General features: G+C 45.0%; 2 protein-coding genes and 1 long non-coding RNA gene across 3 annotated transcripts; all 3 read right to left on the bottom strand.

Annotated features, from left to right (window-relative positions):
• Positions 1–36,339: 36,339 nt before the first annotated feature.
• Positions 36,340–39,150, bottom strand: LOC133885208 (G-type lectin S-receptor-like serine/threonine-protein kinase At2g19130). Its single transcript, XM_062324879.1, has one exon. The coding sequence runs from the start codon at positions 38,928–38,930 to the stop codon at positions 36,456–36,458; it is 2,475 nt and encodes an 824-aa protein (XP_062180863.1). The 5' UTR covers positions 38,931–39,150; the 3' UTR covers positions 36,340–36,455.
• A 6,671-nt stretch (positions 39,151–45,821) lies between these two features.
• LOC133885874 (uncharacterized) lies at positions 45,822–47,498 on the bottom strand. The gene is made up of 4 exons (XR_009903270.1): positions 47,197–47,498; positions 46,694–47,111; positions 46,168–46,601; positions 45,822–46,077 (listed from the first exon to the last, which is right to left on the bottom strand). It is a non-coding gene; the product is annotated as an uncharacterized LOC133885874 (long non-coding RNA).
• Positions 47,499–51,372: 3,874 nt separating this feature from the next.
• LOC133884361 (proline-rich receptor-like protein kinase PERK1) lies at positions 51,373–56,694 on the bottom strand. Its single transcript, XM_062323737.1, has 8 exons — positions 55,855–56,694; positions 54,563–55,102; positions 53,980–54,066; positions 53,801–53,871; positions 53,325–53,401; positions 52,849–52,996; positions 52,224–52,385; positions 51,373–51,934 (listed from the first exon to the last, which is right to left on the bottom strand). Exons 1-8 carry the CDS (start codon positions 56,444–56,446, stop codon positions 51,617–51,619), a joined length of 1,995 nt encoding a protein of 664 aa, XP_062179721.1. The 5' UTR covers positions 56,447–56,694; the 3' UTR covers positions 51,373–51,616.
• Between the last annotated feature and the right edge of the window lie 15,395 nt (positions 56,695–72,089).

The following is a 72,089-nucleotide window of genomic DNA, read 5'->3' as shown; positions in this document are numbered from 1 at the left end:
CAAGGTATCGGTGGTTACCACGTATCCACTGGGACCCATTCTCCGAAACCGGGAAGGCACCGGGCGCGTTGTCAAGTGGGCAGTGGAGCTGGCGGAATTTGACCTCCACTTCGTCAGTCGCCAGGCGATCAAAAGCCAGGCGCTCTCCGACTTCGTGGCAGAGTGGACACCCGCCCCCAACATCGTCCCAGAAGAGATCTCTGCCTATCCCGGGCACGACGCGCCCGGGTACTGGGTCATGCACTTCGACGGCTCCCTCTCGCTGAAAGGCGCAGGGGCCGGAGTGGTTCTCACCTCCCCAATGGGTCAAGAGCTCCGGTACGTCGTGCAGTTGCAGTTCCGCGCATCCAACAACATGGCGGAATATGAAGGTCTCATCGCCAGCCTCCGGGCTGCGGTGGGGCTCGGGATTCGTCGCCTCCTGGTCAAAGGGGACTCCCAACTGGTGGTCAACCAGGTATCCAAGGTGTACCAGTGCACGGATCCTCAAATGGCGGCGTACGTGGCTGCGGTCAGGAAGCTGGAGAGGCGCTTCGATGGCCTGGAGTTGCGGCACATCCCTCGCCGCGACAACATTCTGGCCGACGAGCTCTCCAGCCTGGCCTCCGCCCGTGCGCGCGTCCCTGCCGGAGTCTTTGAAGAAAGACTCGCACGGCCATCCGTCCTGCCTGCCGAACAGGATGAAGGGGAAACCTCGAACTCAATTCAGGGGACCCCAGCGGTGCCCTCAGTGGGAAGCCCCGTCAGGGCGCCGCCGTCCGGCGAGTGCGCTGCGCTCGCCGAATGTTCTCAAGATGCCTCTTGGATGTCTGACATCCGAGGGTACTTGAAGGAAAAGTTCCTTCCCGGGGATGAGGCGTCTGCCGAAAGAGTTGCTCGGCAGTCCAGACGCTATGCCATAGTAGATGGGGATCTCTACTGGCGTAGCGTAGGAGGTGTCCTCCTGAAATGCATCTCCCGGGCAGAAGGTGGCGATCTTCTCGCTGAGGTCCACGAGGGCGAGTGCGGTGGCCATTCATCGTTCCGCACGCTGGTCGGGAAGGCCTTCCAGCAAGGTTTCTACTGGCCTACAGCTCTCCAGGATGCTTCCGAGCTGGTTCGGTGCCGCAGGGCGTGCCAGTTCCACGCAAAGCAGATTCACCAGCCAGCTCAGGCTCTTCATACCATCCCCCTATCATGGCCTTTCGCGGTCTGGGGGTTGGACATTCTGGGTCCATTCCCCCGAGCAATCGGGGGCTATGCATACCTATATGTCGTCGTTGACAAATTCACCAAGTGGCCGGAGGCAGTCCCAGTCATCAAGGTGACCAAAAACACGGCGCTCCAGTTTATCCGCGGCATCACCAGTTGCTTTGGCGTCCTGAACCGGATCATCACCGACAACGGCACCCAGTTCACGAGTGCCCTGTTCGGGGACTATTGTGAAGACCTCGGCATCAAGCTCTGCTTCGCCTCCGTCGCTCATCCTCGGAGTAACGGGCAAGTCAAGCGCGCCAACGCGGAGATACTGAAGGGCCTCAAAACCCGGACCTATAACGTGCTCGCCAAGCACGGGAAGGGATGGGTGGACGAGCTACCCGCCGTGCTATGGGCTAATCGAACTACGCCAAGCCGCGCCACCGGGGAGACTCCGTTCTTCCTCGTCTACGGCGCCGAGGCGGTCCTCCCCTCCGAGCTCACTCTGGGCTCCCCTCGGGTGCATGCGTATTCTGAGGGTGAGCAGGAGCAGCAAAGGCGCGACGATGTTGACTACCTGGAAGAGCGCCGGCGGCGTGCCGCCGTCCGGGCGGCTCGGTACCAGCAGAGTCTGCGGCGATATCACCTGCGCCATGTCCGGGCCTGATCTCTCGATGTGGGGGACCTAGTTCTCCGACGCGTCCAGTCGCGCGAAGGAATGAATAAGCTGTCCCCTATGTGGGAAGGTCCCTTCACCGTGATCGGGGTCCCGCGAGAAGGTTCTTTCAGGTTGGCGACAGAGGATGGGCAGCCACTCCCGAACCCGTGGAACATCGAGCACCTCCGCAGGTTCTACCCGTAGATGGCCATGCTCGCGGCTCAAGTCAACCAGGCCAGGGGCTTCCCCCCGCCTAAGCTGACCGAGGGCTCCACCCATTGGGTAAGTCACCGTCGCCCAACCTTGTAAACATTGTAAATTCAATATCTCAATAGCAATCGCTATGTCAAATTCATTTTTCTAGATTCCGTATGTTTAATCTGTCTGGTGAGGTGCTCGATTGTGCGAGAAAAAAGTTCGCTCTCTCATTTTCCCCGCTGATAAAAGAATCCCAATCGGTATGCATGCGGGCAGTTGCTGCTGACTTACGTCCGGCATGGTAGGCTGTGGTGTTCGGTGTCGTGGCAGGCTCCCGGGCACTACCGAGTTCCGGGGCGCTCTGGGTAATCCTATCGCTTGAGCTGCTCGAGTAGTCCGGAGCTCAGGCCCCCGGAGCGGGCTGTCGGTGCTCGGTTTGGTCTGTCATACCCGGGCGCCACCAACCATAGGACCTCTGGGTTATGCCTCTGTCCGCTCTCGTCCGCCGGTTTGGGTATTCAAGAGGTCTCGGGTTGAAAACGAGAGCAGTCTATAACAAGTACCGCACTAACAGAGCGCACCAGGTAAAGAAATTCTCTATTCCCTTTTAAGTCACAGGCCGACAATCAAGAGCAGTTCAAGCATGAAGGCTTCAATGCCCCGGTCTCTGGTCGGCCCCAGGGGTCCTCGGGTGGTCCTACCACTTAGGCATGAGTGGTCGAGATCACCCGACCCCGGGATCCTCGTGTGCCTCTGGGCGCTCGGGCACTCCGCTGAAGGAACCAAGTCCCCGGGCACCCCGAGCTCGGAAGCACACCCCTCCTGGATCGGTTGGCCGGAAGGCCGACAGCTGTCCGGTGAGTGGTTATATTCAAACAAGTTTGCATTCAATAATTTTATGTTCCCAAATCATCCTCGGGGGCTCTCGCATTTTAATCTGCTCAGCGAGATGATCTCCTCGCGCACAAAACCCTACCGTGTGTCTACTTTTTCCTGGAACGACAGAGCAGTTCGTAGAAAGGAGTACCGCGCGTACGGTAATGTCTGACCGAAGCCCTTCGTGGTGGTCGTGGTGTTCGGTCCGCTTTTAAGGACCCTGAGCACTACCGAGTCCTTGCGTGCCCTGGGTAATCCTATCGCTCGAGCTGCTCGAGTAGTCCGGAGCTCAGGCCTCAGGGGCGGGCTGTCAGTGCTCGGTCCGGTCCGTCTTAAGCCTGGGCACCACCAGACCACGGGGACTCTTGATCACATTTCCGCCCGCACGCGTCTCCCGTCTACTAACTGAGTGGTCGCGAGGTGAAAAAGTGTTCATCGGTCACGGCGTGTTCCGTGCTGGATCGATCTATCTCCCGAGCAAGGAAGTTCGTGTCTTTGTCTTTCAACTTAGACGATGCAGACTCGCGAGAGCTCGAGGGCTGAGTGCGCCAACAACAGCAATCGGGACAACTTCGTTCTCGGGGATGGGAAGGTCGGGAACGGTCCGACTGAGTACTCCCCGGGGCTTCAAGGCAAAATATCAGAAGGAACATCAAGCACTCAAAAAAAAAACTGGAGTTGCGAGCCCATAGAAAAGCTGCCATTATATTCACAAGGCATATACAAGCGTTTCTGAGGGATCACTCCCATATTTACATCCATCAAGACAACAACAAAAGAAAGAAAAAACAACTACAAAAGGTCTAGTCGGCGGCGGAGGTGGCAGCTGAGTCTTCTGAGTCGTCCCCGGGGGCTGGTGGCGGCGGCACTTCCCGCCTGAAGCCGACCGCCACTTCGGCAGCGGTACTCCGAACTGCTTCCCGGGCAGCCTCTCCCTCAGCTTCAACCACTCCTTCCCGCGCCGGCTCCAGCGGGAAGTTCGGGTCTCTGCTTCGGTAACAGGCCAGGACGTGCTCGGCCACTGCATGGGCCAAGCCGCGTCCCTCCCGGGCGGCGAGTTCTTGGACAGCCCAAGGCAGGGCCTCGAGGCGCTCGCAAACTTGCTGAAGCCCTAACACTTGTCGTGCAGGGCTGTCGCTCTTCTGGTCTTCAACGAGCCGTCCGAGACCGCCCTTCTCCACGGCCCGCCGCATCCGCCGGAGTATATCCTCCAGCATGTGCTGCAGGTTGACCCGCGAGACAAACGCGGTCTCGAGCCTCTCCTTGGCAGCCCGCAGAACCGCCAACGGCTGCGGAGCTGGCAGCCTGCTTCGTCTTGGCCACCATCTCGGCCAAGGCGCGTTCACGGGCGGTTAATTCCGCCTCGTGCTTCATGTTCTCCTCCGCCCTGGTAGCAGCGGCCGCTGCCGCCGCGGCAGCCTCGCCCTCTCGACGACTCAGCTCGCCCTCTCGACGACTCAGCTCGCGCTCCCGCCGAGCCAGCGCATCCTCCTGTTGGGTCACCGAATCCTCCCGGGCACCAAGATCCGCCGCTGACATCTCATTGTCCACCTCCCGAAGGGAGATGTCCTCCTCCCAGCGGCGGATGTCTTCTCTGATCTTCCAGAGGTCGTCTTCCCAATGTTGCAGGTCGGCGCGCGTCTTCTTGGCCGCACCCTCCCGGTGGGTCAGCTCAGCCCGCAGCTCCTCCGCCGCCTTCTCGCGATCTGCGACCGCCGCCTCCCTCTCCTGCGCCTGCCCCATCCTGGCAAGGGCCTCGGTAGCCTGCTGCCTCGACGCCTCAGCCAGGCGGGCGGCGTCTTCTCGTTCCCGCGCGGCTTCCGCCCGCGCGGCCTTCAAAATTTCTTGCTCCCGCGCGACCTCCGCGTGGATGTCTTCTAGGAGCTTCTGTTCCCGCGCGGCCGCCGCGCGGGCCTCCTCCTGGGCGCCCGCAAGCTACGCCCTCTCCGAAGCCAGGCGGGCACGCTCAGCTTCAAGCTGCTCCTCCTTGGCGCCCACTGCCGCGCCCAGCCGCCCGACCGCCACCTGGACGCCTTCGATCGCGGCCAGGAAGGGGTCGGCAGGCTGGCCGGGCGCCGGTGGGGCGTCGGCCTCCCCGCAGATCGCCTCCGGGGGGTCCGAGGTCTCCGCAGGACCCCACACCACCATCCGCCCCGGGCTCTGCCTGCCCGGGGTAGGCCCCGCCGGCGCTGAAGACTCGGACGGCGGCCAAGTTCCCGCATCGGCCGCCACGTCCGCCGGCCCCGGCAAGGCCTCTGCCTCCACCGTCATCTGCCCCGGGCTCTGCACGCCCGGGGTAGGTTCTGCCGGGGACGAGGACTCGGACGGCTGCTCTGTCCTCCTCTCGACCGCCACCTCCGCCGCTCTCCTAGTGGCCGCCACGACTATTGGCGCCTCCGCCGTCCCTGCGTTCGCCTGCGTCGAAGCGGCCGGCGGGCTCGGCTCTGGCCTCAGCGCCCGCATCCCTTCAGTCGCGGTGGCGCCCGCGGCCAGCCTGCGGGAGATAGGTGAAGATCAAAATCAAGGCTCAGTTCAGGCAAGGAACGCCCAAGAAAGAGCAAATAAAGAAACTTACCGGTACTGCCATTTGGCTGCTGGAAGCCTGAAGTCTGGGTCCAGCGGCGCCGGCCCAGAGTCCTCCCGCCGCCTCTTCCGCTGGGGACTCGGCGGGGCTGCCGCGCGACTCTCAGGCGCCGGCGCAGGCCCCATCCGCACAAGCCGTGGCTCCAGCACCGGGAATGCTGCCGCTGCCGACGGCGACGGCGGAGAATCTGGCACCAAGATGAGGGCTCGGGGACGCTTTCCCCGGTCCCCCGGCGCCACCCCCACGGCGGTATCAGAGACGCCCTCCTCTCTGGCGCGGCGGCTGCTGCTTGCAGCGGCCCCGTCGCCAGCCCGCGCCGAGCTGTTTGTGGCCTCCTCGCCGAGCAGCTCGTCCAATCTAGGGAGCTCGGAGGCCTCGGGGCTCCAGCTCCTCGGCCGGTCCACGGGCCCCTGAGCGTCGAACTCCGGCAGCCGCGCCATGATTGCCACCCGGTCGGGATTGGCGCAGAGCGCCATCTCCGGCCACGGGAGTTCCACCCGGCCCATGTCTTCTACTCCGGTGATCACCCGCGTCATGCCCCTCAACTCCGCCGGGCCCAGATCCCAGCTTGCACTGATCTGGGTCCGGGTGATGTCCTCCGGCCCGGTGTAGAACCAACTCGGCCGGGCCCGCTCCCGTAGAGGCGCCAGGCGACGGCGCAGGAAATCCACCACCACCATGACGGAAGTCAGCTCGGAGTCGCGCAGAAGCCGGATGCGCTCCAGCACTGGCTCCAGCCTCGCGTCTTCTGGCGGCGGCGCCTCCCACGTCGACCTCCGAGGTTCCGCCGCCACCTCTGGCAGTTCGAGGCGCTCGTGGGGGTCGACGTCGACGAAGAACCAGTCCCGTCGCCATTCCTCCCACTTGCTGCGCAGTACCTGGGGGATGTAGTGCTCCCCCAGGCCGTCCCGAAGCTGAAGGTTGCAGCACCCTACGACATCCGCCGTGGAGTGCCCTCTCTTCTTTCCCACCGGCCGAAGGACGAAGAAGTGTCGAAGCAGCGTCGCCGAAGGCGCCACCCCCACGAACATCTCGCAGAGGTGCGCGAAGATCGCCAACACCACGACAGAGTTGGGACTCAGGTGCACCAGTTGGATGCCGTAGGTCTCGAACACTTGAAGGAAGAAAGTGGAGAACGGCGGCACCAACCCCGCCGCCACAAAAGACGTGAAGAGAACGATCCGCCCGGGGACAGTCGTCGCCGGTGTCAGGCTCGCCGGCGTCACCACCACAGCTCCCTCTTGCCCCTCGGGCACCAGCAACTTCCTAATCTTGTCCGCCGCCTCTTCGTTCCTCAGACGAGACTCCGGCAGAATGCTGTCCGGAGCCTTGTCCAGACGGCCTCCTCCGACCCTCATCATCTCGGCAAGAGTGGAGGTGTTTTGGTGGTGGAAGAAGAGAAGGAAAAGTGCTCCGGTCGCCTGAAAATTTCCTTAAGGGCTTCGGAGCACGAAGAAGGCAAGAGCAGGAGTGCAAGAAGGCGTAAAAGAGGGGGACGGACCGATCCCCTCCCCCTTTTATATCTCAAAGTTCAAAAATTGCCGCCCAACGGTTCGCTCGGCGAAGCGTCGCCTCGATCGACGCAACCGCCAGGCGAATCTCCCGCCGATCGTGCGGCGTCAGCGGCTGCCAGGCGTATTTTCCTCGATCTGCGCGATGGCTGCGCGTGCCGCCCGTACGGTCGTCATACCCTTCGGGAGTTGTGTGGACACGCGTCCACTCGTTTCCCCACTGGGTCGTACCTGAGGCCTGGGTCCGCAAGGGCCACCTCTCGAAAGCCTGCCATGTGGCGTCCACGCCAACCTCGGCCTCGGCCGTGACGAAGGGCCCATCCGCAGTCTCCGTGCCATCGCCTACCAATGGGCCCAGGGGCTACTGTCGGTGTATCGGGAACCAGGGGTCCCTGAGTCCCGAGACCAGGCCGGCCGTCCGCCACGTGTCACCATCCCGCGAGGTCCCCCCTGCAGGATGAGGAGAATCTAAGTTCCGAGAGAAGGTGCTCGGGGCCACAGCCTCTGGTTCCCGAGCACCCCAGTTCCCCGATGACCCACAGAGTCCAAGTACCGAGAAGAAAGTGCTCGGAAGGGTTCCCACTCGCCCCCAAGTACCATAGTCCCCCAATGGTTCGAACAGCCAAGTGCTCGGGAGAGAGTACTCGGGGCTGCACGTGGCAGCCCCCGAGGACTCGGTTCCCTGAAGGTCCTACCGAAGTGCTCGGGAGAGAGTGCTCGGGGCTGCACGTGGTAGCCCCCGAGGACTCGGTTCCCCGAAGGATCTGCTCAAGTGCTCGGGAGAGAGTGCTCGGGGCTGCACGTGGCAGCCCCCGAGGACTCGGTTCCCCGAAGAATCTGCCCAAGTACTCGGGAGAGAGTGCTCGGGGCTGCCACATGGCAGTCCCCGAGGACTCGGTTCCCCGAAGGGTCCTACAGGAGTGCTCGGGAGAGAGTGCTCGGGGCTGCATGTGGCAGCCCCCGAGGACTCGGTTCCCCGAAGAATCTGCCCAAGTACTCGGGAAAGAGTGCTCGGGGCTGCCACATGGCAGTCCCCGAGGACTCGGTTCCCCGAAGGGTCCTACAGGAGGGCTCGGGAGAGAATGCTCGCTGCTGCACGTGGCAGCCCCCGAGCACTCGGTTCCCCGAAGGTTCGCGCAAGATCGCCCGACGACCCGAAGGGTCCCGTCGGCGGGGTGTCAGCCAGTCAAAAGTCCAATGCCGCATTTAATAGGCACGCGCGGCCTGACATCCTGACATCCTGACATTCTCAGCTGCCCACACCCTAGTGTCAGTCCCTGCCATGCTTTGGTAGGGGGGCGTGGGTCCATTAATTGCACGGGTCCCGTCCCGTATCATCCGGGTGCCTCGGGATAACGTTGCCAGGATCGAAGTGTTCCGCCTGCCACCCTGCCCTGACAGAAGAACAAGACAGGGTGGGCGCGCCAGGTGCCTCTGTGGCCGCCCGGTGGGCCCTCTCAATGGCGCCGGAGGACGTCCACAGTGGCGGGTGGTCGGATGCGCACCGCATTTTTCCACTGCCCCTGTCACTTCGCCAAGACGGAATGATGACGCCTTTCTCCGTGGTGCCTTGGCACTCGCGCCCCCTCTTTCCCATTCAGGATAAGTCGAGGTCGGCGTGTGTATAAAAGGAAAGGATGGAGAACACATGAAGGCAGTTCGACAAGGTACAAAACTAAGTCCAGTACTAGGTCAAGTCCAGTCCCAAGCTGAACTAGACGAAGCCTGAAATATACCAGACAACAAGGCGACGAAGAAGAGACCAAGCCCAGATCAAGAGACGAAGAACATCACAAACAAGCTCGAGCAGAGCTAGAGCACGGGAGCCTCAAGCTCTCTGTAGACAACACACCCTTGTAACCAGACACATCCTTGAAGAATTCCCTTCAAGGAAAGATATTGCACTCACACAGGAGTAGGGTGTTACGCCCCCGTGCGGCCCGAACCTATCTAAACCCCGGTGCATCTATCTCTTTTTTGCACTAGGTTGATCATCCCCCACCACCAGCCGTTGCATTTATTTCCGTTTCCATTTATTTCCCCGACGAGCTCGTTCAGGATCATCCCCCCGGCCGAATCTTTAAAAAGGGGTCTCTCGGGATCCCTGCGATAGGAGTTCATCCTCCGACAAGTAGCATATAAGTCCTTAATAGTCTCTAAACCAAAAATTTGTGATCAAGTTGAGATAACATGGTATAACGGCTAGAAAGCGCATCAGCAATCACATTGTCCTTTCCTTTCTTATGCTTTATGACATATGGAAAAGACTCAATAAATTTGACCCATTTAGCATGTCATTTATTCAATTTAGCTTGACTCTTAATATGTTTCAGAGATTCATGATCAGAATGTATAACAAATTCTTTCGGCCATAGATAATGTTGCCACGTTTCAAGCGCACGAACTAAAGCATACAATTCTTTATCATAGGTAAAATAATTCAGACTTAGTCTACTTAATTTCTCGCTGAACTAAGCAATAGGTTTACCTTCTTGAATTAACACACCTCCAATTCTAATCCCGTTAGCATCACACTCTAGCTCAAAGGTCTTACCAAAATCAGGGAGTTGGAGTAAACGAGCACGGGTAAGTTTCTCTTTCAACAACTTGAATGCTTTTTCTTATCCAGGTCCCCATTTGAAAACCACTCCTTTCTTCGTCAATTCATTTAATGAGGCAGCAATGGTGCTAAAATCCCGCACAAAGCGTCGATAAAAACCCACAAGCCATGAAAGCTTCTCACTTGACTAACAGTCTCAGCAGTTGGCCAGCTCTTTATGGCTTTAATTTTTGCTTTATCCACTTCTATTCCCTATGGAGTAACAACATAGTCAAGAAAAAAGACTCAGTTAATGCAAAAGATGCACTTTTTTATGTTACCGAATAACTTGCATCTCTCAAAGCATTAAAGACAACACGTAGATGATCAAAGTGTGACTTATGTGACTTTCTATAAATCAAGATATCATCAAAGTATACCACCACAAATCTTCCAATGAAAGCACGTAAAACTTCATTCACAATCGCATGAAAGTACTAGGTGCATTAGTTAACCCAAAGGCATTACTAACTACTCATACAAGACAAACTTAGTTTTAAATGTAGTTTTCTATTCATCACTAAGTTTCATTCTAATCTGGTGGTAACCACTTCGTAAGTCAATTTTAGTGAAAATTATAGAAACACTCAACTCATCAAGCATATCATCTAGCCTAGGAATAGGATGACGCTATCTTATAGTAATATTGTTGATGGCTCTACAATTAAAACACATACGCCAACTACTTTCTTTCTTAGGAACAAAAAGAACAACACAAGGACTAAGGCTTTCTCGTATGTACCCGCGATCCAAAAGGTCTTGGACTTGCCGCTTGTCACACCCGGTTTTAACGGCCAAAACCAGATGCGGCTTATGTGTGTCCAGGATGTTCAACACACATAAGGACGTCACAGGTGAAGTAACAAAAGCAATACTTCTATTAAATAAACGTTAAACTCTTACAGCAATTGACATATATTGTCTTCTATGAAGATATCTGCAGCGGAACAGAAGCACTGGTGCCCAACAACACCGCAGGCAACTGACCGGGAGACACGCGCCTAGAACGTCACAACCTCGTCTTGATAGTCTTCAACATCTTCACTCACTGAGCAGCAGCATACATATCGCATGGTGTAGGGAAAATAGCAAGTGTGAGCACATAGAGTACTCAGCAAGTGGGGGAAAGTAATGATATGCAGGCTTATATCAAGAATAGGCTAACACATGGTATTTTTGCGTAAATGCGAGTAATGAAAACATATTTGGACTCAAAAGCATTAACCAATTATTAAGTGAATGTAACCCACACAATCCAACCGCAGCATACAAGGCTCCCCACCTTGCATACCATAACCGTCTAGTACTCCCTGTACCAGAACCATAATCACAACTATCTAGTACTCCCTGTACCAGAACCATAACCACAACTATCTAGTACTCCCTGTACCAGAACCATAACCACAACCAAATTCATAACCACAACCCAACTAATCATGTGAGGATCCAAGTCTCTCATAACCGTGAGCACGGCTGTTATAACAGTTTTACACTCTGCAGAGGTTGTCCAACTTTCCCCACGAGTCAGTGAATTCCATGTTGCCGTGTTCGCGAAACACTTAACACACGCCAGTGGTGTGCCGCCAAGAATCACTGTATGACACTTTCCACTAACCAGAGACTAATCCAGTGCATGTCTGCCCACTAGGTTTCACCGCCAGGCTTTACGCAAGCAACAGCTCCTACCCAGAAGCCCCCTTTTGTGCTGACCCAACACACACTGGACAGACTCTAATCAGTATGTCACACTTTACCCATATCAGCCTCGTGGTTAGTACGTTACTTCTTGGGTTGTCGCTCCACGAACCGGTCCTTACTTAGGTTACTTGAGCAAACACTAAACCAACATCATAACCGTGATAACCATCAAAACTGCTTTGCTCAAGGCCTAAGGTTCCATGTTGCTAAACCATTACCATATTAACCATCATTGCTGCATATGTTCCTTAGTCAAGATTATGACACTTCCCAATATCCCAAAAGCATGGCTAAGCAATCTATCCACAAAGGACACCTAACCATAAACCATCTAGGTTCCAAGGGATGATAAGGGAAAAATCTAGGGAAAACCCTAACATAGGTGACTACCCATCATATTGACAGACATTGCATGCAATTTTATAAACAAAACATTTAAAAACATAGGTTCAATATGATCAAGGACACTTGCCTTTTTCCCAATGCTGCTCAGTGTTGTCGAAATCTTGGTCTTGAAGTCCCTCGAACTGCTTCGGAACGTTATCAACTAATCGCGAGAACTACCGACAAACAACACAAAGCAAACACTAAGAACAACATACCAAACATCATCAAAATACTTTAAAAAACACTATGGTTGGTTAGGGATGATTTTAGGAACATTTAGACAAAAGAATCACCTAAATCTGAGTTAAGATAAAAAGAGAACGGGCTTTCGGAAGATGGATTAGACTGAAAAGAAAGACTAATTTACTGGAGTTATCTTTCTATGGAAAAAAAGTTTATTGTGCAATCATTGCGCTAGGCTTGACAACGTCATTGCGCAAGATTCAAGAAGTTTATGGTAGACTAGACTTCACTGACTAGGCTAAGGAGAATGATGTGGCTCTGACTTGGCATGCTATGCAAGTACCATCTTGGATTAAAGAAGGATATGCTAAGATCTAGTATCGACCACCTATGATGGATCAAAAAGGCTGAAGGTTATGCTTCTAGGTTAAGGATACTACTGGTGACTATATGTAGTGGTGGTGGTTCGGGTTTTGTCGGAGATGGCGATCGGGCATGTGGCCACAAACATCAATGTCGGCTTCAGTGGTGTTTCAGTGAAACGAGGGGAGCATAGCATAGAACGCGGAAAGACTAACTCAGTGGTATGGTTGGTTTTGGAAGGGGTCATCCGAGGTAGCGGCAAAACAGCTATGACTACTTCTAGGTTTGGTGGTGACCGCGAACAAATGCAAGAACGAAGACACTCGCGTTCCAGGAGATTGGCTATGAATTTTGAGGAACCGTTTGAACAAAGATGTTCATATAACCCAGGAACACAATGCTATGGCATGGGTTTTGGTAGATCATCCACTGAGAGCAAGAACGATCAGCATAGATGAAACGGGTGATGGCTGCGACATACTGTGGTTGGCAATGGCGTCCTAGTCGTGTCGCTGCACAAACGGGGATGGGCTCCTAGGGTAACATAGAAGACTCCATGGGACACGCCGTGACGCGGTTGGTGCATCCATATGGCTTTCGGATTGACGGGGGACGCGAATGCAAATCCGGTGTGCGTGCTGAACACGTCCAGAAACCGGACAGCGGGTATGTCAACCTTGATTGCGGTAGTTTGGCTAATCTACTGGCCAAACGGGTTGGTGAGGGCGTGGGGAACATCATGGGGCATGCACCGGTGAAAGGGCTTCGTGATTTGACCTCTGATCGATCGGGAACATCGATGCCAATCAGCTACAGCGCGGCTGTTTTGCGGCTGTCCGCAACGGTGACGACCATGACGGCATAGATCGGGCTTTGGCCGGGGCTAGGGCTTGGCTAGGGACTTAGTATGATGCTAAAACAGTAGTAAGGGAGGAGAAGAAGAGGTCCTCACGTTGCTTTGGTAGTCGAGGAAGAAGGATTCGCGGAGAAGACGACGTAGCGCATCACGGGCGGCGGCGGCGGCGACTCCGGCGAACGGCGGCGCTCCGGCGACTCACGAACAGAGCAGCAGCGACTTCTAGGGCTTGAGGACGTGAAATAGAGGTAGGAGAGGGCGTGCAACTCATATATATAGGGCTAGGGACGGCTGGATGAGGTAGAGTCCAAACCGAACACGATTCGGATTCGAGTCCGAGTCGGTTACGATTTCCTTTTTCGCAGCTCTGTATTTCGAGGATGATATCTCCATCGTCCGGACTCCAAATTTGACGTTTCTTGATTCTAAATTGTAGTACTAAAAAAGATCTACAACTTTGGTAGTCATTGGAACTTCTGAAAACGTCATCTTGATTTCCAAAAATGCGCCACAAGATAAACTGTTTCAACTCGGACTTCTCTGCGCAGTACTGATTTCGGGGGCCATAACTCCCAGCTCCATTATCCAAAAGGTGACTTCCATAGGTTCAAATCGAAGCTCTCGACGAGACCTACAACTTTGGTATTGTCAAGATTTGCATTTGAGGCCGTTTTGAACTCCGAAACGTCATGAGAAGATGAGGCTGTCCAGGACTCCGCGAAAATTTACAGATTTCGTGGATCCTTTGTTGGGCCATCTAGAAGACTTGGCTAAGGCTTTGGACTTGAGCAAGATTGAGCCCAAAGACACTTTAGACATATCTAGGGTTTAGAAAAGAAACTTTTGCAGAGAAATTTGAATATGATTTGAATTTGAATTGAGTTTGGAGTGAATTTGAGAGAAACCAAAAAGATGAGGTTGAACAAGAATAGGACTAGATAAGGAATTTGAATTTAGATTTGGGTAGAATTTGAGAAAGAGAAGAGATTGGCCTTAAACAAGAATTTGGATAAGATTTGAATTGAACTAGACAAGGATCAGGTATGATCAAAAATTGAATAGATGATGAATTCAAAGATTTTGATTTCCAACCATTAAGATCCTTAACTTATTCACTACTGAGTTTTGTAAAAACCTTTTCAAAATCTTTTTCACTCAAAACACCAAAGAGAAATAAAAGGAACTCTAATGCATTTACCTAGCTCCTAACAAAACTCAGCATGCAATGCACAGAAAAAAATAACCTATGTTGATTGATTGATTAAGAAAATAGGTTTTAAACCTATACTACTAGTGAAGCTATTCAATACTCTTGGAAAATTTTAGAAATTTGAGAAATCTGAAAATCAGGATGTTACACCGCTCAATTTCCTTAATTTCTTCTGAGTTGGTTCTATATGCAACTCCATTTGGCAAAGTTGCTCCCGGAATCAAATCAATTTGATGTTCTATTCCTCAAATTGGTGGTAATCTCAGGGGTACTTTAGCTGGAAAAACATTCACAAACTCCTGCAAAAGGTTAACGACAGTAGGAGACAAAGAGCTAGATATATCATCGAGTGAAACTAAAACATCTTTGCATATCAATGAATAGCATGGCAGCTCATTGTCATAAATTTCAGCAAGGTTAGATTTTATAGCAAGCATAACACACCCGTTCAATTTAATTCTATCAGACTTAGAAGTTGTTGTCATCTTCTCCTTTTTGGGTGGAAATTTTTTTTTCGCTACTTGCTAATTTTCAGATTCATATTTATACTCTTTTCTTTTATTTTTAGCTATCTCTTTTTCATATTTCACAATTTCAGCAGGGGTTAAAAGTAGAAAGGTTATTTTCTTTCATTTATACATAAAGGTGTACTTATTACTTCTACCATGATGTATTGCATCTGTATCAAACTCCCATAGTCGACCTAGCAAAACAGAGCATGCTTGCATGGGTACTCTATCAAAATTAGCATAATCATGGTATGAACCAATAGAAAAATGCACACTAGCCATTTGCATTACCTTCACCTTACCGCTGTTGTTGAACCATTGAATATGGTAAGGATGAGGATGAGTTCTTGTCGGCAAAGTAAGCTTCTCGATCAAATCTAAACTTACCAAATTGTTGCAACTCCCTCCATCAATAATGACGTGAACACAGTAATCCTTGACTACGAGGAACATCTAAAATAGATTGTGGCGTTGTAGTTGTTCCGCTTGCTCTATTTGAGTGCTTAACACTCGCTGCACAATGAGGGTCCTATAATTCATGCAGCAGCACCAAATTCTTCTTCGTGGTCGATATCCATCTCGTGTTCGTCCTCTTCACGTGCAAGGTTAGCTGTAAGAGCATATTCATCATTAACATCACTAGCACTTACATATCCACCATCCTCTATTGCAATTTACGCTCATTGACTTGGGCAATCATTTGAAAGTGCATCTAGCCCCTATGTGTGGTTTTGGTAATTAATGACAATACATATGGACTAACAATGTTGTTGAGATTGTTAGTAGGTTGTTCAATAGGTGATGCATGGAGAAGAGACATGCATGAACTCTAGGTGAATAGGAAGATTGAAAGTACATCAAGATGAATGAGCTCTAGGTGATGCTCGGATGTGATGCATAGAGGAGAAATATGCATCTAGATAAATGAGCTTTTAGTGATGCTCATAAGAAGAAGAAGAAGCTCAATAAGATTAGCAATAAGCTTGAAGGCTAAGTTACTTGTGGAGATCAAGTAACTAAAGGTATGACTTGTTAATAGAGTTTTATGGACTAACCCATGTACTTTGTGCTTGAGAGTGAGTTGGGATTAGGATCCATAAAAAGGCATAAGTTGAATTGAAATCATATATGCCAAGAGTGAAGAACAAGAGTAGACTCCATATATGAAAAAGTGAATTCTTTGAAGATGTCGAATACAAAATGGTTTTATATGGCAAGACGGTGAAGGGCAAGCAAGACTCGGCTGCGATGGACCATCCGTGGTGAAGGGCAAGCAAATGGCTTGGCGCCGAAGGACCAAGGCGGTGGTGAAGAGCGAGTGAAGGCTTTACGCCGATGGACCGTGCGAGGCCATGTGAAGCTATGGATGATTCACATCAATCATATGAAGAATCAAGAAGAGATGGAGTGAAGAATATATGGAAGTTGGCAACCCTCAAGGTTTGAAAGAAAGAAGCGGTACTTGAAAGTTTTTCAAAAGCTCAAAGTGGTTCAAACGAGTTTTATCTTTGAATTTGAGTATAGGTATGCCGCACTATTAAGAGGGATGCAATGTGAGCTAATTGTCGTGTCTCAGTGCTCAAGAGTTCCCAACCAAACCCAAAGTGAGAGTTTGTTGTTAAGAGTCCGGAGCGGAAAGTGCGGAAGTGTCCAAAATGGGTTTTGGAGTGTTCCTAATTTGATCCTATGTGTTTTAGGTCATGAATTCAGTTGGGATGTGTAGCCCTCTGAATAAGCTTTCCATAGAGTCCAAAATCGTCGAAATCGGACTCCGGGATCAAAAGTTATCGCCGTTTTTCGGAGGTCAGCTGTGCTGTACTCGGAGACTCCGGTGAAGACCGGATTCTCCGGTACCTGGAAAGGCCGGAGACTCCGGTGTAGTCCGGATACTCCGGTGAAGTCCGGATACTCCGGTACCTGGAGTGGCCGGAGACTCCGGGAAGTCTCCGGGGGTGTTTTCTGGGTTAAGTGTCGACCGGAGACTCCGGTGTAGGCCGGATACTCCGGTAAAAGTCCAGAAAAGAGCGTAACGGCTAGTTCTGACACATTCTGTGACCGTTCTGACGCCGTATTTGGATTTAGGGCCGGATACTCCGGTGTTCACCGGATACTCCGGCCAGGTCTGTCAAAAACAGTAACGGCTAGTTGTTTGGAGTGGGCTATTTATACCCCACTCACCCCATCCTTTGGGGCTGCTGCAAGGGCACGAAAAGAACATCCTCTAGAGCCAAAAGAACTCCCTCCCACTCCATTCTAGTGTGTGATTTGAGAAGAAAAGTGAGTTGGGTTGAGAGATTGGAAGATTGAGTGCAAGTGAGCTAAATCCATTCTTGAGCACTTGAGTTCTTGACAAGAAGTTCTCGAAGCGTTTGTTACTCTTGGAGGTGAAGCCTCCTAGCCGGCTAGGTGTCGCCGGCGAGCACCCAAGGTTGTGGGTTGCCGCGGAAGTTTGTGAAAGGCTTGATTTCGCCTCCGCAAGGAAAGAAATCAAGAGTGGATCGAGGAAAGCGGTTGAAAGAGACCCGGCTCGTTGGAGCTTCCTCAACGGAGACGTAGGATTCACGGTGGTGAATCCGAACTTCGGGAAACAAATTTTGTGTCTCCTCTCTTGTTTCTTTACTTTTATATTCTTGCTCAAATCTTTGTGCATATTGCTCGATCTACTTGTTTGTGTGTATTTGAGTGTAGGTTCTTCGTGAATCTACTTGGAATCATCTCCGGGAACACACGACATCACTTGGTTTGAGCTAGAACTCTCTACTCATTAATTTTATTCAGTTTCGGGCTCAGTTCTGTACAGAACCCGGAGAGTCCGGCCTTTACCGGAGTTTCCGGACCTGTACACACCGGAGTATCCGGACTACACCGGAGACTCCGTGGTGAACAGTAATTCCAGGCATATGAACAGTATTTTCAGCCTTTTTCAATTTAAGTTTTATTGCATATCTCTTGCTAGAATTGAGTAATTTTTGTCACCTTAGGATTGTAATTTTCACACTTATTTAGGGTGATTGTGCACTAGTTGAGCCTAGCATATTTAGGTTTTTCTCTTGTGAAAAACTCGTTAGTTTATATTCCGCTGCAAGTTTAGGCCAACGGTAGAAAGGGTTGAATTTTTGTAAAAACGCCTATTCACCCCCCCTCTAGGCGACATCATTGTCCTTTCAATTGGTATCAGAGCCAAGTCTCTCTTTTCGGGCTTTACCGCCTAGAGAGGAAAGATGTCGACTAGTGGATTAGTGCACGTAGAGCCACTCCTTTTAGATGGTTCTAATTATTTTGATTGGAGTACTCGCATGCTTAATATTTTTAGGGCCATGGGTCCTCAAATAGAGCGAGTTATAGATGTGAGCATTTCTCCTCCTAATGATAAACTCATATCACCCGAAGAGGAAGAGAAATGCATACATCTTAATGCTCAAGCTACTAATGCCTTATTTGATGATTTGAGCATAGATGTTATTGAATCGATCTTGCCGCTTGAGGACGCTCATCTCATTTGGACTACTCTTAAAGAAAGATATGACAAGCCCAAATGTGATGAAGAAGAACTTCTTCCAAAGACGTCATTTGTGGAATGCTCTACTTCATCATCACACCATGAAGAGCACCAAATGATTTTCTCTTTTGTCCAAGAGGATGTCACTCCGTCATCCACTTCATCAACATTTAATAATGAGCAAGGTAATGAAATGGTGAGTGTGATAAGTGAGTGCCCAATCTCTCATTTGGACTTTAACAACACTTGCAATGAAATTTTCATATCTAGTAATGTTGTTAAACCTTGTATATCATCTATTGCTAAAATTCCTATTTATCATGATGATATAATTCTTGGTCATCATAGCGATGCATCTATTTCCACTAGTACTTGTGAGATTAACTTTTTGAAGGAAATAGAAGTCTATGAGAGACAAAGCCCAGGTGGAGAAGCATCCACCTCTTCAAGATGCTCATCCCTTTACACCGATTCTCCATTATGCCTTATGGCAAAAGGTAAAAAGAGAGCGGTAAGCAAGGTTAATAATGCTAATGCTAGTTCTAGTGCTAGTGATAGTGATGAGCTTGGATTTGATCTTTTGAGCAAAAAGAATATGCCTAGAATGATCAAGCTCTTGCGTATAATAGAAGGCCATGAGGAAAGCCTCGAGAGGCAAGAGGAATTCCTCATTGAGAAAATAGAAGAGCTTAAGACCTTAAATGTGAAATATGAAAAACTTCAAGAATCCTATAGTTCTTTATCTAATCTTTATGGGGATCTTAAAGTTAAGCATATTTCTTTGATTGATAAATTAGATGCTATGCCTCTAGTGGATTTAGAAAAATCATGTCCTAATTGCAATGTTTTATCTAAGGACAAATCCACTATTTCTCCTATTGATAGTGCTTGTGCTACTAACTCTAATTCTTATGTAGCATCTTTGGAGAAAGAAAATATTGAGCTAAAGGCTCAAGTTGAAAAGCTTACTAGCAAGCATGTGGCTTTGCAAGAAAATCATGATGAGCTTGTGTGCTCTCATAAAAATCTTGTGGACTCACATGCCATGCTAGAAATAGCTCATGAGGTAATCATCACAACGGTAAAATCCTATAAACCTCATGTGGACATTAGCACACATTCTTTGTCTAATGTAGATTTAACATGTGCTAATTCTAGCAATTCATTTAATGTCAATTCTATGTCCAATGATGAATTATCTATTAATTTTTGTTGCTCTAAAGCTAATATTTTCTCTAGTGTTACTTGTAATATTGATAGCAAAGGGAAAAGTGAGAAGCATAAATATTATGGACTTGAAGCAAAACCCAATAAGAAGATATCTCATATCAAGTGCTTCAAGTGCTCAAGCATGGGACACTATGCCTCTATGTGTTCCAACAAGGTTGATGATAAGACCACACTTCCAAAGAAGAAAACAAGAAGAAGCAAGAGGAAGTGTTATGGATGCAATAAGAAGAGACATGAAATTGCATCATGCCCCTACATGAAGAATGAAGGTCTTATGTCATCAAGGAAGAGGCTCACCGGCAAGGAAGCAAGCAAGAAGCAAGATGAGAAGGCATCTTGCAAGGACAAGCACCGCATTTGCTACACTTGCCGGGCTAAGGGACATATTGGTAAGAATTGTCCCATTGGTAACATTCCTAAGCCTAACTCATTAAATAATGATCAATATTTGCCTAGGAATGTTAAGAGTGGTACTTGTGCTACTAAAGTGATTAGTTCATCATTTGGTAGTAGAAAGGCCATTTGGGTGCCTAAATCTCTTGTGACTAACCTTAAAGGACCCAACATGGTTTGGGTACCACAAAGTGCTTAATTTGCTAAATAGGTACTTGGAGATGTATTGAAGACTTGGCTTACTTGAGAAGAACTATATTGAATATCTCATCTCAAGAATCTTTCAAATTGGGGTTTCTCATGATATTTGGAAAGAAGTGCCAAGAGTGTGGATTATTGCTTTATTTCTATCTTCAATGACATCTCGGTAACAAGTATCTAACTTGAGCTATCTAGCCACTTAGCTTAGCATAAGTGCAAATATTCAATTTTTCATGGTTGTGAGCACTTGAATGTGGCTAGGTAAATTTTGAGCAAAAATTTATACTTTGTGTAATATGATGCTTCTAACGGCTCTTTAGTAGAGCAAGATCTTGTTAATATTGTAGGTAATGGATACTTTGTGATGGCTATGGAAGATGAACTTAATTTACATGATTTCATGGTTGTAAGTTCATTCTTAGCACAAGTATTTCCATTGTAAAGTCATTTTGTACCTTAACTCAAAATATAGGGTAAACTCCTCTAGATTCTTGAATGAACCAAGTGCATATTACAAGTAATTCAAATACTTGGATGCACATATATATGGGGAGCTCATCCTATGTTTTGTGCCTTGAGACTAATATTTCTTCAAGTAAAATTTGTGTTTAGTCTCTTGGTAAAATGGAGGGCATTGGAGACTTGGCTAATTATTTGAAGATTTATCTAATTGATTAAAGAGTCAAGTTTTATGGAATTATATTTATTTTTACCCAATGTCACTCTATGAAGGTAACTCTCTATCACAATGCCTTAAATTCATATTTTTGTTCATTGTGCTAGATTTATTGTTCTACACCTTTTCTAGAAGTTTCTAGCTCTTTGCATGTGTAGATTATGTATCTATGCTTGTTTAAAGTTTATGCTTATGCTAGCATGTGTAGACTTTATTGCAATCTTGTCATGACTATTTTTATATATCAATACATGTCTTGATTGCTTGCTAAGTGTGCTATGAATTTGTTTCTAAGTGCATCTAGCTTTTTCTTACCAACTAGTATGTGTAGGTCATATATCTAGTATGTGTAGGATGCATTGCACTTTCATGTGTTGATTGTGGTTTTGGAGCCTTATTTGATCTTATTCGTCTTATTGAATTCTATTTGGCTCACTTTTGGAGATATTAATGGATTATCACATTATGGGGGAGTATTATGCTTATGCATCTTAAATACCCATAATTTGTGAACATTTGAGCAATACCATTTAGAATTGATATTATTGTTTATCTAGCATCTATGTGGTATGTCAAGCTCATGTAAAGCTCTCATTTTTGCAAAAATCCATTAATTGATCCGCTTTTGGTTTAAATTGAAACTTGAGATTCGTGGTATTTATCTAGTGACCTTTTCAATCTCAAGATTTTTAATTTGAATCATTTCTCATTCGGATCATATCAATAATTGTTTTCATTGTCCGGAGTCTCCGGTGTTCACCGGACACTCCGGTAGTTGGTGTTTTCAGTCCGGAGTCTCCGAGGTAGACTCCGGCAGAGAGCCTCGGCTAAGCATTTATTTTTGTTGAAAAAGACCGGAGTCTCCGGTGTTCACCGGATACTCCGGTAGGAGAAAATATTTTTGCCGGAGTCTCCGAGGGAGACTCCGCCAGAGAGTCTCGGTTAATATTTATTCTTTTGATAAAAAAAGGACCGGAGTCTCCGATGTTCACCGGATACTCCGGTATCTGGAGAACTCGGAGAGTCCGGCAAAGATTCCGAGTCTTTTCTGTGTGGTGACTGAGTGCCACCCGGAGTCTCCGGTGTTCACCGGATACTCCGGGTCAGTTCAACAGAACTGTATCAACTATTATTTTTATTTGTGTTTTCTTGTAATAGTTGAGTTTGTGAGGATTGTGTTTGAAGCATATGTTTAATTTCTAAAATCCTTCTTTCATGCTTCTTGAAAGAAAGTTGATCCATGCCTTGTTGCAATTACCGACTTGTGATATCTTCATATACCATTGTCTTTTTACAATTGGTAATAATACAAGTGGTAATCCTTGTTGATCATCTTTGTTTCAATTCTTGCCTTCAAGTGACTTCCTTCTTTATGAAAGATTTCATTTAACTCCTATGTTAGGAATATTGGTTTCTTCAAGGAAACTTTCGTCTTGGAGTTCATAGAAGCTTGTTATCTCAATGCTTAAATTATTTTCAATATACTTGCTTGAGATAAATATTTGAGATAAATATATGCTCAAATCTTGCTTAGTTCACTTGTTGAACTTTGAGAGCGATCATTTGTTGATCTTTTTATCTTAGATGTAATTTGGACAATTTTTTTATATTTGTCTTTCATTTGGTATCTTCAAGTCTCATATGCTATTTTTGTCCAAATTATATCTTCATTGGATCTTGAAAGTGACGAGCATGCTTGTTTGACTTAAATGTTAAAATCTATAACATGTTTGCTTTCTTTAATTCTACATTTAGAGTAAGCCTCTCTCAAGTGTTTTTATTGTCTAAAAGGTGCATAGAGCTTTCATTTGATTTCAATTGGTATATACCTTCATTCGGTATATATGTTCAATTGGTATCTATCTATTAGTATGAACTTCAATTGTTATCATTTCCATACAAATATGCACATATCTATGAGAGAGCGTGCTCTATGTGATGAGTTCACTAACCTCTTCGGACCCAATGAGTTTGGGGACCAAATTGTACTTAAAAGAGTTTTAGGTACAATGAAGATGCATTGGATGCTTGAATTAATCATAATGAAGGTCCTTTCAAGTAAAAGCTCATTTCAATTGAAATTCATGAAGATGATTTTGTCCTTTCAATTGGATTTTTCATGAAGAAAGTCTTTATCTTTCAATTGGTATCTACAAAGAAGATCATCTCCTTCAATTTTAATTGGAATCAAGAGAAGGACCATATCAAAGTGAGCAATTCAATATCATTCCAAGTAATTTGTTCTTGATTCATGCATTTAATTTCAAAGATTCAATCTTGAGTAGATTACATCATATTGTGAAAATGTCTTGCAAAAATGTGTTTTTGTTGCAAGTGCTTAAAACCTCTTTATTGCAAACATGAGCAATTTGAAGTAGCATATTTTTGTGGGAACTCTATAATCATGTTTATGATTCCTCCAATCCCAAGTATGCAAAAGATTTCATATCAAATGCTTGAGTTGGTCCTATATGCAATATTGATGAAAATTGCAAAATCTTTTGCTTGAGGTTTGTAGTCCGCTTTAAATTGCTCTTTTGGATATATATGCTTATGAGATGTTGACACTTTGTGATAAACGAGAAATTCGTTATATTGTCAACAATTTTGCTATGTTCAACTTATAGCATAATCCATTGCACTTGTGCTTTGGATATTTATTTCGGACTCGTGCTTGTTTTGCCTTCAATTGAATTAGTTTCAATTGGAATTGGTATCTCTTTCAATTGTTTCAATTGGTATGCTTTGAATTTTCAATTGATATCTCTTGTAGGTATTCAATTGATATCCTTTGGAACTTTAATTGGCATCTTTCTCAATTGGTATCTCTTGTAGGTATCTAATTGATATCTTTTGAAGTTTTAATTGGTATTTCCTTTTGAAATATCTTTTGGCATCTGTTTGAACCCCTTTGACCTATTGTATAGCTTGTTCTCCTCACATAGCTCGTAATTGGATAAGTGTATTTGGTTTAACTCAAATTATAAAAAATACACATATCATGAGGAGTTTACACTATACATGGTCTTGCACTAGCTTTCGATGATTCCTTTTGTGGGATAGAGCTAATGTGCTTCGAATGATTTTTAGGAAAAATTTCTCTTTTAGCAAGTCCTACTTAATTCTTACCAATTTGATGTCAATTGAGGGAGAATTCGTTTCGATGATTCCATTTTGGCATTGATGTCAATTGGGGGAGAATTTGGACTAGATGTTATATTTTGTAAGAGGGCTTTGCTTATGGAGGATAATTTGCTTATATGGGGAAGATGTCAATTAGGGAAGAATTTGAATGGTTGCCTTTGAGAAATAAGGTGAAAGGTCTGCTTTGCATGAGCATATTCATCTTCATACATACTTTGTCATGCTTGCTTGATATGTATAAAGAAAACTCCGTCCAAAATTTGAGAAAGACAATATATGCAATGATATTCAAAATTCATTCACGCGTGCATAGATTGTGGGGGAGTTTACTATATACATATATTGGTTTTTAACTAACATCAAAACCTTTGTGGTGTTTGATGCTAGTAAAACTAGTTTTGGCAATATCAAATATCTGTATGATATTTGGTATTTCCAAAACTTGTTCTTTGTATACATTCATCTTCGGACTCTATGTATACTTAGAACTTTAAATTTCGTCAAATATAATCATCTAGTGAGATTGTCATCAATTACCAAAATGGGGGAGATTGAAAGTGCATCTAGCCCCTATGTGTGGTTTTGGTAATTAATGACAATACATATGGACTAACAATGTTGTTGAGATTGTTAGTAGGTTGTTCAATAGGTGATGCATGGAGAAGAGACATGCATGAACTCTAGGTGAATAGGAAGATTGAAAGTACATCAAGATGAATGAGCTCTAGGTGATGCTCGGATGTGATGCATAGAGGAGAAATATGCATCTAGATAAATGAGCTTTTAGTGATGCTCATAAGAAGAAGAAGAAGCTCAATAAGATTAGCAATAAGCTTGAAGGCTAAGTTACTTGTGGAGATCAAGTAACTAAAGGTATGACTTGTTAATAGAGTTTTATGGACTAACCCATGTACTTTGTGCTTGAGAGTGAGTTGGGATTAGGATCCATAAAAAGGCATAAGTTGAATTGAAATCATATATGCCAAGAGTGAAGAACAAGAGTAGACTCCATATATGAAAAAGTGAATTCTTTGAAGATGTCGAATACAAAATGGTTTTATATGGCAAGACGGTGAAGGGCAAGCAAGACTCGGCTGCGATGGACCATCCGTGGTGAAGGGCAAGCAAATGGCTTGGCGCCGAAGGACCAAGGCGGTGGTGAAGAGCGAGTGAAGGCTTTACGCCGATGGACCGTGCGAGGCCATGTGAAGCTATGGATGATTCACATCAATCATATGAAGAATCAAGAAGAGATGGAGTGAAGAATATATGGAAGTTGGCAACCCTCAAGGTTTGAAAGAAAGAAGCGGTACTTGAAAGTTTTTCAAAAGCTCAAAGTGGTTCAAACGAGTTTTATCTTTGAATTTGAGTATAGGTATGCCGCACTATTAAGAGGGATGCAATGTGAGCTAATTGTCGTGTCTCAGTGCTCAAGAGTTCCCAACCAAACCCAAAGTGAGAGTTTGTTGTTAAGAGTCCGGAGCGGAAAGTGCGGAAGTGTCCAAAATGGGTTTTGGAGTGTTCCTAATTTGATCCTATGTGTTTTAGGTCATGAATTCAGTTGGGATGTGTAGCCCTCTGAATAAGCTTTCCATAGAGTCCAAAATCGTCGAAATCGGACTCCGGGATCAAAAGTTATCGCCGTTTTTCGGAGGTCAGCTGTGCTGTACTCGGAGACTCCGGTGAAGACCGGATTCTCCGGTACCTGGAAAGGCCGGAGACTCCGGTGTAGTCCGGATACTCCGGTGAAGTCCGGATACTCCGGTACCTGGAGTGGCCGGAGACTCCGGGAAGTCTCCGGGGGTGTTTTCTGGGTTAAGTGTCGACCGGAGACTCCGGTGTAGGCCGGATACTCCGGTAAAAGTCCAGAAAAGAGCGTAACGGCTAGTTCTGACACATTCTGTGACCGTTCTGACGCCGTATTTGGATTTAGGGCCGGATACTCCGGTGTTCACCGGATACTCCGGCCAGGTCTGTCAAAAACAGTAACGGCTAGTTGTTTGGAGTGGGCTATTTATACCCCACTCACCCCATCCTTTGGGGCTGCTGCAAGGGCACGAAAAGAACATCCTCTAGAGCCAAAAGAACTCCCTCCCACTCCATTCTAGTGTGTGATTTGAGAAGAAAAGTGAGTTGGGTTGAGAGATTGGAAGATTGAGTGCAAGTGAGCTAAATCCATTCTTGAGCACTTGAGTTCTTGACAAGAAGTTCTCGAAGCGTTTGTTACTCTTGGAGGTGAAGCCTCCTAGCCGGCTAGGTGTCGCCGGCGAGCACCCAAGGTTGTGGGTTGCCGCGGAAGTTTGTGAAAGGCTTGATTTCGCCTCCGCAAGGAAAGAAATCAAGAGTGGATCGAGGAAAGCGGTTGAAAGAGACCCGGCTCGTTGGAGCTTCCTCAACGGAGACGTAGGATTCACGGTGGTGAATCCGAACTTCGGGAAACAAATTTTGTGTCTCCTCTCTTGTTTCTTTACTTTTATATTCTTGCTCAAATCTTTGTGCATATTGCTCGATCTACTTGTTTGTGTGTATTTGAGTGTAGGTTCTTCGTGAATCTACTTGGAATCATCTCCGGGAACACACGACATCACTTGGTTTGAGCTAGAACTCTCTACTCATTAATTTTATTCAGTTTCGGGCTCAGTTCTGTACAGAACCCGGAGAGTCCGGCCTTTACCGGAGTTTCCGGACCTGTACACACCGGAGTATCCGGACTACACCGGAGACTCCGTGGTGAACAGTAATTCCAGGCATATGAACAGTATTTTCAGCCTTTTTCAATTTAAGTTTTATTGCATATCTCTTGCTAGAATTGAGTAATTTTTGTCACCTTAGGATTGTAATTTTCACACTTATTTAGGGTGATTGTGCACTAGTTGAGCCTAGCATATTTAGGTTTTTCTCTTGTGAAAAACTCGTTAGTTTATATTCCGCTGCAAGTTTAGGCCAACGGTAGAAAGGGTTGAATTTTTGTAAAAACGCCTATTCACCCCCCCTCTAGGCGACATCATTGTCCTTTCATCATTCATGACATGGCCCATTCCTTTACATCGGTGACAAATAATCCTAGTCGTGCAACCAGTCGAAGCAACCGAAGGAGAGCTCTTCGCTAGAGCCTGCACACTAGCAAATTAGCTTACCTCAGGAGCGTGTAATGGTATCGAGGATACTGCTGAACACGCCTACTCGAGAAGGGGGCAGTAGACCGTGAAGCTGAACGTGGGGCTATTTTGTCTTGACCCGGTGTTGATTTTGATGTAGTCGAGCTTCCAAAATTGTTCCTTGGCCTCTGTTGTCATCCCTGCAATTCTTTTTCTACCAAACATGCAAGTTGGAATAACCTAAGAATGCTATCATATTCTTTGTAATTGACTATGTCCTGAATTTCACGCCTTAACTCTCCATAAAAACATGCAATTGCAGCCTCTTCATCCTCAATAATATCGCAACGCAGCATGCTAATTTGTAGCTCTTGATAATACTCTTATACAGAACTATCACCTTGGTTTGAGTGCTACAATTTCTTACACAAATCATGTTTAAAAGAAAGTAGAACAAATCTGTTACGCATAGCAATCTTTAAAACATTCCATATAGTAGGTGCTAATCTATCAATGCATACCCTATTACACCAGATGATTACAAAATTTTAAATTCACTAGTGGCTTGCCTAACTCTCTGCACTTCAGGAACTAAATGAGCATTAAACTTCTATTCTACCGTCATCTCCCAATCTAAATACCTTTCAGCATCATAAGCACCCTCAAAAGATGGTATAATAAACTTAACCTTAGCAAATGGATCATCATTAATACATGGGTTATGTTGCTAAAAATTATTACCTCTTATACCTTGACGGTTGAAGTTCAATTGGTTCCTTTGTTGTTCATCAAAGGCGTCATGTTCTTGCCTCAAAATTTCATCATCCTCTTGTTCATGGGCTACACCATGAGGATCCACTTGACGGTGGTGGATTAACCAATCAATCAAAGCGTGTATTGAGCATTGCAATGCTTTCATTGAGTAGCTGCAATGCGGCACTGTTTCCTGCAAGCTTCCTGTCAATGTTGTCACTAATAGTTTGTCGATGATCATCCAACAACATTGTGAGTTCTTCCCTCAAAACACACTCTTTCGCATCTGATATTTCACCTGCCATAGTTAGTAGCAGATAGAAGATAACAAAAAATATTATCCCTATTGACTAGTAGGTGGTGGAAAGTGAAATAGAGTCACACATTCTCAAGCATCTTACCTCTCTCTTGCAAGTGTTCTTACCAATCATAGCAGTTGGCACAATCGGTGGCTGGTTCATGATACCTTATCAGATGCGAGTGAGGTAGTTGCAAGGGAAGAAATAGTTCTAATCAAGAGAAGGTGTAGCTTGGACAGGCAGTATTTATTTGTAAGGAATAGCGATAATTAAAATCAGATTAGCAAAGCTAAATAAGAGTCCACGGTACTCATCACAGTTGTTGGCCCGAACACATTCCTAGAACTAGCTCAAGCAAGCCGAAAACTATAACAGATACAAGCATAATGAAACAAAATTCGCAATGCATACTGATTTTTTTCTTTTTGTCTCTCTCTTTTTTACACTCTTTGCTTCTTGCTTTTTTGTGAATGTGACACAAACTCAAAACTCTTCTACTACCATTTGTAAGACCAGTGAGGTACGTTGGTCACAAACCTTTTTTTTAGAACAAGGGTATAAAGGTAATAAAATGGTACTCTCTCTCTAAACTTTAGCTACCTCTGTTTCAGATATGATGGTCGGATGCAAGAAGGTGGGTGACTCCGACTAAGTGGTTGTGGCGACTAGATGTGTGGGGGGAACCGTCCAAATAATATTATAATTAATCACCAGGAGGATCATTATTCATAATCACCACCTCGATGATTAACCAGAATATCATCCCGGTAGTCTCGGCATGTGTTTTGTACCCAAGGATCGGAACACATGCCTTCCAGCATGTACATCACAACATAGCTTAATAAATAGCGAGTAATAAACACTTATATTACAAGCATTAAGCATGCAACTGATTTCAACAATTTACAACAAAAGCGAGCTAGGAGGAGATAAAACCCATCAACTCCTAACCACAAAAGAACTACGCTGTGGAAAGTTAAAATTATGAACAACAAAAGAGAACGGCATCAGATGCCCTTAGGCACCATCTCAACACGCCACCTTCAGAGTAGGATGCACTACTTTTGCCCACCACCCTGATCGGCAGGCACGAAGTAGCCAAAGACAGCCTCTTCTCCAGCAACTGGAGTACCTGAAAGCGCAAGCATGAGTACGAAGGTACTCGCAAGACTTAAACCATATAGAGCACATATACATAGCTCGACTCCAAGGATTATTCATTGATCATTAGCAAGGATGAACCACAGGTTAAGTAAACATAGGCACTAAGCATCCTAGACATATGTGTGAGCGACTGAAACTTTACCAAAACATATGAGAACCACCCTGCAACTACCAACTGAACAAAAGTAATGGTAAACAACATGTATATCAATAAGTAACAAGTACCAACATCACCATCTCCCACATACTGAACCACAAACCATACTCGAAACTCTACGACCAATGCAGATGGACAGAAGCATGCTCATGACCGAGAGCGCGGTAGTTCAAACTATTTATACACCCTGCAAGGGGGATACTCCTGGACCCACACGACACAAGGACCATTCGGCTTGTGCCACCGGCCAAAGTGCACACAAGGGGTACTCGTGACAACCTTTCCCAACCAGCCCCAACCGTTTGGATCATGCATCACTCGGCGTGGCGGTACTAGAACTACTCCCAGAGCAAACTAGTACCGCTACAAGCCCGCCCGCTCACACCGTCGATGTCCAAGCCCAAAAAGCCACAACTGCGAAGGTATTTCGCTCTCCTTACCATTAGATCGGCATGTGGTGAGTAAGGTAAGTGCTAAAGCCAACAACACCGACGATCGGTGCTTAACCGGCGCAAAGCGGTCTACGGTGTCCAGTTTTCCTCTACCAACCTACCCAGGGGAACTCCACATCCGGGCAAGACAAAACACCATCCTAGCACCGCCCACACCTCGTCTCATACTCACCACTCATACAACCATCTCAACATCAACAAGTGTATGTAATCATAAGAAGGCCCTATGCTCGCAAACAACGGAATGCGCCATTGTTTAACTTCTACCGAATGACCTAAGCATGGCTAAGCATATAAGTCGAACTCATACCAAGACATTGACAATATCTCAAGGCTACAAGGAATGTAAATACACAGATATTCAAGGTAGAAGAATGCAATCGGCATAGGTTCTACCCATCGGTTCCCGACTCTGACTCACTAAACATGCATACATACATAAGCATATTTCATCAATTTTAAACCTATCCAATTACACAAGAGGGATCAATATGCTTAGTTGCTTGCCTGGATGCACTGGCTCAAACTGGTGGGGCACTTCAGGATCGCCCTCGGCCTCCAGGATCGACGGATCGGCGATCTCTAAAAAGGATCAACGCGTGCAATGCAAATGAGTATGAATGAAGTGCAAAAAGGTATGCCACAAAGTTCAACACATGCTAGAAGCATAAGATATGCGAATCAACGCAATACTAAATGATCTAAACAAAATCTGGAACATAACAGCCATCCGGAGTATCCGGAATAGTTCAGAGTATTCGGGCTCGGACCCTCCGGGTGACCCTCCGAAAGAGGTGCTCGGTTGCTGCTTTTTATTTAACTGGCCCGGAGTATCTGGGTGAATCCAGAATGTCCGAGTTCCGGAGTATCCGAGCCATCCTCCGGTGAAGGCTCTTGGTTAGCGCTATTCCAACTTAACCTGGAACCTCCGGGTTGGTCCGGACTATCCGAGATGTACCAGACACTCCGAGTGAGGTTTCGAACGAAGCTCTTGGCTACACGATCACATAACTACCCGGAGTCTTCGGGTTTGTCCGGATAATCCGAGTGATACAAACTTGGGTTCTTCATGATTTTTCCAATATGTTGATTTGACTCATTTTACAAATCTGTGCTACACAGACGTGCATATGCCCTATCCAAAAGGTTCTAACCCAAACTTGCACCCTAAACCCTAACCAATTTTGAACACAATTCAACGGACAAATTCTACTGAATCAGGAGTATCCGGGTGAGTCCGGAATATCCGAGTCAGCCCAGAAAAGTTGTTCTCGAGTGGATTTTTGGTTGATTCAAGTTGCGATCTTTTCCAAGCCTAAAGGGGACATATTAGGGATAGTACAAGGGTGCTAGAACTTACTCATCAACTACCAACACGACTCTAGAGCTCATTTTCGACCAAAATTCCATTTTTACTCAAAAAAGCTCAAGAATACCAAGAACTTCAAGAACTATTCGATTCTACCACGAAAACAAAAATAGATTGGATAGATGAGTAGCTCATAAGCTAGATAATGCAATGGTATCACATGCATACCTTGAATCCTCCACTTGAGCTCGGATTTTGGAAAGAAAGGGAAAGTGCTTGAGTGGGAGAGGGAGAGAGGGAGGGGGCTGCTGCTGCAGCAGCTTAGGGGAAATGTGGGGAGTGAGGAGAGGAGAGAGAGAGGGCAAGTGGTGTGCTTCCCACTTGAGAGAGGGAGTGGGTGAGGTGTGGGGCCACATGTGGGGCCCACATGTTAGAGAAAATGGATATTTACAATGCAACTTCATTATTTTCTCCCCTAATTTTCTCTCTCTTATCCAAATGAATTTTTTAACGAAGTGCATTAGCGCTCCGAATTACCATTACGCAAAATTTAGAATAATGCTTAAGAAGCATAATTTTGCTAAAATGCATGATTAAGAATTTGGGACGTGACAAGATGGTTGAACCCCGAGTGGGTGGTCGGAGTGACTGGTCGGAACCCGAGTTGGTGGTTGCGACACCTAGATGGTCAGATCCCGAGTGGGTGGTTGGAGTGACTAGTGAGAACCAGTGTGGGTGGTCGAAGTGACTGCTCGGGTATAACAGACAAGGACATGATGATAGAAAAATAGGATATGATGACTTGACCAGCAACAAAGACACCAACGATGGACTAAAACTCAACAACACAAAAATGGAAAACAAAATTGCGAAGGGCGCAAAATGGTTTAGACAGCAGACTAACTATGATTTAAATCTTTTTGTGGTGCTAAAAGGCCAAAAATGTCTGCTGAACACAAGAAGACATTGTGCACGTCTGTTTTAGCAAATATCCAAGGCTAGTGAAATGTTGTTACCCACCAAAAACTGGCCAAAAAGTAAGGTGACACAACCTATTGTGTAAATGATGATCCCCAATATATATTAAACAACTCCACAAGTTCTGGGTAGCTACAAGACCTAAATGTTGGCTGAATACATGAAGACATCATGCACCATGATGCGGGGATGCCTGATCTTCCATAAATAATATGATGAGTCGATTTAGTGGAGCTTCGACGTTAATGATCTAAAGGCTCTGATCAGAACAGATCAAGAACCCTCGTAACCACTACACCACTACTCCGTGGTTATCAACCGTGCCAAGACGCGGTTGACCTCGCCAAGAAGGCCTTTCCTACCAGCGAATCAAGAACACAAGCAAGAACAGGTAGATGCAATCTGAATATTGCTGATTACCAATGAAGTACTCGAGTTGGGGTTCAACAAACCGATAGATAGTGAAACTGTCTAAAACAGAATAATCTAAGCTAAATCCGAGCCTAAATTATGATGGCTACTGTATATTTATAGGGGGACGTGAGGAGGTCAACCTAGGGTTGTGCAGCCATGTAAAGAGGCGTACACAACCTGGACTCCGACCCCGGCACGATTAGGTCCAAAATAGTGTAACACCTTATTTCTTTGACTCTAACTAAGCTTTCCAGATTGTCCAAGATTGCTTGAAACGGACTTCGTATGAGAGAGTTATGCTCGTTTTACTGATGTGTTGTTCTGAGATCCGACCATGATTATGACCACGACTTTGACCACGACTACGACTAGAGCTCAGCCTCGAGTCCAAGTAGACTTGGCCTTTAACGGGTGACGTTTGGGTAAGGTTGTGGTGCTTCTCCCACATTCCTAAGCAATAAAGCATCACAAGAATTTAGTAGTAATCCATCCAAGGAAGCATGAATAGCGAGAAATGAGTTCACCTGGTGATCTAATTGTCATGCACATGCTCTTGTAATTGGACCTTGTATGATTTGATGATTATTGATAGTATTGATCATATCCGAAGGAGCCATGGGGTCATTACACATATGCCAAAAATGGAGCACTTCTCCACCTCATGAAAAAATTTGAGAAAAGGTTGTTGGCAACTTCTTCTCTGTTGGGCACGACAGGTAGACTCACTTTCGTCAATTCGGCTTCTCATCCCTGCCAACCTACGCAATATGCTCGCTAAGATTCCCCAAGAAGGTTATTGAAAATATGGATAGAGCACGCAAGCACAATCTCTGGAGAGGAACATATATTAATGCTAAAGGAATACCTATTGTGGCGTGGCCTCAGGTTTGCATTCCAAAAAATAGTGGTGGGCTTCATGTCATCAATCTTCAAGTGCAAAATGAGGGACTGCTAATGAACCGTCTCTTTAAGTTCTACAACAAAATGGTTGTGCCTTGGATCAATCTGATATGGAACACACACTATAGTGGAAGCCTTGTTCCCCATAATGCATCCACAAAGGTTCATTCTAGTGGAAGGATATAATGAAATTATGTAACCACTTCAAGCCCAATGCCATATTCTCTGGCACATTGGTCCAAAAAAATGAATTACCTCATCACTGGAGTAGTCACTAGTAAGGTTGTCGTCGAGGTCCACCGGGTCAATCACCAATTCCTTGTCGGTTGAGAGGGTAAAGTTGTCATAGAACCCCTCGTTCGAGAAGCCAGTTCTCGGTGCAGACTTGGATGGAGTCAACGACATGTTGTGTGTCGAGGATTTGGTGTCTTTGGTCATTATCCCCATGGATGGCACCAGCTGTCGATGATTTGTAAACTACCAATCTTACGAATACGTGAAGGATGTAGGGGATACTCCATGTAGCCGAATCACACAACAAACACAAAGATTTTATATAATTTTAGACCTCTTAAAGGATAATAGCTCTACATCCTGTGATCTTGTATTGATCTTCGAGACAGTAGTACAAGGGAGGTCTTGGCTAGCCTAGATAGTTCTAAACTTAGTCGAGAGCTCCTTGTTTGTAGTCTTGGTGAGATGTCGATCTAGATCGCAATTACATAAGGCTCGAAGGCTTGAGACTCCTGTAGGCTTGGGGCTTATTTTTTGGACTTCAATAGACTTGTCCTCTGTAGGGTCCCTTGACTTCGAATATATGGGAGCGGTCGTATGGCTCTTGGGCTCCTTCCTGAGTAGGCTTCTGATATCCTTAGAGATAAACTTTCATATCTGCAAGATACCCTAGTACCTGTGAGCAGTTTCCATACGTCTAGAGACTTCTTTTCTAGGCAACGATGTATGCTCCGAGAATATAGGAAACCCCAGAGGATCTGGATAAGTATAGGATACTAATATATGGTAGTTTTGTACTAACCATCGTCAAGATCCATCCAGACTCACCAATAAGCTTTCCCACCTTGCTTGAGTCGTTCGAGACCAAATCCAAGTCCAAAACCAAAACTCTCTCTCTAGCAACGGAGAATCCCCATGGCAGAACTCCACGAATCCGTAGTAGCAACATCTTCTTTTCCTCCTCCATCTTGTTCGCATAGCACAAGCGGTGGGCAGCGGCAAGAGGTGATGGAGGGGACGGCACGAGGCAACAGCGGGTGCTCCATCCTCCTCCCCTGGCAGCGTCCCACAGCTTTGTCCGGGTAGCAAACCGGACCTATGATCCAGGTTGTTCAATCTGAGGTTTTGGATCGCGACATCAACCCCGTTCTATGGGTGTGATGCTGGCTATTCAGAAGCAAGCAGGTCGAGTGAATATTGAAACTATAGCCAAGTGCTTGTGGATCTCTGGAATCCATGAGATTCTTCTTCAGTTTAAAATAAAGCTCCTTGGTCCAAAAATACGCAGGATTAACTATACTAATTGCTGAAATTAAATGCCTGGATATTCAAATGTGCAACTGGTAGATTGATGTCCCGATCGAAAAGAAAAAAAAAAGCAAACAGGCAACAGAGCACCAAACGACCAAATGACAAAACACATCGAGCGAGCCTCAAAGAGCCATTACCGATCGGGGCTCGGCATTCCCCATCTTCTCTCCTCTTCATTCCCTCTCCCCTTCTCCACCACCTCCGGCCGCCGGCGAAGCTGAGCCAGCCCGCCGGCGCTCCACCCAATCTCTGCCTTCTCTCCATTTCCACCCACCTGCACGGCCTCAAAGAAGGAAGAAAGTTGGAGAATTGCTCGATAATTCTCATTGATAGTTTGAACCTTTGAGGTGTACATAGGCACGAGTCAGAGTTTGTTACATAAAACAGAACGAGCTTATCTCTACAAGCTATTCCGTTGCCGGACGGACTACGGGTGTTGTACGACACAGCACATACGCTAACACCGCCGCGCCACCTCATCTGCCTCCGCGGAGCCGTCGTCCTCAGCTGCATCCACCAGCACTCGGCCGCACGCTGCTGCTCTACTTCTTCAATAGCTAATCCCTGTTCTACTTGCTCTATTGTATCTGTTTTATTGTTGAATATGCAGATATTTGGTGCTCTGTAATTTGTGATTGTGAATCTGTGCTGATGCTTGTACTAGATAATCGGATTGTCGTGATTGTTCATGTTAATTTATGTTGGAGCATGGGAGAAGTAACCGAGAATTATTGCAACCTGTCATCTATGTTAACCCCTTCTGTGATTCGATTTCTGTTTCTCTGCCTTCGATAAATTTATGACCAGTGAGTACTGCATTTTATTTGTAAGCCTGTGTTAGTTTTGTTCCTGTTTAGGCACAGATTTCGTTAGTTTTTAGAATTTATATTCTGTGTTCTCTGTTTAGCTAATGACCAGCTCGTAGTATCTGCTGGCACGTGTTAGAAAGTTGAAAGTGTTATCCATGCCTGAGTGTAGTTTTTGCCCTTGTATGTGCGCTACCTAGTTACCCGACTACCAGAGAATAGTTGCAGTTTTTTCATTGAAAGTAACATACAAATAGCTGAGCGTTCATAGCCATATATCAACTTAGTAGTGGCATATTTCGATAAGAAACTTAGAAGTGACATATTTCTAAAGCAAGCAGTATGTAGCGGCATATATCAACTTCTTCCTTCAGATTAATGATATATGTCAACTGCCCCATCGACAAAACATACACATACTTTTTATTTCTCCCATATTTATTTCCATTGCTTGATTACTATAATCGGTCATTAAAAAACGTAAATAAGAGAACAGGAGACACATGCACCATATGATACAATTTAGAAATTGCAAGCTTGCCTTCCTTTATTCCTTCTGTTCCACATTAGAGCTTTCAGATTTGATGAAACAAAGAGTAGTAACGTCAACTACGAAGTATTTATGAATATTACATTAAAGCTGCATCAGAGTGTTCAGTTATAGCAGCAAGTAGTCTTGGCACCGGGGGCATATCAAGCTCTTGTAGACCCTCAAGAACCCGGACCACTTCACCCATGGTCGGCCGATCCAACTCATTATCTTGGATGCACCAACATGCAACTTTGCAAACCCTTTCAGCCTCTTCCAAATTGAAGTCACCCTGTAACTGTGGATCCACCAAACTCTGTACGTTTCCCTCATGAAGCTTTCTAATGGCTCGCACAGGGAAAAATTCAACATGATCGCTGCTGCTAGTGTATACTTCAGGTGAATTTCTCTTTCTTGATATCATTTCCAACAGTACCATACCGAAGCTGTAAACATCAATTTTTGGTGTAATAGCAACTCCGCTAAGCCACTCTGGGGCAAGATACCCTGCAGTTCCTCTGAATGTAGTCAGAACTCGGCTAAAATCCCTTCCTACAAATGCTGCCATCCCAAAATCTGCAATTTTAGGAATGAATGATGCATCGAGAAGTATGTTTTGTGGCTTAATATCACAGTGTATAATGCATTTGTGGCAACTCTGATGCAAGTAGGACAGTCCTCTAGCAACTCCTAGGGCTATTTGATACCTGGTGTTCCAATTTAGCATAACAGCATTGCTCTGAAATAGATGGGCATCAAGAGACCCATTTGGCATGTGTTCATACACAAGTAACCTCTTATCACCTTGGCAGCAGAAGCCAATCAATTTGACTAGGTTGATATGTTGGATCAACCCAATTGAGCTCACCTCAGCCCTGAATTGCTTCTCTCCCTGACGGGCACCATCAAGCCTTTTCACTGCTATAGTAGTCGAGTCACTTAACACTCCCTTGAATACAGCACCAAAACCACCTGCTCCCAGCTTTTCTGAGAAGTTTTTCGTAGCATGAACTAAATCAGAGTATCTAAAGGCTATAATTCCACCATTATCTTGATTGTCGTATAATGACGCACCACACCACTTGAATTTGTTCCTCCAAATCATGAATAACAGCACAAGCATTAGTAACATAGAACTAATAATGATTGCAGCAGTAGCAACAACTCCAACGGTTGGTTTTCTTTTGCTCTTCCTCAAACTTGGCAAATCTTTGGCAGCAAGGCGAAGGTAAAGAACATCCTCAGAATTATTATCGATGTCATCATTCCGATTTACACTAAGCAGTTCCCCATGCCAGACAGAGCATCTGCTACTGTTATAGGAATAAGCATTGCATGAGCAGTCATTGAGACAAGCTTCTTCGCACTTGCTTTGTGTTGTAGCATCGTCTATGCTTTGGGGGCTATAGGGCAATGTAACATGAACTATGGGGTGGAAAATGTCTGTTGAACTTGTCATGTTTTTCTTACTAGTGCAATCCAACGGAGTATTTCTGATGCAGCCTCCTGTTCGATCATCGAGCTCCCAATCCCGAGGTGACTTCTGAGAGAAGTTCTCCATACAGTCACAGAATGGGTTTGCAATGCCGTTGCAGACCGTGAAAGGTCCACAGCTAGCAAACGGAGTGCAGGGATCAGCAGGCTGGGCAAATATGCTTTGCCAAGACCGATTGGCTCGCGACCAAACGTTCAGCTTGATCTGACCAGAGATGTCTAGCGAAACGAATGTGGAAGCTGATTCATTCGGTGAAGTGTACATGTAGTACTCCTCTTCACTGTTATCAACAAATGTGGGGTCAACCAAACCTTTGGTTTTTGGATTCAATTCTAGTATCGACTTGAGTATCGGTATGAGTTTCAATTGCGATTCTCCAGATAACCAATGCCAATACACTACCGAGGGGTTGCGGCGCTTGAGGACGACACCGCTGGCGTCTAACTCAATGCTATAAGAGCCGAGACCTGGATCAATCAGGCTCTTTTTTGTGATGCCCAGACTGTTGAAACCGGTGATCTTGTTCCTGCCAAACTTGGCACCAGGAAGCACGACATCTATTGGGTAGTCAAAGCTCTGCCACAATGTCACATTAGATGATGGGCTTTCTACGAGGGCAAGGTTTCCACTGTCCAATAGAACGGCACTAGTGTTGTTCATAGTAGTTCCTGTCCTACTGACAATGCTAGTGGACCAGATTACGGATCCGGCACCGGCATGGTTTGCGATGACAAGGTTGCCATCGTTTGAGAGTTTGAGCTGTGTGAACTTGACCATGGGGTCAGTGATTGGGTTCTCCCTATTAGCAACCCATACAGTGGTAAAAACCGGAATCTTGTTGAACCATATGCCGAGGTACCAGTTGGGGGAGGTGATGGTGGTGTTGTCGGACTTACTGATGATTGCTGTTGGCTGGAAGAAGCCGAGCGCGAACTTGCCGTTCCTCGAGACGAGCTTGTCGCGGACGGCGAGCGCCTGGCCTGCCGTGAGAGTGTAATTTGGAGTTGCAGCGGAACATGAAGGAGTGTGGTGCAGGGAAGAGAGGAGCAGCAGCCCGAGAAATGTGTAGAGGGGAGGCATGGAGAAGAGAATTGGTTGTGGAAGAGAGGAAGTATGGCTGAGAATGGATGGATGCACGTATGTGTGCCGCTCTGCTCTGCTCTGCTCTTCGGAGAAGGAAGAAGAAGAGGATACATATAGAAAGAGGTCGAACAGAACACGCAGGAGCTCTATCTATGGCCTGAAATCAAGACACGGCAACGAGTCAATGACGACGCTGCAATTATCACACAACAGCACTACAACTCACTTGGGGTCAAGTGGAATTGGGACTAGTGGTAACGACCAAGGTAGGTACCAACTTGGCCTGCCACTTGCATAAAAATAAAAAACCATGTAGTAGCCGAGTAGCTTCGGCAGGGGTAAGCTACGAGCTAACCAAGATGGAAGAGCGGCTTCCCCGCACGCTGCGGCTGCGCTGGCTTGCCCACGAGGACTTCCACTGAAGCTTCCATCGGCGGTAGCCCGGCTCGCCCGATGCAGCCAATATGTGGAGGCAGGGCCCAGGAGGTGGCTAGGTCCACAAGACAGTGTGCAAGCAGGAGCGCAGCGATTCAAGGCCACTGCTCCGTATTTCAAAATATTTATTTGGGACCCTGTTTGACAAGTCCAATCGAGGCGGCTAATGGACTTGAAAAGTGTTGAAACCGAGTTTCGCACTAACGAGATTCGTTTTGTAAAATTCAGAGTTCGTTAGAGAGATATTCCCACAAGCTTCCTGGGTGAATTATTTTGGTTGTAATTAAGGATTCGATTTAACACTTAATCTTGGTTTGAGCACTTGTGCAACGAGAGAAATCATACAACGAGTCCAAGCAACGATTTAGCTAACATATTTGTATACGTTTGTTCGTGTGTATGTTTGCCTATTCCACTGGCAGACGTGCGCAACATGTCGCGCTCGCGCAGCAGCATGCACAAAACCAACCAAGATTTCCATGTGCCTCTCAGGAAAATAAAAGATTTTGACGATTGAGCTGGGCAGGTCCGGCATGACACGCCCTTGCGGTGGCTCAGCGCAGCAGCGACTCGGCACAATGGCCACTGGGCTTCTACCAGCTTGGAATAGCGGTGGACGCGGCCACGAAAGGAGGCTGCGGCTGAAGACAGGCATACAAGGAAGCAATGCTGCTGGTGGAAGCAGACTTTCGTATTTTTGATTTTTTTAAAAAAATAACATTTTGAGTGTACAGATAAAATGTTTTAAAAGCATTTAAAAATCGTTGAACCAAATTTTGAAAAATGTTAAATCTAGTCTTTCAAAATGTTGAGTGTATAAAAAACACAAAATGTAGAATCAGTAAAATAAATGAATAAAACAAAGAAGGAAAAAAAAGCATTACCTCAGCGAGTGGGTTGTGGCCCTATCATTGCTGGGCCTTGATGGGCCATGCTACTCCAAAGCTATAGGTAGTGCGTCCTATGAATATGAGGTCTCATCTTGTGATACGGCTGTCGGGCCTCTCTTCAAGACATACCTAAGAGGCTACAGCTCATGCAAACATTCACAGATATGATGTCGGGTGTGACCAACTATGGCCCATGCAAAATCCACTAGGGGCAAGAAGGCCCGAGGAAGTAAATATTTGGCAAACCTTTAGTGCCTATTTGGTTCTCTGAATTGAGGCCAGAATCGCTGAATTAGAATTAAGCATAGTTGAATTTAGTTGTTTTGGATGGACTATGAATCAGAAATAGAATTGGAGCTCGATTCCATCTAGATTTGAGAGCAACTAGAGTGGGAGCCCATTAATATTGAGCTCAACCCCTCTGAATCGCACGTCTTCTAGACAGAATCGTGACTAACACAAGAATCCCAACGGCTTCTTGCCTCCTCCAACTCGAGCTCTGGTAGCCCCGATGCCTGCAACCTCTCCCGTCCACTGGTGGCCTCTCACTGCACTTCACTGTTCACCACAACCAGACCACCGCCTTCTTCCCCCAGTTCGCCGATGCCACTTCCTTCTTCCAAGTCTAGCAACGCCGTCAAGATCCACCGGTGCCACCTTCTTCTTCTCCAAGTTCGACAATGCCATCGAGATCCGTCGATGTTGCCTCATCTTCACTAACTCTGGTGACACCGTTGAGATCCGTCGGTATCGCCTCTATCTTCCCCAACTCCAGTGACACCATCGAGATCTATCGGTGTCACCTTTATCATCTTCCCCAACTCCGGTGACACCGTCGAGATCCGCCGACACCGCCTCCATCTTCCCTAACTCCGCTGGCACCATCAAGATCCACCGGCGCCGCCTCCGTCTTCTCCAACTTCAGCGACACCATCGAGGTCTCTCGGAGCGACCTCCTTATTCCCCAAGGTCGGTTGATTTGTCGCCTCCTGTCATGATGCTGCTGGTTCGCTCTGTTGCCGCCTCCTTTTTCTTCCCAATGTCCAACCGGTTGCTGCTACTTATCTCATCTCTCGAAGAAACTTTTTATCAATTGTCAAAATAACACATCCAAACAACATTTGAATTTGGCATGGAGCTAAGTTCCAAAAACGAAATTCATTTGTGATCCAAACAGCTAAATTGAATTGGAGTCTCATTTCTATTTACACATGGCTTTGGATTTAAGGCCCAATTCAATTCATTCATCCTAATTCCGAGAACCAAGCAGAGCCTTAATTCTTAGGTACTAAATTAATCTAGATTAGAAGGAAAATATGAAAAGGACAAAAAGTAAAAGGGAAAAGAAAAGAGAAATTTATTACAATTAAAAGTACCTTAACCAACTCTCTTTTGCCCTATGCGATATTGTAGGAAAATATATATGCAATAATTTGTGAGACCTAATATAATAATTTGCAAAGACATATCCAACATTTTATAAGTATTTTTTGGACTATATATTTTAATTATACGGATAGTATTTGAATTGTTCAGCTTTTAGGAAAAACAAAAAAGCTAAATATATTCAATTTGGAACATATTTTATTCAATTAATTCTAAGTTATGTGAACTATTTTCGAAACACACACTCCATTTTGAATTGGAAGATAAATTTATTTAGCTCTTGGGAAATAGTGCATCGCACCAGATTTAAATCCCTCGTCCTGTTGGGCGCACTCGTTAGCAGTTCCGTTGTTCGAAGGTTAGGCCCGAATGGACAGCCCATCAAACAACAACGGACGAGGTGCTACCTCCAGTCGCTCATTTTGTTCTGAACATACCGTCGAATACTCAAATTCTGAATTGGGATACGTATATATATATACATATATATAGGAAAACTAGTATGTACTCCTGGGTGTATGTACTCCCATCTCTCATATACCACTTTTACACATATGTTATACTTCTTTATCACTTTAAATATACTTCATTAGTAATTATAAGATACTACAATACAAATCCCACGAAAATTTTTATGAAATTCCATGATTTTTATCTTAATTTGCGTATATACTTCTTTTATGTGTAAAAAAAGAGTATATAGCAAAAATGAAAGGCTAACATTGAATTTTTTTTCATACAACTCATATTGGAGTATCTTAGAATTAGTATTAGAGTATACTAAAAATGATAAAAGAGTATAAAGTGTTTGTTTAGGTGGTATATTGCATGTGGGAGTACATACTCCTAGGAGTATAGAATAGGTGTCCCATATATATATATATATATACATATATATATATATACATATATATATATACATACATACATATATATATACATATATATAATATGTGCAAAATTACATTTCCGTTAAATATTTGCAAGACTAGGCTACCATCGCCCGTTCAATGGGCGAGAGTAAGGTGTCGCCTGATGAATGTGGTAGGCCAATGTGGTTGGCTGCTAACCTAACGCAGAAGGTGTCACCTGTTGGTTGGGCGACATCTTATTATCGTCGTAGCGGGCAACACCTTGCTAAATTAGGGTTTTAGCCTGGTGTTGATTTGGTTTGTGACAGAATAAGCGTCGTCTGTACGCCGTCATTTTTTGTTGTCAATGTGTCTATTGCTATTAGATGTTTATGCGATATTTTGGATACCCAGAATTCACGATTAGGAAGGTTGAACACAATGATTTTAATGGCAGCTAAAACATACATGGTGTCATGTACGGTACATGATCATTCTAACCTATGCATGTACCACTTCTAAACCTAACATGTCTTAAAAAAATGTAAACAACAGGATTACAAGATCTAGTCTACTGAGTTTAACATTGGTACTATCCCTTCCTCGCCACCTCCGATCCTGCCTCACGCACCCAACGTGCCTTCTCACGCTTCCTCTTCCTCTCTGCCTCACGGGCCTCCGCCATCATGTGGTTATGCCCCTCCCTTATCTTTTGTTTCTCTTCCTGGATGCACTTATGCGTAACCTCCCTCCTTTCATAGGCTTACATATTATGGAAGCATCTCCCAGCAGTGCGGTGCTGAGTATGAAGGAGGAACACATCCGCTTGCGACTACTCAATATTCAGCCACTGTTAGTCACATAATTGTGGTGGAGACTGCACCAGAGACCAAAATGTTCAGTGGTAAATCTCAGTAGTATTTGGAATAGTTTGGGCAGAAGTGATTACCTGAAGGCGGGAGCCAACATTGGTGCCTAGGGTGGATCGTACTCATAGTTGCGGCACATAAAGAACCTCGTTCTGTAGGTGTCAAAGAACTTGAAGGACTTCATCACCCTACAAAGGTCTCTACACCTGCACATGAGCACTTCGACCCCATCAGGTGTAGTATCCGGCAAGTATTTCCTGGGGAAAGGATCGGACGCCATTTTGTTCAGAGTTGTGGAGGTTGAGGCTAGTGGTTTGGTTCTACATGTGGCCAGGAGATCATCTATTTATAGTACGATTTCGTGCTGGTGCATGGACTAAGTCCATGAAAATTGGCCCTGGGAAATGAGTTGATTCCGCTATAAGGAGTGGGCATGTTAACAAAAAATGTTACTTCTAAAAAGTCTACTTTTGAAAATCCTGTTTCTAAAAAGGCTATGTCTGAAAAGGCTAGGTCTAAAAAGTCTACTTCTAAAAATGCTATATCTGAAAAGACTAAGCCTAAAAAGACTACTTCTGAAAAGGCTAGGTCTAAAATAGCTAGGTCTCAAAATACTACTTTTAAAAAGGCTACGCTTAAATCAAGTAAAGTATATTAATGTGACAAGTTCTAGTACAAGACATCCATTTTATTAGCATGGTTGGATGTCTGAGGGTAACACAAAATTGACAGTAATATTACATTAATGCAAATAGGAAAAGGCTTCTACTAGGTGGACTCGGGATGTCACCCCTTCTTTGACATGCCGCTTCGTCTCAGCCTCTTCTTTCCGATGCAGGAATACTTCACGCGTTTGTAGTTCTTCCTCATACCTTTGAAGTTCGGCCTCCTGCCTCCTTCGAATGTCTTGTTAGAGACAGTGTTCCTCCTCACACCCCTGAAGTTCATCAGCCTGTCGCTTGTGTTCATGTTCTCGGCGTTGACATTCTTGTTGGTGCTCATGTTGTGCCACCTGCCACAACCATGCTTCCTCCATCCTAATCTCGTACTCATGTTTGGTTTCAGCCTCTCTGATGTAGCCCCCACTGTATGATGGTCTGACAAAGTTGATCCATTCCTTGAAATGACATGGTTTAGGACAATACACCCAGCGTTATAAGTGCTCTAGTCAATGTTTAGTTGGGAGGTGTGGACAAAGGGCAAAAGAGAAATGCACCATGAAAAAGTTGTCAAGCTCCGGACACATGAAAAACCTCCTACCAAAAGTCTCAACCTCGAAGGACATTGACATTCGAGCTCCATCGCCACACCTGCACAATGGACACTCGTGACATTGTGGCACTCCCATGCGGTGGTTCCTCCAGGAATCCATGATGACCTGTTTCGAGACGATAAGAGTAAAAAATTAGCAAGTGAAAGTACATAATGTGCAATACAAAAATAGTTGCAGTATGAAAAGTCCTTTCAGATGAAAAGACAAGTACTATCGGCTAGCGGTGGGATGTGAGGGTTCGTTTGGGCCAACAAAGTACGATGAGCCTCTTTACAAATTCCCTTTGTAGGATAAGAGTTATTTTTGTCCTCCAAGTCACCTAAGGATTTACGATCACCCGAATGAGTCGTGGTCCAAGTGCTCCCATGGCTACGACTGTGTTGTTCAGATGTATGATGGGAGCATTCATGGAGGGAATCGATTCTTCAGATGTTCTCTTGGGAGGGTGAGAACTATATCACTGTGAACATTAGTATCTGTTTTTTGAAATATTCTAGATTGTGACCTCCACATTTCTGCAGGCCTTGGACAATGACCCTGACCACTGCCAATACATGAGATGGGTCGATCCTCCTATTATGTAGCATATCCAAGATTACATCCACCACCTGTGAGACCAAATCTTCGTCTTGCAGAGAGAGGTGGAGAATATGCTAAGTCCTCCTGTAATACACCTCAAGGACCCTACTGTATGCATTGATCCATGGTGCCCCTGCCTATGCCACAAGAGGGATGCACCTCCTCCTCCTCTTTCGTCAGCGCAATATGGTGGTGGATCATATTGGAACTCAGGAGGCTCCTCGTAGTTCACCCTAAGTCAATACGATTAGAACCATTATCAGGATGTCGTTGTTATTTGTGTGCCATACCTTTGATCTACGCTCTTTTACATTCCCTAAGGCATGTTAGCTGAAACTCTGGTCTGCCACTAGGTGTATCGTACATGCCATTGTACCTTAGGTTGACGAGTTTATTGTGATTGTTATGGAGTGCTCATTGTATGACTCTATGGGTCGAATAGCATCACAAAACAAAAACACAGTAGATACAAGATGTTATGATATTGACAATAACATAGTAGCATGAATATAGATCATTAAGGTACTACAAAGTCATAACCGATAAGTACATAGAGCGATACACTATCCTAAAGATTGTGTCCCCTCTTGGGGACAACCCCCTGGTCTCACCCCCCTCAGAACCCTACGCCTCTGCGCTCTCATGTGGTGCATTGAGTACGTTAGCGTGTTCAGTGGAACGATCAGTCACATAGTCGTCTTGGGTGCCTTGTGTCCTTGTAAGTGGTGTGCCATGTAGCTACGACGTGGTGAGCTCGTCCCCTTAGCCAAAGATGTAGTTGTACTCAGGGACCTGAGCACTGTCCCCAATGAGCTGCTCTGTGTAGCTCGCCTGCGCATCTACATCCCCGAGATCCTCAATCTGTGCACATGAAAGAATGAAGAAAACATGTTAGCACCGATAAAGCATGAGATATGTAATAATTGCTTATTCATGAAGCGAGTGTCATACCTGAGGTAAGAAAGGCTACGTAGACCCACTGCTGGAGTAGAAGTAGTCACCGACACCAACGAACGTTGTCCTCGATGCTATGACACCGTAGTAGGGGTCACCGACGCTGAAGAAAGAGTGCATCACCAAGGCGCATTATAGTGCGAGTCATCGTCGCCGATGAAAGACTACCTCGCTGAGCCGCCACCACAGTCCGGGTCAACAGACGAGGTGAAAGATGGCCTCGAGGACTCGACGATGAAGATCAAACATACTAGTGGCTGTGGCGGGGACATGAACATGGCCGAGGGGTGTGGCGGGAGAGGAGCCAGTGCTCGTGGTCCCATCAAAACACTCAAGGATGACCTACAGCTGAATGACTTGATCACCTTATGTACCTACCGGTAGATCTGATCGAACGTCGTGCTCAACTCACCTTGGGAATGTCAAGGCCACTGTCCAACCGATGGTGGTGCAACAAAACGAAGTTAGAGAAACATAATAATGGGAGGATTTAACAAATATATGCAAATTTCTTAGCTCTTACCTGACGTTGGCACCACAAAGAGCCCATGGTCGAGCCATTGACAACGTCGGCATGAAGCTCATACGCGTTGTGGTCGACAACGGGCCTACCGATGGTGAACCGCTCGTACAAACACAACTGCAGCAGTAGCGGACACTTGGTGAGGATCGCATTCACACCGGTCTTCGTGCAGGTGTCGCACAGGCCCCAGTACATTGCAGTCAGCCTAGCTGAAGCCCAGTTGTACTGCAGGACCTCCCTGGTCTGGCATCCACAATCTTTGTGGTGTAGGGGATCATGCTCCACAAGGCTATGTTGCTATGGGTCTCAATGAACATGATCCACCCAAACAACCACAACAAGTAGGCCTATAAGTGGTGGGAGACATCGTCATCGCCTGCCAATGGTGGGTGTTGGTTGCTTGTCAATGAAGAAACGACTACAAATAATTTCATCGTTTAGTAACATAAATGACATGAGAAAATAGTACAAGAGGGACGTAACACAAACTAAACGAGAAAGACCTTAGTCAAGTCGTGCTTCTTCGACCTCAGAAAAGGCCTGAAGGGGGCTAGGTTGTCCCTCCAGTGAACGGTAGAGAAGCAGGCAAGCAACTCATCACGCCATGCAACGCCCACGTCCCTCACACCAACAGTGGCACCCACGCAAGGTAGGCCGGTAGCAGGGACACGTCTTGAAGAGTGAGCGCCATCTCGCAGCACGAAAGTGGAGGGTGTTCATCTCGAGATGCCACCTGTCCACAAGGGCCACTAGTAGGGTCATGTTGAGAAGTCATAGTACCGGGAGCTCCTCAGCCTGCACAGCAGTGAGGTACGAACGGTGGCTCACGTTGAGCTAAGGGTCAAGAACCTCTAGGTGAGCTATACATACATATTGACAAGTTATTTATAGTTTGATAAGCAAAACAAATACAAAGAAACAAGGTAGAGTGCAACATATGACATGGGAGATTAAATTGTTCAATGTGTGCACAAATATATTAACGTGGTTCCATAAATACATTCCACATGACACAACGTACTCGCTGAAAATAACAATCACAACTTAACATACTACAACTCAAACATAATAACAGTCTCACTACTACAATAGCAAACTACAATGTTTCAAACATGAATATCCGTCATGCCACAAATTACAACATTAATCAAACTTAATGAGTTGACGAAGCTGGCGATCGACGAGCACAAGGATGTCTCCCATCTGTAGCTGAGCCAGAAGGATCTACTTCATCAGGGTTGGCACTTGGCACACCAACGGTGCATTTATTGTATGTGTGCCATGTTTCGTTGCACTTGATGCACCATTTCATGTGACGACCAACTTTTGCTTCATTCATGTCATTACGGATACTCATCATCCTCCGCTGTCCCTTCTTCTACTTCATCTTCTTAGGATCAAGGATGAACGCACAATCCAGCCCAAGATCCTTCGTGAAATAACCGTAAATCCCGAAATCATAGACCTCATAGTTCCAGGTGTTGAACAAGGCTTCTTTCTTGAAGTACTCTGAGACGTACCTTTGAGTCCTCATGCCCGTCACAGAATATACGGCAATCATATGTGAGCATGGCTTGTGCAGTAGCATCAACTCGTAGCAGATACAAACACAACTATCATTGAAGAGGGTGCACTCTTGGGTAATTATCTCACTCTTGCCCTCCTCCTTTGTTTGTCCTTGCAAAGAACTTCGTATATGTGTTGTGAAGTTCTCATGGTCTAAACTACATCAAACTTTCGCTATTGGTTCTAACCGCACAACCACTTGAACATGTTCATAAGGTTCTTGTTCTTGAATTGCCAAAAGAAGTTTGCACCCAAATGCCTCATGCACCACCTATGCTACAGATCTGGCCACACAGGACCCATCATTCCATCCTCTATACCATTCTACGGATTCTGAATAGCCTTGAATATCCCTGCATGCTGGTCATGTATAAGGCATACGTCCGGTCGAGCACCCATAATTATCATATGAACATGGTACGGTAACCAATACCAACTTATGGTGTTCTCACTCTCTATAAAAGCAAAGGCCAACAATAATACTTGGTTATTCCCATCAACTCCAATAGTAGTCAAAATCTGACCCTTGTATATGTCGGTAAGGGAAGTGTCATCGATGTAAAGGATAGGCCGACAATGCTCGAAAGCTTTGATGCATGGTCTTAAGACAAAAAAAAAAGCTTCGCTTCAGGACATACTTGCCAGGTTCCGACAACAATGGGTACTTATCAAAGTCGTAATACGTCCCCGGGTTCTTTCGAGCAATAGTCTGCAATATGACGCTTTGTAGGTCTCAAACCTCATCTCAATTGCCTTCCTTTTCACTCTCCATGCTTTATTGTGGCTGATAGTGTACTTGTACTCCTCCTCAATTGCCCTGATTATAGATCCTGATTCGTAGTTCAGGTTGTTCATAATCTGTACGTACATCACATTGGCAACAAAGGCTGATGTGATATTCATGTGGCTGGACTCAAGTTCGTCCAATGTGAAAGTATGGTCTACCACAACCGACACCTCCCAACACTCAGCCAACTTCCCCTTAAAGTTGTGCACCCACCATGGATAACCCTCCTTCATGCACTTCACATCATATATCCTTCTTGCTTAACTTCACAACATAAAACTGTCATCGAAGCGATATCGCCTATTGAATCACAGCATCTTTTATGGCCTGATTGGTAGGGTACCTAGCCACCTCGGTCACCTCATTTTGCATATACTCCTAGGGCACTCGATTCCTCTCATTCGCCACAAGGTTGTTAAAGTTAAGATTGTTCCAGTCTGTGAGAACATGAATATTATATCGTTCTCATCATCTGACATGTCATACTCAGAAGCTTCATCGGCCTCAAGATCATCCATTTCCATCGGTTCAATTAGAGAAGGGATTCGTTCCCCATCGTATGTCTCACCGATGGGTTTAATCGGATCAGCCGATGACTGTCTAGCATCTGGTTTGCCATGGTTATTACCCTCCTCATCATCACACTCTTCCTCATCACCCTCCTCCTCCTCCGCGTACTCCCACCATGCATCTCCCCAACTTCCTCATTATTTTTCCATTACACAAGTAACATAGGTGGCCAACCTCTTTTCACTACATCTTGTTGATACCTCCTCCATACTTGATTTTCCCTACGCGAGTACACCTCCCAGTACACACCATCTCTTCTACGATTGCCCACAATACTAATAGTCGTCTCTTGAACCTCAGTGTCTATTTTGAAATCCCTCATCAACCAATCGTACAAATGCCCAACACTCTTCTGCATAGGTCTAGACCGACAATACTACCCTTTTCGGACCATAAAATATTTCATTGTCCCCATAAAAATCCTAAACTACCACTTTTCCGACATACTTACCAACCATCAACATAAAACCCTACCATTATTATGATAGAACCAAAAAAATGTAAACTAACATCTGCAATATTGCAACAGTTATTAGAAACATGGTACAACATTTACTCTACGTTGAAAAAAAAATCACTGAGTCGCTACATCTAAAAGCTCTAAATACTACATCTATTACCTACCTTCTATCTAAATTATGTCTAAATCATACATCTAATACCTAACATATATCTAAATACTACATCTAATTACTAACTTATGCCTACCGACCAAATATAATTGTTAAGCTATGTCTAATCCTAATTCTAAACCTACGCCTAAATCTTAGATCTAACATCTAACCTATATCAAAACCTACCACTGATAGCTAGCCTACCAGGTATGTAAAAAAAACTAAGTAAAAAAATTACCTTATTTCTCCAGTAGGGCTTCACCTTCTCTTCCTCCCCCCCCCCCCCCTCTCTCCTCTTCTCTCTCCTCTCTTCTCTTACTCTTGGCTGGCAAGGGAGAAAATGAGTATGTGACGTTAGATCGGGCGCTCGACACTCCTTTCATACCAAAAACAGGCGACACCTTTTCGATAGACCCTTAGGGGCGCAGCAATAAGATGCCACTCGTTGAATGGATGAGACCTTGATGTGGCTACCAGGTTACCAACCTTATTTAATTTAGACCGGTTAGACCATATAGCCTATAAGATGTCGCATACTTATTGAGCGGTACCTTGTTCTCACCCATTAAATAGACAATAGCCTTATGTTGTAAATATTTAAACAGGCATATAATTATATATATATATACATATAATTATATATATATATATATATATATATATATATATATCCTGAAATGATGGGAGCTAGAAGATAGTAGTGGCCCAGCACAGAGAAGAACAGTCTAGACCAACAAGCGCAATCTTGTACTACTCACCCTCCAACACCTCACCTGCGTTCGCTTTTGTTGAAGATTTATGGGTCACGCGTCAGACGCCACAGGCGAGCCTGGAAAGGTACGCGAGACAACCAGGCGTCCATGCATCATCTCGTGAGCCGTCCCATGTGCCGTGCTTCCAAAGAACCCACGCACAGCACGACACAAATCTGGCTTCCCGAGATAACTCGCCTAACACCTGAACTTCAGAAACTTCGCTTGCAGTAAAGACATTACACCCAGTTATCCGTGATACCAGTTCGCATACATGTACTGGAATGAAGTTGGCGAAAGAACCAGAACATGAGAACTGACATCGCTGAAGATCTTCCGGACAAATCGATGCAAGAAAACCGATACACAAGCTGCTTAGGAGACTCATCGTTGAAGAAGAATGAAGCCATGGACAACATATCAACAGTCAGTTAGCTCACTTTGAATTGCACAAGAACCTTGGTGGGCCACACCATACTTATGAAAGAATCAACAATTCCAGCTACCAAAAGCTATACTCGGTCAAACTCGGGTTCGCCAGACGCAAGTCAGCAACTTCGGTCATACAATTCGGCCAGACTTTACAAATGCAATAATGAAAATGTCAAAAGAAGAAAAGAAAAAAGGAATTCCCTCACGAGGCTCCGCTGTATCCTGAACTGTAACCGCTGTAGGCACTTTTCTTCATCACGCCCGACTCCATCTCCCGAGTTTGGTGGCCCTCGCTGCTTGATGCGGATTGTATCTGGCCGTACTCACTGGTAGGAGCACTGTATTGGCTACTGGTATAGTTGTTGTTAAATGCCATCTTCCTGAACTTCTTCATGTCCTCGTTGTACTGGCCAGAATCATAGTCGGAGCTGCTGTACGATCCGAAGAAGCGGCTATGACCAGGCCGAACACCTTCATTAAGATCCTCCAAAGACACATCGCCTTCCAAAGCCCGAACAACCTGATAATCAATCAGGCATGAGATGATTCAACCAAGTGAATATATGACAGTTCATGAGCACATGGTGCAATGTGGCATGCTTCATTCAAACTAGAGTGACCTAAGTTCCAACTCAAAGTCAGAACATCACCATTTCATCGTCAACACAGTACGTTTCGTGATTGTAGGAATCATGTGATATATGCAATGGATTCTGAATATTAGCTATTAACAACACACAAAGTGGATTGAACAGATTTTGTCGATGAGAAGTATAAAGGCATTTTCAGAAAAGATGTTCATATATTACCTGACTCATGCGTGGGCGACGACGTGCAGAATGGCGTACACATGCAGCTGCACAGGCTATCATTCTTGCCATCTCATTAGGATTGAAGTCCTTTCCCAGCCGAGGATCCACCAAAGCATCATATTCACCATCCTCAAGTGCTCGCATCAGTAAGGGCCTTGCCTGCAGATGATCAGTAATGTTACTCTCAGGAAGATTACTACGTAACAGTCCGTCAAAAATCAAAGGATAGATAATTTATAGGTTGACCACGTCGAATGGCAGGTACAAACAGATACTCTGTCAAAGATATTCTCAAGGTAGTACAAGCTCGTAACGTTTATTAACACTGATCCAAAGTAGTGGCCGAAATTTGCTTCTGGAGCAGTGGAACTAGAATTAGGAACTATTCTGGAGTAAAGATAGTATTATAAAGCACGCAGATGGAAATATGTACATGCACTTATAGCAAGTGGTATCTAATTTGTATGGACAAGTCATGGGCCAATTCTCAAGATGAGCGCCTTATATGAAGAATAAATCATGAGAATTATAAGTAAAATCCAGTGTCCTTTATTTGACATAACAGAAAAAAGAAGAAATTCTGAACAACATCAAAGCTAGAAAAGCTGTTTGAAGTAATTACCCAGTCAACCAAGCTGTCATCCATAAATGTTTGGGTTGTGTCAACAGGTCTCCGCCCAGTTATTAGCTCAAGAAGCATGACTCCAAAAGAAAATACATCTGACTTTTCAGAGAGCTTGCCAGAAGATGCATACTCAGGTGCTAAATACCTGAACCAAGAAAATGTGTATTAGCAAGCCATAATTATTACTTCAGCATAGCAAGTTGAATGCTGAAATAAATCTACTGGTAGCTCTACCATTTTAATTATTTTTACTGTAATGTGAATATGATGCAAATACAAAGGTTAAAATTCTCTAGGGTGTTGTATCATAACTAAAATTAACCATTATCAACCTAGTCTAAACTGCTTAAGTGATGGTATCCACATGCTTTAGAAAATTTCAACCATAGAGTGCTGTCTGCAGTATGCCTAAAATGTATACCTTTAACACCATATTTAATGTACATAGTAGTGCGCTGAGAATTTAGACATACCCGAAAGTGCCCATTACTCTAGTCGAAACATGAGTGTTGTTATCAGTAGTGAATTTTGCAAGTCCAAAATCTGCAACCTGTACAGAGGCACTACTTAGTTACAGTAAAGCTCAAAACAATAAATAGAATGATCTAGACACATAAGCAAGAAGGCTGTATAAGTTTCTCATCTAATGAGGTTATGGAAAAATTGCACTGCCAATTTTTATGTTGCCAATTATTCAAAGAAAGCAACTTCCCACTCACTCAAATAAAATGAGTTTATAGCAAAAACGGCCTTACAACAGCATTCATGTCTTTAACAGACATACAATGAGAGAACCACATGACATGTGGACTGCCAAAACGTCCTTAATGCAAAAAAAAAAGAGGGTAAATGTAAAATAAGCAATGCATAAAGAAATACATTTTCAGTTTTACAGTGAGGACAGTCAGCTGTAAACTACCACAAGTGGGAAAAGAAAGTCATAACGCACCTTAGCTTCAAATTTAAAATCAAGAAGAATGTTTGATGCCTTTATATCACGGTGGATGATTTTTGGATGGCCTGTCAAGTAAAGAAGATGTTACTTGAGGACTGCTTGTCACTATACTTCTATGTTTTCTTGGAAATATAATTGAAAGACAAAGAAGGTATTTATGGATGCAAACTCACAGTCTTCGTGAAGGTACGCCAAACCCTTTGCAGCACCCAAAGCAATCTTTAATCTTGTGGACCACTCCATTGTTGGTCGATCTTTCCCTAAGGAGCAAGTAGGTCATAACCATGAGCAAGAGACATAAGACAGATGCATATAGCAATTAGCTTGTATCATGCATTCATGGATGTGCCAATCAAATTCGAGGAGACGGAAAATTAATTCATGAATTTTCCTACAAGAGAAGGAGTTTTGATTTGAGTAAGTCAGACGCTTTTTGTGCATTGCCATTTTGAGCAGGTAAGAAGTAAAGGCATATTCTGCTAAAAGGGCCAATAGCATTTGAGTTCTCTTTATCTAAAAGGGTTGTTCTTTCTTTTCAGGATATACTGGTATTAAAAATTCCAGCTCCGAGGAATAGCTAACCAGTGATTGCTCTCTGAGTGGGCTGAAGATACTGGGAGCCTGCTATTTAACTGCGGTATATCAGGTTATGGAGTTTCCTTCAACTGAACAATCCAAATGGCTAACCAAGTAGAATAATTAAACATGAAGAATCACAGATAATAAAGCGAACTGCGAGCATGAAAAAGAGCATACCATGTAAGTGGAATTCCAATGTGTTGTTGGGGACAAACTCATAGACAAGCAACCTCTTCCCTCCAGAAATGCAATAACCAACCAAAGACACGAGATGTTTGTGATGTACTCGGCTGATAATCTCAACCTCAGCCTGGAACTCACGCTCTCCCTGGCCACTTCCAAGTTTCAATTGCTTTACAGCGATCTCTTTGCCATTAGGCAGCAATCCTCTGTGAACGTACCCAAAACCACCTTGTCCAAGGAGATTAGCATCAGAGAATCCATCAGTTGCCCTCAACAACTCTTCATACGTGAATGTGCTCTTCGAGAAACCAAGGGCAAGGCCAGGGGATGGTGGAGGTAGGATCTCACCACCTGAGTAATTGGAACCAGACCCACCACTACTGCTTATCATAGCGGGTGGAGGAGGCGGCGTTGGCTGCGGAGGACGATTGGCATATGCTGGGGGAGGTGAGGGATGCATCTTGACCACATGCTCAGGAGGAGGAGGAGGTGCATTTTGCTGCCAACTCTGGTATGTTCCGCCATATGGATCCTCTGTAGCAAGATAAAATAATGTGAGGGAAAGTATGTCTCCATTTACCAACTAATAATTGAACGTATCATATCCTTGAAAACTGAGTACACGAAGCATGACATGCAAATTACATTCTCCTCCAGATAAAAATACATACAACAGGCAAAACCGAATATATTAAGTGACATTTGATTTAGACAACAGGCATGACATCATCTACTCATCACTAAGTAGCCTTAAAAAACCATCGGAGTAATTTATTGCTTAACAAGAGCACACCTTTTTATAAGTGACTAATTCTCCATCAGAACAATTAAGAATTAATAAGCAAAAAATCCAGGTCCAGTTCTATTGAAATTGAAAATCGCACTCTACTTACTAAAATTACCACATTTTAACCCACTATGCACATGCCAGCAACACCTATGCGCAGAATCAGGCGCTAGCACACCCAAGCCACGTTCAATCCGCCACCTAATTCTCCATCAGAACAATTAAGAATTAATAAGCAAAAAAACCAGGTCCAGTTCTATTGAAATTGAAAATCACACTCTACTTACTAAAATTACCATATTTTAACCCACTATGCACATGCCAGCAACACCTACGCGCAGAATCGGGCGCTAGCACACCCAAGCCATGTTCAATCCGTCACCTAAGATCCACAGCCACCCGAAAGCAACGTGATTAGCTACTAGCCACGCTACCCACGCACCAGATCTGGATCTAGACAGCGACAGGCAGGCTTGGGAGCTGTAAAAAGGGATCTCACCCTTGTACTGGGGAGGAGGAGGCGGGTAGCCGTAGTGCGGCGGTGGCGGCGCGCGGCGCCGCTTCTTCCGGAGGCAGCAGAGGCATATGAAGCTGGCAAGAAGCAGCAGCACGAGCCCGCCCACAGCCACGCCCACGACCAACGACGTGGACACCCCGGACCCGCCGCCTGCCGACGAAGGCGAGGACGGCGACTTCGGGGGTGAGTTGCCCGTCGGCGACCTGCCACCGGACGACGGTGTGGATGGGGACCTCCCTCCTCCGGACGACGGGGGCGACGGCGTATCCGAGGGCGGGGACGGGGTGGTGGGCGTCCCCGGGGAGGAGGGGGAGGAGGGCGCCGGCGCCGAGGGAGTCGCCGGGGTGGTTGACGGCGCGGGAGGGGGAGCGGAGGGGACCGCCGGCGGCGGTACGGAGGAGGAGGGCGGTGGGGCCGCGGGCGCGGGTGGGGAGGGAGCCGCCGGGGTGGCCGGGGGCGGCGCGGACGGGGTGGCCGGGGGCGGCGCGGACGGGGTGGCTGGGGGCGGCGCAGACGGGGTGGCCGGCGGGGCCGTGGGCGTGGTCGGCGCCGGCGCGGCCGTCGGCGACGACATGGCGCTCCTTGCTAGGAGCGAGTCCCCCGCGCTCCGGCTCCGGCTCCGAGGTTAGAGATGGAGCTGGAGCTAGGATTAAGCAGTTGCTTAGCGCGTAAGTGTGGAGGAGGAGACGACGAGACGCTTCGAGGTTGAGGTGGTGGGAGAACCGTAGGAAGCTATCAAGCTGGCAGTGGGAGGAGTAACGCGGTCGACAGTGAGAGAGACGAGTTGCGGAGGGAGGGGAATGAGCTGGGAAAGGGGAAGGTGACAGCGTTCGGGTGCGGCGGTGGAGGGAGCGGTCGCCTTTATCTACCGCGAAGCTTTACTGACAGGTCACCGACAGGTGGTCGATACCTGCAGCGGCCCCACCTGTCGGGGAACCCTCTAAAGATTACGTAACAAGTTTCGTCCGTTTGCGTTTTACCGCTTACCATTTGTGGTCCCTCGCCTTTGCTTTTGACTGCGGAAAAATGCATGGTGGGAAAAGCGCGCGTCACTTTTTCCACCCCCCTGCCGTTGGATTACGCAGCTTTGACGCCGGGTTATGGTGGTTTCACGGTCAGCCTCCGGGTCTCACCGCTCCCACGCCGTGCACCGAGAGCGGTGCCCCCGGTGCGCCGATCCCACCGGTCACTGCTGCGGTGTCGTGTTCAAAGCTCCCAGTCGCGAGCAACGTGGTGGGGGCCGCGCCTCTCGCTCGGGGCCCGGGGCCAGGCCCGTGGCACAGTGACCAATCCAATTCGCACGGTTGGATAGATAAATTTACGACCTCTATCCTGTCGCATCGGGTGGCAACTGGGACGCGTCGGGATAGCGGCGCGAGCGGGAACAGGTGTTGTAATCCTCCGATGAATCTATTTGACTAGGGTTCAGAGTCTTAGATAGGTTTACATCGTAGTACTTCACTAGTCTCAAATACAATTTAATCTGTCTTACACTTTTGAGATAACTAAAAAAACAAATATGACTTAACCTGTTTCTCTCTACCTATCATTCTCTACCACAACAGCACTCTAGCCGTCACCTTCGCCAACCACATCGAGGAGCCCCGTCGCTACCACTTGAGAGGGCCGTCACCGCCTGCACCACCCAAGGGCCCTTGTTGCCGCCACCTCACCCGCACCCTCCTCCTCTACCGTTGCTGCCTCGCCTATGCCATCTGCCACCGTCGCCCTCCTGCAGTACACCATTGGGTCCCTCGATGAATCTTGAGTCATTGTCGAGGCCGAGCTCGAGACCAAGGACGTTTTACGCCTGATAGCTATTTCAGATCAAATTGGACTTAGAGATCTTAAGTTTTGAATTAGGTGGGTTCTTCTCCATCTAGTCATAACCCGACCGTTGCCACCTAAATAGTTAGGGGTGGAAATGGATGGTAGAAAATTCGAATTATCCGATTCCGTATCCGTTAAAATATGAATATGGATATCCGTATCTGTATTCGTTTCTGAAATGGATACTAAAATGGATATATCCGAATTCGTTTTCGAGATTCGGATTCAAATGTGGATATCCGAATTCGAGATATATCCGATTCGTATCCGTATCCGCCAACCAGGGAACCAAATTTTGCTAAAGTTTTAGAAATTTCATATATGAACGAAATTCCAACCCAATTAAATTGGAACAAATTTCAGCCTAATTTCATCAAATTTCAGTTAAATTTGATCAAACTTTTAAATTTCCAACATGAATTTTGAAAAAAAATTCTAAAATTCTGGCCCAATCAAATTAGAACAAATTTCAGTCGAATTTTATTAAATTTCAGTCAATTTTTTAAAAAAATTTAAATTTCCGACCTAAATTTCGAAGATCGAGTAGATATCCGAATGCGGATTCGTATTCAAACTATCCGATTCGTATTCGTATTCGAGGATATCCAAATCCGTATTCACATTCAAATTAAAATATAATATGTCGTACTATCCAAATTCGATTTCATACGCATTCCATCCGTCTCCATTTATAGTGCTGCTCTCTGTCTTTCCGTCCGAGAAAAATACGAACTGGTCGCTGTAGCAAACGGCCGCATCGGAATTTGGAGCGACGGTGCGTACAACGCTTCGGCGGTTGCACATCTTCACGTGCCGCATCATTTGCTATCTTGACTTGGCTTGACAACAACATGCGCGCCGTTGCAATGTGAATTGCCTCGCGCTCATGGACGATCGACGCGACATATATTTGAATTGATCCATTCGTTTTTTAGTGAATTGCGACTATTTATCTGCTTTCGAAACTGTGGCTGCCACATAAACGTTGCTCGTGTTTTTTCTCTATCTTTTTCTATATTTCTGGCGTACATTACCTTGGATTGAATAAAAAAAACCATTGTACCAATGAGTTCCTTTAAATGTCTAATTTATCTTTGAACCGCAAAAGTGTTGGGTATAAATCCCACGACTATCAAAGCTCTGATTCCTTTTTTTGCAAAAAAGAACTAATTAACCCGCTAGGCTAAAAACCATCCCGATATGGCGGTTGTTATGACATGTATAATGTTGATATAGATAAAATGCTGAAATTCGGGCCTATGTTGATTTTCTTATGTCTTTTGATGATTCTTTTTTTCAAAAATAGGACAAGTGTCCCGACACTTTTTTGCTAATTCTACTTGTGTAGCATGGGCTAGGACGCGGCTCATGGATTACATGTCAACTTAGCAATTGCATATATATTTTACACATATAAAATTAATTTAGATATAGCAATTCGAAGAAGTAAAAGAATATAGGATAAGAAAAGATATTAGCATACATGAAATTCATAATATGATCGTGTAATTTCATGAGGGAGGAGAATGGTAAGGATCTCGATAGGAAGGTGGAGAAGACTATCGTTTAGAATTGGTTGTCCGTATCAACGTTACCAGGAAGATTAAGATAATAGCCGATTTATAGGAAAATAAAATTAATTTTTACATAGCACCTTATATAAAGAGCGTGCAATAGAGATGATCTTCGTGGTAGATGATGGTGGAGCAACGTGCGGGCAGCGGTGCGCTCTCTCCAGAAGCCGATGTTATAGGCGAAGTGCGGGGGGCGGCATACTCTCTAGAGAAACATGGCGTTGCAGGCAAAGTGCGGGAGGTAACGTACCCTCTGAAAAAATTCAACAGTGAATGTATAGAAGGTAAATGTTAAATGTCTAGATCTGGAAGATAAATAATAAGAGATTAAATGTATTTTTAGAATGTATAGAAGATAAATATTAGATGTCTAGATATGGAAGGCAAATAATAAGATATTAAATGTATTTTTGAAAGAATGAGTGGGATTCAATTTTATACGGTGATCGTTTGATCAATTTAGATAGATGGTGGAGATCAATCGGATCTGTTATAATTCGTGCATTTTATTTTTATAAGAGTATAGATATGGCTACCATGCAGAATAAATACCGAGTGGATTTGCATTCCATTTTGCAAAAAAATTCGTTCACAATCTGAATTACCGGAAATTCATAGATTTCAGGTTTTTCGTTCCCCGTTCCAGTCAAAATGATTTGAACATTTTTCTCTCCACCTGGAGGCTGACGTTTAACGCGGGAGTTAGAGTGTGTTTGATTGGTCTTTGCTCGTATGGATTATACATATGGGCTGAGAAAAAGTAGCCTGAGCAAAATTATATTTATTGAAAAAAAATGTTTGATTTATTGTATCTGTCTAGTAGGTTGAGTTGAGTTTCTGTTTTATTAATTAAATCTAAGGCTGCATGAGCGGATGCAATAACTAAGATAAGTAGACTTACCTGTATAAATGGATGCAGGAGCCTGCGTCTGTCGGGATATACTGTGGAGTGAAACTCAAATCCCAGGTTAGAATGAGTTCGTATATTTACACCTGACAAGCTAATGGATACAAGTAACCAAATAGATCTCTTTTTAAGATTATGCGTGTCTATCGGGCCAGACAGAGGTAAATTTGAGTAACCAAATATGTGTGTTTGGTTCTCTGATGGAATTTTATAGAGCTATATCGTATAGTCTAGTTGAGTAGAATCAGGTTGAACGGAGTCATATTTGTTGAAAAGAATAGTGTTTGATTTGCCGTATTATCTAGATAGGCTAAGCTGAGTTTGTATTTGGTTGGCTGAATTTGATATCGCATGAGCGAATACAAGAGTTGAGACTGTGATTAGTTGCTAGTATGAATATGACTTTGTAACACTGAGAAGTAAAACCACCTATATGAACGGATGCATGAGCCTGCATCCGTCAGACCAGACTGATAACGTATATTTGAATCCACTGAACTAAGTTAGAACAATAAATACGGATAACCAAACACGTTTCTATCTAACATTATGGATACGTTTGGTTGTCCGAATCTCCGCTAGTCTGACCTTTTCAATATATATAATCTCAGATAAAAACGTGTTTGATTATTCGTATCAATTGTTCCAACCTAACTCAATAAATACAAATATATGACTTCATACTAGCTTGACAGATATAAGCTCTACATCCGCTCATTAATACGGATCCACTTGTCAGTGTCACAAAATAATCTCCACACAAATAACTAATTACAATCTTTTTACATCCACTCATACGATTTCAGATTCAATCAATCATGCAATCAGAAACTTAACTAAGCATATTCAGCAGATACAAACAACTAAACATTTTTTTAATAAATATGGCTCTACTCAATCTATTTTCTTTCAATCCACTTATGCAGTATAGCTTTATGGAACTTTATTTAGAGAATCAAATACACCCTATATACATCCACTAAGCCAAATTGTAGAAAATTTAGGCAGCCAACACACGTGTGGCCGTTTCTGAGCGCGTCGGAGCAGGAGATGGACAGCTCATGAGCAGCTACGTTAATCCTTCTCGCAAGGCACAGGTCACATGGGTAGGCTTCCTACTCAACTCTTAGACGGGAGCCAAGTGGAGCGCCCCTATTCGGCCGCCGGGCCAACCAAATTGCATGCATTGCAATTCGCACGGGTACGTACTCCCATTTTGCAGCACAAGGCTTTTGCTGGTCTTCCAATTTTATTTCGTACTACTCCACTTTGTAAACAAAAATACTAGCTACTCGGAGCGGTTAAGTATCTAATTAATTAAGCTGAAATACTACTGTTGTACTATGTTAAGTCACAAATAAGTATAGTTTTGGATCCCGTGCAATCAACATTCTAAACTTTAATTACAAATTATTTTTTATAGGTTAAGTTTGGATATTTGAAAATAATATGAGTCGATTTATGTCGAAAAATACTTTTTATAAATATTATATTTTTGCTATGTTTTATAAATATATTACAACAAAAAATTATAGTCAAAGTTGTGCGTTGACGACCGTGTCAATATCCAAAACGATACTTATTGTGACCGGAGGGGTATATGTCGAGACCGGTTTAAGAATCTAGCCAATCTCATCTATATGCTAAACTCAGAAATTAATCATAACATATAGTGATTTTATTGATAATAATCATCACAATATATCTATCTTAATCGATAAATAGTCTTACAAAAGATCTTTAAAGGTCGAAGTACCAAATAAAAATCTGTAATGGATCATAAGCGTAGTTTTCATATTCAATTCACTGATAACTCCACAGAAAAATCGATGTAGAACATCTTCCTAGGTTTCACCTCCTTGAAATCTTACAACTCTTTCCCAACTAAGTATTTGATTATAGCAAATGAGAGAAACATATCGTACTCCGCAAGTTGTGAAAAATAATATACATATGAATGCTTTAACAAGAATGTGGCTAAATGACTTTTTCACATAAAACAACATTTAAGTAAAATAATTTGAAAAACAATAATATAAGTGAATAGCAAATGACCTCAAGATTCCATCTATCTTAACCTAACCAACTGACCACCTCAACCAAGATTCTAACTACCAAGGTTGAACAACAAACACCTCAACCGTGGCTCCCGCTAAAATTAAACTACAGATAAACTACCTCAACCATGAGTTCTACCATCATGACTGGTCCACACCTCAACTATAGTTCCCACCACCACATTTGATCACACTAACTAAACCATCAAGTTATAATCATGGTAGGTTTTCTATACCGCTCATGACCATGAGCATGGCTGAATATTCAGTTTTAACTTTGTAGAGGTTATACATTACCACAAGTCATGATTTCATCACCCGCAAACGGGCGACTAAGTCTCTGTTTTGCTTGTGCTGATCAAGCACACTGCACACCATCGAAGTGTATGGCAAGGAGATCACTACAAAGTCTTTATAATGCCCCTTTTAGCACATAGCTACCCACTAAAATTTCACTACCGCGTGATTCCATCTCAACAACGGAAGTCCCCTCTTACGCCTTTTTGATCCCAAGACATCGTCTATTTATCGCTCTTCTACCTGATCTATACTATGCTTAGAGTAAGAAAATTACTTAACTAGACCCGTCCCATACCAGGTTTGTAGTTGTACTGTAAACACAAAAATGTCACCCTACAAATCGGTCCGTAGATTTGAGTAAGACTACCACTTTTCCAACCATACATCTCATCATACCACCTGCTCAAATCCTTATACCATGTTGCTACAAAAATTATTCCATCATATTTTATCATTGTTACATAGAACCATTATCAAGTTCGTGGAACAATTATCATGATTACCATCCCAAGATGAGGCTAAGTATCATCTACCCTTCCAAAACTCAAAACCATACTATGGTGAAAAGGATGATAAGGGCAAAACCTAACACTTGGGATTCTTAACATATTATTAGCATGCATATTTGTAAAATAAAATATTTGTAATACTGGAATAAATATGATCAATTAGGTCTTCAAAGTCTTCAAAGTCTCGATCTTGAAGTTCTCATAGCTCCTTCAGAACGTTGACGTCTACTCGCAAAAATAAGCGAAAAGTCAACACATATATACCAAGATCTAAAAAGAACCAAATATCACATAACAAATACCATCACATATAAGATCATATTTTTCTAGACAATCCAACAAAAGAACGGGTTAAAACGGAGCGACGATTAACAAGTTACAATCTTCTAAATATTAAGACAAAGCTAAAAAGATTAACTACAGATGAAATTATATTGTTAGGATTTTTCTAGAATTTCTCCAAAGTCATCTATGATTTTTTGAGATTTTCTAAAATTTTTCCTTAATCCCTTTCTGATCTGGTACACAAATGCGTTTGCCAAACCATACTATACATTTTTTATCCTCTAAGGATTTTGGGACTTTGCCAGTTTTAATATTCTCTTTGATCTTCTTAATATTTCCATCTTTCGCCTATCCTTTCTGGATATCCTCATCCACAATAGGTTCCACTTCCATGGCTAATACTCATAAGTCCGCAACAGGACCTAGGTTAGGGCACCGGGATTCTTCACACGGAGTTGGTTGAGTTTCTTGTAACGTAGCCGTGGTACTATATACTTTCTGACTTAACACATCTGCCACCATGTTTACTTTTCTCGGGTGGTAATGGATTCCCACATCAAAATTCTTGATCAGCTCTAGCCATCTTTGTCGCCTCAAGTTAAGATCCATTTTGGGACGGATATATACTTCAAGCTCTTATTATTCGTATATATCTCACATTTTTTTCCAAGAAAATAATGTCTCCATATTTTCAAAGCATGTACTACTGTCGCTAGTTCCATGTCACCAGTTAGATAATTCTTCTCATGAGTCCTTAACTGTCTCGAAGCGTACGCTACTACTTATCTTTCTTGCATCAAAACACATTCAAATACCTCATCGAGATGCATCACAATATATATTAAAGTTCTTCTGGTTATCCGGCAACGCTAGCACTGGAGATGTAGTTAACCTTTCTTAAGCTCATTCAAACTTGTTTCACAAATATTTGTCCCTTCATACCTCTTTTCCTTCTCTAGCAACTCTATGAGTGGTTTAACTATCTTCGAGAATCCTTCTGTGAAGCGACGACAATATCCTGCTAGACTAAGGAAACTTCTTATTTTGGTAACGCTGGCAGGTGATTTCTAATTCAATACATGTTGCATCTTACTTGGGTTTACTACAATTCCTCCGACAGATAGAATATGTTCGAGAAATGGAACCTTTATTAATCAGAACTCTCACTTATTGTACTTAGCTTACAGTTGATGCTCACTAGGCTTTTCCTAATATTTTTCTTAGGTGATCCTCATGTTCTTCTTCACTCTTAGAGTAAACCAGTATGTTATAAATGAGTACTACCCCAAAATTATTAAAATACTCTATGAAAACTTTATTCATGAGGTACGGAAAATAAGCCAAGACTTTGGTCAATCCATATGACATGACCGCAAGCTCATGTAATTCATATCTAGTGATAAGTATTGTTCTGGGCATATCCGAGGCTCCAAAATTTTTTTTGTCTTTTTTGTTATGCTCTGTGAAAAAACCGAGCACAGCGTAAGCACGTCAATCCGCCTAGGTACAGATATTCATCCATAGAAAAATACTATTATTCTTCCTCAGAACGAGGTACAGTACAAGGTCAGCACAAGGACGTTCGAATAAGATAAGGAGGCTGCTCAGGGTCGAGCTTCGGAGTTAATTCCGACATAAATTACGTTTCGAGGCCAATTGGCCAGCAAAGAGCGAGAGCAGAGTAGGGCGGAATACATAATTAGGCCATGATAGAATAATCGGTGTCGCACATGGTTTATACGCGAATCCTGCTGTCTGCATTGACGAACTAATCATTCGAGTGCAGACGGAGAATATATATATAACCTATCGATCTACAGAAGTTGAGTGTTTTAATTGTATATCTCCATCAGATGTATATATATGGATACTAGGATATCTTTTTTGCATGTAATTAACCACTCCCTATGCATGATGTATATAGCTATTTCTTAGATAAGAGTGAATACAAGAAATACGTGATAATAAATAACCTCCTAAAATATAATACCTATAGCTTGTAACTAAAAACATTTTTATGGTCAATAGATAAATACAAGAACATGTAATAAGGATAATATATATCCCCCAATACCTATTTGCTTACTTCTTATCTATTGGATTTCAAGTCTAGCTTTTTTCTTTAATACTAGCTCTATCACTTTTCATGTTTAATTGCTTGCCACATCGGATTTCATGCTACGTGGACCTACATTTAATATCTAAACATAAGCTACTATAAAGCACATTAGGAATGGCCTTATGGTGCAGAGGGAGACCCTTTTTTAAAAAAAGAGTTTCTATATTTTTGTGCTTAATTAGTGAAGAATTGTGAAGTTCATTTATCTGTGGTTAAGAGAGTTTGGGTGCTAATGAAGTTGCTGGGAATACTTAACCAACAACAAGATTATTTATTGTGGCATACAAAATGTTAAAGCATAATGTGATAAAGCAGGTGGATGCAGTTATATATAGTTAACGAAATCTCATAAAATAACTGGTACCTTTTGTCAAAACTATCGCCGATCTTTTAAGCATGAATATAATTTCTCACCACTGTTTGCATATATTCGACAAAACCACATTTTTTTAGCATTGCAATCATATCATTCCCAATTTTTTGTTTTCTTGTATCGAGACAGTTTACAAAGCGGCATGATTGCGTGACAAGGTGGTCTGAATCGGTTGGATTATTGTCAGTACTTGTATTCCACCTCATGTTTATATGTTGCATTCATGAACTTCCATTTGCCCCACACCGACACGAACTTATGCTGACATGTCAACTTTATCGAGTGCGGCAACGAAAACGTGATAGATATCACTATAAGAGAGTATACTTTTACAGACGCTTAGTAAACTCGGTGTAGGATATTTTTTTAATTTTCTATGGACAAAAGTTTGTACATATCAGATTTGTATAGATGAGTTTTGAGCCGTCTGTAAAAAAACTTGTACAGACAACTCCAATAACGAACTGTCTGTACTGTGATATGAAATAGTACAGACGGCTCCAATAATAAACCGTCTGTGATATGAAATAGTACAGACGACTCGCTATTCGAGCCGTCTGTACAATGGGACAATATAGATGGTTACAATTTCGAGCTATCTGTACTATATAATAGAAGCCGTTATAAAATACATATGTATAGACGGTTGCCTTTCTAGAACAATCAGTATATTTATATACACAATATAGAATTCATATATTACTAATTGTAATTGACATATCAATTACTAAATACACACAGCAGTATATCATACACATAATAGATTATTTGCATTCAAATTCCATACACTCTAGATCGAAAATCTTCATTTAATATCACATATATCATACAAAATCAATATTACAAAGCCTCACAACATTACAAGGCCATAAAGTCACATATAAACAAAAGTAAAATATCAATATTATAAAGTCTCATGACATTTGTGTAGCATTCTTCACTCTTCATTCTTCATTGAGAATTCATTTGCTTCCCGTGCCTAACGATATATAAACCAACAAATTAGTTTTAGCACAGTGAATTAAAAGGAAATAATGAGTTCATTTACTTCATTTCCTATATCATTAGCCATAAAGAGATAATACATCAACAGAATGCAATATGCAAACATTTTCAATATATTGAATTGACCGACTTCTGTTGAGATTACAAACCTTGGCTAATAAAGTTTTTAGGATCATGAAATTCACCGGTCTCCTTTATGATCTCCCTAAGTATGAAACTACTAGTATTTTTAATATACATGAGACCATCCTTCGTGAGATTATTTGTAGGAAACTTATATGTCTGTAGAAGAAACTTAAAATAGTTAGACACAATGATAAAAGAATGTATTTTAATATACTATAATTACACTAATCCGCGGATATACTGGTGGACTAGAGCCAACAATTTGTAGCATGTACTAGGCAACATAGAACTCACTAAGGTTGGTGCCCTGTGGCTGCCTGTGACATTGCAAAATTTTGTGCACGGTAGATTTAATTCTATAGAATGCATATTATAACGGTAAATTGATATGTGATGGAGGAATTATTACCGGAAACTTATGTTGGTAGCTTGTCGATGATTTATCTCTCTGTACAATCCCGCCTATCGAAACATACTTCATGAACGTCCTTGTCAACAAGTCTATCAGATCTGAATACCTCTCTTTCGTAGTACATTGAGTCGAGGTATATACAGTGTCGATTGTGTGTATAGATACAAACTAGCATCCAATGGTCTCGGTAGTTGTATGGTAGAAGAATAAGGTCCTTCAATCCACAGAGGGCGACTACTCCGCGATGTATTTGTCTACCCCCCTGGAGACCAAGTGATCGTTGACCCACATACGACCTGTGGATCGAGGAATCCAATTCTCAGATTCTCTTTCCTGGCTTCTTGAATCATAAGTCTACACATAAGAGTAATGTAGATGAATGAGCATATCAATAAGTTAGGCGGTTCATTAAGCATAGACCACGATTAGTAACACTTATAGTGTCCAGCATCTCAATAGACCGATGTCCAGCTTATCAAGACGGTAGAGGAGGAATAAATCCTCAAAGGTCACGAGGAAGTGTCCAGCTGGTTGCCGGAAATGTTACTGCTGGTACTTAGCGCTGAAACAAGGAGAAAGATGTTTCTCCTCATGGAACCTCTTAAGGTATAGGTCGTGCAGAATCGTACTTGCCCAGCTCAATTGCTCTAACGCTTTCTTGCTCACTAACAGCTCGCCTGGCACGTAGGTGTTTGATAGATGTTCTTCTACCTCCTTGCTCTTGTCCTTCTATTTGTTGGCTCTGCGCTTTTTAGGAGGTGCCATTTTGGCGGACTGTTAGCTATTTTTGCTGAACAATTGTTGTTGCTCATGTGGTGCAGAGGGAGATTTTCCCTTCGATGGAGCATGACGAAAAGAGAAGTCACTGCCAGCTCGTACTGGAGACAGAGGCCGTAGAGGCGGTGGAGGTGCAACCAGTGTTATGAACTTCTTCGGCCACTGGATGAAGGAGTGGACGACCTCCCTAAGTGTCTTGACATCGTCTTCTAGGGGAATAGGAACAAGGAGGGATGTGCAATTCTTGTATACCATGTCCACTGACACCCTAGCGTAACCAGGCTTTAGAAGGAGTTCGTGGATCATCTGATCCCTGCCACATGGGAACGTCAAGCCCATGCCAAACTCAATGATGTTATCTATGCCAACAGTGGTGGGCAGTACGAGCTTGCACTTGGTGGCCACCTCTATGTTGTCGATGGGGTATCTCTCACTAGGGACATCTTTTGGAATGTCGTCGTCAGGGGTGTTACCTTCAAATCCGCCGATAGGGGAGTCCTGTTGGTCGAGCATGTTATTTGGATCGTTCCCTGGTGCAGATGTGCAACTGCTTCGGTGCCGAGCTAGTGGAGATTCAAGTGTTGTGGCTGCATCCTACTGCCTCATTGCCCGTACTCGCTCATTGACTCGTTGTTCTATTCTTTCTGCAAGCATATCCATATGTTTCATCCTTGCTTTAACCTCAGCGACAATTTGCATTCTCATCCATTCACGCTCGGCTGCTTCATGCTTAGATTTGTTTCTCCTTCGGCTCCTATATGAATCGACGTCATCAGGGAATCCTAACTTCCATGGAATGGAAACATCTTTGCCATGCGTGTGTCGGTGACATGGGAACCAGGGGTCCCCGAGTCCTAAGGCCAGGACAGTAGAATGCCACGTGGCGCCTTCCCTCCGGGACCATCTCCCCGAGGCCCAAGAAGACCCAGTTCCGGGAGGTGTGCTCGGGGCCATGAACAGTGGTTCCCGAGTACCTATAGTTCCCCGAGGACCCGAGAAGAGCCAGTTCCGGGAGGGGTGCTCGGGGCTATGCACAGTAGTCCCCGAGCACCCAGAGTTCCCCGAGGACCTGAGAAGCCCCTTGCTGGTGGACCCCACAAGTGCTCAGCGGTGAGGTGTCAATTGGTGAGAGGCCTGATGCTGCATTTAAGAGGGAGCATGGCCTGTCACTTCCAACCACTCCCCCTACGCCTGTTGTACTGAGTACGTTAGTCTCTGCCACAGCCTGGCAGGAAAGCGTGGGGATATTTAATACGACGGGTCCCATCGCATGTCACCCTGCGGGGCCCATAAGGGGAACGGCTCCGAGATATCGTTGCTGGGCTCGAGGCATATCGCCTGCCGCCTGCTGTGTCAGACCTGCTCTGACCAGGCGGGCATGAGGGGTTGCTTGGCGGCTGCTCGGTGGGCCCCCCTGCACCTGCTAAAGTTGGCGTAATAAGCGACAGGACCGGCCGAGGGTGCATTTTCAACCCCCTGTAACGTCAAACTGCAGCCTCATGATGGTTGCTTTCCATTTATGGCTCATGGGAACTCGCGCCCTCCTTTCTGGGCATGCCAAGCCACCCCCGACGGGATAAAAGGGGGGTGCACTCCAGAGAAGAACAGGTCGAACAAGTTTCGGACGAGCACAACACACAAGTCTGAGAAGCGGAGCAGAGGTTCACCAAGCTCGAAGCAAGACCGAAGCTCTAGACTTATAAAAAATCCTTGTAATACAGAGATCCAGAGAGAGGCATTCCCAGAGCATTAATAGTATACACACAAGAGTAGGGTATTACGCTCCGTGCGGCCCGAACCTGTGTAAAATCCCTTAAGCATTTACTCCCACTAGCAGCCGATCATCCGTCCCGCCTACATCTCACATATTCGCATTAAATCCACGTACAAGGTAGATTCAGAATCATCCCCCCCGGCCGAATCTCAAAGGGGGTCCCTCAGGATCCCCGCTTGCGGAGTTCATCCTCCGACAGCTGGCGTGCTAGGTAGGGGGGTTCCATCCCTGAATCTGCCTTGTTTTCTGCAGGAAAAATGGCGGCCGGACATCGTCTTCAACGCACTGGCTCAAACTCGAGCGAAGAGGTGGAGCACGTGGCCCAAGAGGCCCGGGCTCCTGCTGTTCCTCAGCAGCAGCAGCAGTCAACCCGTACGGCGCCTCCCTCCTTTGGGGAAAACGACGCTGGGCCCAGCAGGGCCACCGTCGTTGCAGGCGGGCCGCCTAACCCTCAGCAAACAGCAGACGTCCCTGCTCCAAGATCTACATCCGGACAGCGCCAGGCAGTGTTACGGCGTAGGCTCGCCTTCAGTGACGCCAGCCCTTGGAGTGCTTTGCTTGCGGCGCAAGCACTCCTCAGGCACCCGCCTGTCCAGGCAGTGGGGGAAACACCGAAAGGCTGTTGGCTACAGGAGGCGGCCGTCTTGGTGGGCATGGCTCACTGGTAGGTACTGGCCGAAAATTCCCGTGCCACCTCCCACCGCGGTGCAACAAAAGTCGGACCATCTTCGGGTGGCGGCAGAATCGGCCGGGGGGGGGGGGGGGGGAGGCTCCAGGCGGAGCGCCGCCCCCTGGTCACAATAGGAGCTCAGGACCTGCGCCTATACCTCAATGAGCGGAGGGCTGTCGAGGATGCGCGCGTCACCCTCGAGCGCCACTGGGAGTCCCGGCGCGAGGCCGAGGCAGAGGACCAGGCTTCCTCTATGTCGGCTTGCGACCATCGGGGTTCCCCAGCGCGCCGGCGTTCGCCAGTTAGCTCCGCCGAGTCAACTGGCCCACGAAGTTCCGGCCAGAACTACCGGAGAAGTACGACGGGTCCATCGACCCCGTTGAGTTCCTCCAAATCTACACCATCGCCGTCCAAGTGGCGGGCGGGAATGAAAAGGTTATGGCCAACTACTTTCACGTAGCCTTGAGGGGCTCTGCCCGCTCTTGGCTTATGAACTTACCTCCAGGATCTATTAGCTTCTGAGATGATCTATGCCACCAATTTGTGGCTAATTTTCAGGGTACTTTCACACGCCCCGGCTTAGAGTGCAACCTTCACGCTGTTAAGCAGCAAGAGGGGGAGACGCTGAGGCGCTTCATACAGCATTTCAGCCAGGTCCGCAACACCATCCCATGGATTACCCCCCATGCCATCATTGTCACATTCCGGCAGGGCGTCCGCGACGAGCGGATGCTTGAAAAGCTAGGTACGCATGAGGTCAAAACCACCGCGGAGCTCTTCGCGTTGGCCGACAAATGCGCCAAGGCGGCAGAGGCTCGGGTGTGGCATGTCCCGCGCCCTAAGCAACTCGCAGCCGATAAGGCAGGTCCTTCCCGCTCCGACAAGTGGGAAAAGAAAAAGAGAAAGAAGCGCGACGCTGCCCCTGTCGTGCCGGCAGAGGGCCCTGCCCGCAGGCCGGCACGCCGGGCGGCTGTCGACAAGAAGCCCACTCCCACGAGGCCCGAGCTGGGTAAATGGTGTGAAATTCACCAAACTGACTAGTACGACCTCACTGAGTGCCAGTCGGTCAAGGGCCTCGTTGAGCGGCGCCAGAAGGAGAGCGAGGAGTGCCGCAGGGGTGGCGACGACAATGCCGCCCCCGAAACTCAAGAGCTCCAGTTCCAAGAGCCCAAGCACACCGTTGCTTTCATCTATAGAGGTGCGTACACGCCCTCCTCTCGTCGCTGCATCAAGACAATGCGGCATGAGGTGTGCTCGGCGACCCTAGGGGCTGCGGCCGCAAAGCCTCTAAAGTGGTCGGAGACCCGATCACCTTTACTTTGGCAGACCACCCTACGAGTACTGCAGGGGTGGGGTGACTGCCTCTGGTTGTGTCCCCCACCATCTCCAATGTGAAGGTCTGCCGGGTGCTGATCAACGGGGATGCAGGCCTATACCTCCTATCCCAGGAGGCATTCAAGAAGCTGCAGGTGCTTTCGAGGCGCCTAAAGCCGTCCCTC

The sequence above is a fragment of the Phragmites australis genome, chromosome 11 (assembly GCF_958298935.1).
Source record: "Phragmites australis chromosome 11, lpPhrAust1.1, whole genome shotgun sequence".
Lineage (NCBI taxonomy): Eukaryota > Viridiplantae > Streptophyta > Magnoliopsida > Poales > Poaceae > Phragmites > Phragmites australis.
Note: the sequence above shows the minus strand (reverse complement) of the source record. Positions and strands in the feature narration are given on the sequence as shown.

Bases quoted from the DNA above. Each gene is read 5' to 3' on its own strand.
- LOC133885208 (XM_062324879.1), bottom strand. From the start codon at position 38,930: ATGCCTCCCCTCTACACATTTCTCGGGCTGCTGCTCCTCTCTTCCCTG.
- LOC133884361 (XM_062323737.1), bottom strand. From the start codon at position 56,446: ATGTCGTCGCCGACGGCCGCGCCGGCGCCGACCACGCCCACGGCCCCG. The intron at 55,103-55,854 runs GTGAGATCCCTT...ATCTTGCTACAG, and splicing joins TCCTCCTCCCCAGTACAAGG to AGGATCCATATGGCGGAACA. The intron at 53,872-53,979 runs GTGAGTTTGCAT...TTTACTTGACAG, and splicing joins GGCGTACCTTCACGAAGACT to GCCATCCAAAAATCATCCAC.